Source organism: Pogoniulus pusillus, chromosome 23, assembly GCF_015220805.1.
Source record: "Pogoniulus pusillus isolate bPogPus1 chromosome 23, bPogPus1.pri, whole genome shotgun sequence".
Lineage (NCBI taxonomy): Eukaryota > Metazoa > Chordata > Aves > Piciformes > Lybiidae > Pogoniulus > Pogoniulus pusillus.
Genome location: NC_087286.1, coordinates 12,343,317 through 12,415,405, shown reverse-complemented (window position 1 = coordinate 12,415,405; position 72,089 = coordinate 12,343,317). Strand labels below are relative to the sequence as shown.

The window sequence follows — 72,089 nt, the reverse complement described above, 5'->3', positions numbered from 1 at the left end:
AGAGGCAAAGATACATGGTCAAAGAGGAGCCAGAATTGGGATTTTAAAGCTTCTTAAACTATTATTTCATGTTTTGGTAAAGACTTGATATATGCCTTGCAGACTGCCATTAAAATGTGCATTTACATAGCAACTTGAATATGCTATTAAAAAAAAAAGTTGAATGTTGTTTACATCTTCTTCCAATTAATATTTACATTCTGCTGACTGTAGCATAGAATAATGATGTTCAAGTTGAGTTACTGCTGTGGAGTTTGTTTATGGCACTCCATGAGTTGCCACGGAAACTACCATACTCCGTATCTATGGTAACCGGTGATATCTATGGTAAACTGTGATACCCAAAAGAGGAAGTTAGTAAGCTGAAGTTACTAATTCTAAGAAGAAAACTTGTCAAAAATTCATATTTCCTGTAACAAAAATCTGTTTCATGTCACTGGGCAATTTTCACAAAGCCTTGTTTCAGTTTCAGATCCACTGCAGGATCCAAGTTACTCACGCACGGAGCTCTGCTGTTGTGGAGGATGTGGTCTGCAGGGGGTGAATATCTTCTCTTACCTAAGGGACTTTATTTGACTCGAGTCACTGACCACAGTTTGTGAACACCAGCACACAAAGAAGTCCTGCTATGGCAAACAGGGATATTTTCCTATGTCCTATTTTAAAAAGTAGACAAAATTACCAGTTTGCAGTGGGTTTTTCCTCCCTCAGTTTTAATCACCCACAGGAATTCTTTATGCCATTTAAAACAAACCAAATAAAAAACCAAACAAAGCCTTGCCACAGCACAGGATATCCACATAATCCTATACTAAATATCCTCCAAAGATGTTCAGGCACACCGCCTGGAGATATTATTGATCTCACTCTATCAACAATCAGGCTTTGGTAAACTGCATTTCACAACAGTTAAATGCCTAAACCAGCTTTTATAAATGCCATCCTCTGGCCATTCAAAGCAAGCATACCACCTGAACATCTTTTAAATCAAAAATCAGAATCTTCCCCAGTCAAAACTGCTTCAGGAATTGTTTAGCAGAGGTGTTCTCGCCCTTTGTGGCCGTCCTGATGTTTTGTGTTCAGCACTCCATCAGAGATCAGTATGAGTGTTGGGGCCAGAGCACTCAAAACCTGTATTATTTCCTGTACCATTGTCTCTGGTCCAAGAGGGGAAAATGGCCTACATGAGCTTTGAACTGGAAAGGATAGAATCACAGAATCACAGAATGGTTTAGGTTGGAAGTTCCAACCCCCTGCCATAGGCAGGGACACCTCACACTACGACAGGTAGCTCAAGGCCTCATCCAACCTGGCCTTGAACACCTCTAGGGAGAGAGTAGAGAGAGTAGCCACAGCTTTCCTGGGCAACATCTGCCAGTGTCTCACCACCCTCACTGAAAGAACATCTTCCTAACATCCAGTTTAAATCTCCCCTCTGCCAGTTTATACCCATTACTCCTTGTCCTGTCCTTATGAGACCTTGTCAGTAGTCCCTCCCCAGCCCTCCTGTAGCCCTCTTCAGATACTGGAAGGCTACTATAAGGTCTCCTCAAAGCTGCCTTTTCTCCAGGCTGAAGAGCCCCCACTCTTGTAGCCTGTCCTCATAACAAAGCTGCTGCAGACCTCTGAGCATCTTCTTGCCCTCCTCTGGACTCACTCTAACAGTTCAGTGTCCTTCTTGTGTTGGGGAGAGTACACAGTGCACAGTACTCCAGGTGGGGTCTGATGAGAGCAAAGTAAAGGGGAAGAATTCTGTGTTTTTAAATTTCCTGCCTAAACTCTTTTTCTTCAACAAGCATTCAGTTCCATGCTGTTTCATTCAGTGTTTCCCCCCTCTGTAATCCTATCTGGAGACAGTTTAGTGGATGAACCACAGTAGATGCAGAAGCCTTGGCTCTAAATTCACCTCTGCTAAGTGCAGAATGCATTCAGTGGAGCAGAAGGTTCCTAACAGGAAAACTGCAAGGAGCTGCTTGTATATATTTACACACCCCATAAACTTTATGGACTCTTGCCCGTCGGTACCAAATGAGGCTGTCTCAGTGCTCATCTGACCCACATACACCTGGTGCAGAGAGCTTGCATTTCACCTGGCTGCAGCACACGTGGCCTCCCATAAAGCAATTAATCAGAAGTATTACACAGCAGCTGCACAACCTCTTTTTTTTTCCATCTCATAAAATAGGTGACAGGCAAGAGAAGGCAAATTTTTGCTTTAACTTAAACACTGTGGACTAAAGGAAGTAGATTTTAACACCATTTTCTGTTCTGCTGTGCTATTTTGGCAGTGTAAATCCATTCAATTCAGCATCCCCATGCTGGCAGCAACCCAGGGAAATAAGCAGACGTGGCCAGATGTTAATATTTCTGTTAATTATTTTGCAAAAATGTGTTGCAAAATCTGAAATCAACAGGAGGAAAGTCTTTATTTATCTTTTTTTTTTCAATCCACGAGAGGATCCCCCCAAAAAAATCCCAGTGGAAAAAGGTTTGAATAGATACAGCTCAGTTTCCACTTAAAACTGTTGCACTGAAAACAAACAAACAAAAAAGCTATTCTTTTTTAAATTTAATTTTTAACTGAATAAAAGAACAACAGCAGTGATACTCTCTGAGCAATTCTGATTAACTCTTAAATTAACACCCAAAAAAGTATTTTTGCAGCATTTTTCTGCTGTCAGAGCAGCACCATAAACCACTGCAACCTATGGAAAGCTTTCTAGTAACACACTGGAGCTGCGCACTTCATTCATTTCTTTTCTGCTGTATCTTCAGCAATGATCTGAAATAATATCAGCTAAAGCTGAAGGTGTTATATTAGGACACATTTCTGGAGGGTAGAAAGAAAAACTATTCCAAACCACTTTTTTCAAGTGAGGCATATATCCAGAGAAAAACAAGGCTAGAATAACCTGGGCTTGTTGGTGGAAAAATAAATCACAAAACACTCTGCAGTACTAAAATGTGGAAGAGGGTAGGTTTAGACTGGATATTAGGAAGAAATTACTTAGAATGAGGGTGGTGAGACTCTGAAATAGCTGTGGCTACCTCCTCCCTGGGAGTGTTGAAGGCCAGGTTAGATGAGGGCTTGAGCAGCTGAGTCTAGTTGAGAGGTGTCCCTGCCTGTGGTGGGGAGGTTGGAGCAGATGAGCTCTGAGGTCCCTCCAACCTGAGCCGTTCTAGGATTCCATGATCCAGAAGAAAAACAAGGCCAGAATAACCTGGAATTGCTAATGGAATAACCAATGCTACAATATTCTGCAATCACAGAAACATTCAGGTTGGCAAAGCCCCTCAGGATCACCAAGTCCAACCTAGAACCCTGCTCTACAAGATTCACCTTAAACCATAGTCCTAAGCACCACATACAAATGACTCTTAAACACATCCAGGGTGGGTGACTCCACCACCTCCCTGGGCAGTTCATTCCAGTGCCTGACCACTCTCTCTGTGAAAAACTTCTTCCTAATGTCCAAATCTAAACCTCACCAGCCTCAGCTTGAGGCCATTCCCCCTTGTTCTGTCTCCAAGTACCTGTGAGAAGAGACCAGCAGCAGCCTCTCCACAATGTCCCTTCAGGTAGTTGCAGGCAGCAATGAGGTCTCCCCTCAGCCTCCTCTGTTTCACACTAACCATCCCCAGCTCCCTCAGTAGCTCCTCATAAGATTTATTCTTCCAGCTTTGTTGCCCTCCTCTGGACCCACTCCAGCACCTCCACATCTCTCTTGTATTGAGGTGCCCAAAACTGAACATAACACTCGAGGTGTGGCCTCAACACGGCCGAGTCCAAGAGGCCAATCACTGTCCACAGCATTTTTTAATCCAAACCAGGATGCCATTGGCCTTCTTGGCTGCCTGGGCACACTGCTGGCTGATATTCAGCTGCCTGTCTATTACAAGTCCCAGATCCCTTTCTGCCAGGCAGCTCTCCAGCCATACTGCCCCAAGCCTGTAGCATTGCTTGGAGTTGTTGTGACCCAAGTGACAATGTAAGGTGCCAGCTGTAAAACCTCCCTGGGTTTTTGAGCAGCATTACAAGAGATTCCCCTCTTCTACAGAAATTTGGGTCTATGAAAGCTGGATAATTCCATCCTGTGTGTATCTGAGTTGATCGCTACATCAGTGGTTGAAAGGCCCCAGAGAAAGCACATCCTGTCTTCATTTCTGGGTATCACATTAAATCTGGCTCATCATCTCTGTTCCAACTTCTTGACTCATACTGAGTGTCACATCTAATCAGATTGCTCAGGAAGCAATGCTGCTTTCTTGCTCTCTAAATATTTGGTGAACAGTTTGGACAAGTGATACTCAGCTGATGATTTGTTTGCAAACTAATCATCCCAGCTATTCAACACTTGCTCTTTGCTATTCACAGTTGGTCATCTAGGTCACAGAGCATTAAAGACATCCTAAAAAATGTGATAATTATTTTTGGAGGAGGAGTACAATTTTAATATAATGTTGTTGCTGTTGTTGTTGTTGTTGTCATTAACCTGTCTCATGGAACGATCAAACTGACAGGTTGGCTGATTTTGGTTTGTTTCAGTTGTTTTGGGCTTTTTTTTCCCCTGAAAATATAAAATTAATTAAGAAAAATCTCTGTACTTTCCTGGCCTCCTACTACATAAACAACATTTTTGAGAGCAAAATAATGAGTGGAAAATGATAGCATTCTACTCTCCCAAATGTCATTGGAGCAAAATCGACTAATAGATCTTGAGGGAGAAGACTTCTGTACCTCTGTGGATTGTGCTTTTCATTGTACTGCAGGGTAATCATAAATGGAGTGCTAAGAAAGAAAGGGGGGAAAACCCAAACCACAACCAAGCAAACCCAGACAAGGCAGCCAAAGCATTTAGATGAACAACCACTTATTTGTATGCAAGTTTCTGGGTAAAAAGCAGGATTTTTTTTTTATATATAGTTTCTGGTGCTAAACTCCAAAATATCCAGTTGATATCACACAGAGCTGTGATTTTAAAGGCAGCCCAGTTTTCACTGGGCTGTGCCTGCTTCCATCCCTGCAGTCAAATTGTAAGGGACCAAATGACTGCAGCTTCGTGAGTAACCATTAGCTGAGCTCAGTGAAGTGGCCATGCTGCTCCCCCACCACAGCTCCCCAGTGGAACATGGTAGATTGAAGGCCTGTTTTTAGTCATTGATTGCAAATGGTTTGGAGCACTTAACACAACCAGCTGACATGCTTTGGCTTCTAAACAGTAACTCCTTCAGACCCCACAGCCTGGTCTCTTGCAGCTGTTGTATACAAGCATGGATACAGAACCTGGAAGACTATTGCCTACACTCATTTGTCCTTAGCAGTTAAATAGGGCCACACCAGCAGAATACTTTTGTTTTTTCAACACAGGAGACATGAAATTTAAAAAGTAGTATTTTTTGCACTCCTCAAGTCCTAACAGCAGTAAAAACCGAATCCCATTTTTCTATTCACAATATCCATTTCACTTTATTCTGAAAAACACATTCTCAAAAATGCTCTTTCACTTCCTAGTCAATGACAGAGACTCCTTGCTGTGATCTGCATTGTCTGTGTCAGCCCTGAAAATGCTTCTTTACTCACTTGTGAATCAAAATATGACATAGTGGGAAATCGTAGTAGAATTATCAAGAAGGTAATTCAGCTGCTGAACCTATAAGTTGTTTTTAAATAAAAAATCAAATGTTAGGCTTGGACACAGATTTTTAAAGAATTACCAATGTGAAAAACTGAAATAACTGCCCCATCAGAGTACCTCTCTGTGTAGAACATATGAACATATTCTGAATAGAGAGAATATATGAACATCAGGTTTATGAAGTTTCATGTTAACACTCCCCTGCTTGTGTCTTAAAACACAGACATCAGAACTAATGAGAGGCTCCAGCTGTGTGTTGTCTGTCTCATGCAGAGAGAGGACAGAGGGAAGGAGAAAAATAGCAATGGGAGACAAAGTCATGCACATAGCAAGGATGACTCTGCAGAAGCAGAAGAGAAAAGATCTCGTGATTAAGTTCCTCTGATCAGCTGTTTACAGATAGTGCAAAGCAAAGTGGTACTGAAGACAGCAAATGCTGCACGGCCATGAACTCCAGCCTAGCTGCTCCCAGAGGCAGTGCCAAGGGGACAACAGGCATGAGGAGAGGGAGGACAAACTGGCAGATCTGTGTATAAAACAGGGTTACAGATACACAAATAGATATCACAGGTGGAGGTAATATTTGCACTGAGGCTTTCTAGGAATTAATCATTAAACTTCATTCTTAACTAACTTTTTTATTGCCCCCTCCATTGTCATTTATTTCTACAAAAGAGAAAGGAAATATTACACTCCAGGTGAAGAAGCTGAAAACCCTGTGTTTTGTTGTGAACGAAAGTCAAAGCTCAGAAGTCTGACACACAGCTGTGCTGAACACTGTGCTATCCAACAGTGGATTCATGCAGACTTGTGTTTCTCTTGGGTTCTGCTGTGAACTTGAGTAACTAAAGACAGTAGATATCCACTGAACTTAGTCAAAGATGACATCCACCTTGAAGGTCTTTAATAACTCCGCATAACAACATAGCCCCAGACTCCTACAACTCAATGTGTGCTTACACAAACCACCACTTTTTTCTCTCTTCTTGAAGGTTAGAGAAAGAGATCTAAAGTAAGGGGGAACAAAAAGGTCAGAGAAAGGGATTTAAAATAAGGAGGGGGGGAAAAGATAGAGAAATATTTAAAATGGGAGGGGAGAAGAAAAAAAGTGAAGCAATGAAGTTCAAAGCAATCCAGAATTCTATGTACATGAGGGGAATTTTCCATTTACTGAATTAGAAGGAAAATAATCCTATACATTTTGTAAAGTCAGATGTAAGAATCCCAAGCAGCCTTAGCACTGTAACACAGATAGGGATGTATATTGTCAAGATAAGTAGTAACACAAAATGAAGACAGATGACAGCTACTACACAGAAGCAAATGGTCAGGAAATAATGCAGGCTGGGAATTAAAAGTTTCATACTGTCAGCTCATCTGAGCTCAGGAACAATCTTCCATTAGGAGAAGTGGGTAGGGAAAAGAAGAATAAAATCATTTCCAGGGAAATCTGACAGATTCACAGAAGTGATTTTTTTTCTATCTGAGAGTGTGGCAATAGAGAATGGACTTGCTGCTCAGCAAGATCATCTATAGCAAGTCCATTAAGTTTCCTTAGGGGAGATGTGGAGAGAAGGTGAGGGAAATAATAACTGTTGAAGATAAAAAGTTAAACCATCAATATCAAGCCAAATTTCTTGATAAGAAAATGGAAGACATTAATTTGAGAGCCTCTGGCTTTATTTAAACCAACAAGAGTTTTCTAGAAGAGATACTAACCTATTTATCCCAGAAAACTATTCAGATGGAAGTCAGTCCAAAGTGCCAACAGCTAATTTGCTCATAAAGGTGATACCAGTTGGCACAGCAGCAGAAAGACTGGGTGAATCTACCCCTTGGCTTTTGCAAGTCTGGTAAAGGCTTTATTATAAGCCTAGGCACAAATCTACAGCTGGTGTAGACACTGTTCTACATAGTCCATCTGAAGAAATATGAGGTTGCTTTAACAATTCCTTTCATTCTCTCTGCATGCAAAACAGAGGTTCTGATCGTTTCATGCTCTTGGACAGCTTGAGTAAAAAACTCTGTTCACCTTACATTACAGACTGTCACTAGGGCATGTCTCAGAATTACACTGTTGTGTATATTATAGAACCACAGAATGGCTCAGGTGAGAAGGGACCTCAGAGCTCATCTACTGAAACCTCCCTGCCATAGGCAGGGGCACCTCTCAACTAGACTCAGCTGCTCAAGGCCTCATCCAACCTGGCCTTCAACACACCCAGGCAGGAGGCAGCCACAGCCTCCTTGGGCAGCCTATGCCAGACTCTCACCACCCTCACCCTGAAGAACTTCTTCCTCAGCTCCAGTCTAACCCTGCTCTGCCTCAGCTTCAAACCATTCCCCCTTGTCCTGTCTCTAGACAGCCTCATGAAAAGTCCCTCTGCAGCCTTCCTGTAGGATCCCTTCAGCTACCTGAAAGCAGCTCTAAGGTCCCCCTGGAGCCTTCTCTTCTCCAGGCTGCACACCCCAGCTACCTCAGCCTGTCCTCATAGCAGAGGTTCACTTATGTGGCCTGCTCTGGACTCGCTCCAGCAGCTATATGTCCTTCTTATGCTGGAGACAAAACGACAGCAAAAAAAAATAAATCAATGGTAAGAAAAGAAATAACAGAAAGCATGGAAGTTGCTCTGGCTCCATTGGAGTCCTGGCCAAGTAACAACTCTAGCAGCTCTGACATTTTAGAAGAAGTTTCCATTGTGGTTTTACACTAGAACCAGATCTGGTTAGTTTCTGATGATCTTATTCTCGTTTGAGAAGGAAACAAAACCTGATGTGAGTTTTAAGGAACATGAAATGTGTTCAGAAAATAAGAAGAGCAAATGGTGCATTTTCCTTCCTGTGGACAGCGCTGTCTGACACCCAGCCTGGCCTGTGCTACATTCCAACACTGCAGGAGCCTGCAGCCTCCTCTGCCATGCAAGCAAAAAACACCATCCACAGTGTCAGACGTGGTATGGATTCACACAAGCATAGAATGGTCTGGGTTGGAAGGGACCTTCCAGCCTCATCCAGTCCAACCTCCTCTGTAGACAGCAGGGACATACTCTGCTAGATCAGGTTGCACAGAGCCCTGATGAGCCTCACCTGAATTATTTCCAGGGATGAGGCCTGGGCAACCTGTTGCAGTATTCCACTATCCTCACAGTGCAGCACTTGCTCCTAACATGCAGACTAAATCAACTGTTCTCTAGTTTGAAGCCTATATGAAGCACATAAGAAGCATCAGATTCTACTGACTTTCAGGCAGCTATCCTCAGCTGCCAAATCAACCAACACCATCAGGCACAGAATCACACAATTAACCAGGTTGGAAAAGACCTCCAGGATCGACTCCAACCTATCACCTAACCCTTCTAATTAACTAAACCATGGCACTAACTGCCTCATCCAGCCTCTTTCAAACACCTCCAGAGATGGTGACTCTGCTACCTTCCTGGGCAGCCCATTCCAGTGCCAATCACTCTTTCCATGAAGAATTTCTTCCTAATATCCAGCCTGAACCTGCCCTGGCACAGCTGGAGATTGTGTCCTCTTGTTCTGTCCCTGGGTGCCTGGCAAAAGAAACCAAACCCTGCCTGGCTACAGCCTCCTCTCAGGTAGTTGTAGAGAGCAATGAGATCTGCCCTGAGCCTACTCTTCTCCAGGCTGCACACCCTCAGCTCCTTCAGCCTCTCCTCACAGGGCTGTGTTACACCCCCCTCACCAGCCTTGGTGCCCTTCTCTGGACACATTCCAGCACCTCAATATCTTTCTTAAATTGAGGGCCCCAGAACTGGACACAGTACTCAAGGTGTGGCCTAACCAGTGCCAAGTACAGGGGCAGGAGGACTGCCCTGCTCCTGCTGGCCACACACTATTCCTGATACAGACCAGGATGCCATTGGCCTTCTTGGCCACCTGGGCACACTGCTGGCTCATGTTCAGTCACTGCCAACCAGTACCCCCAGGTCCCTCTCTGCCTGGCTGCTCTCCAGCTACTCTGTCCCCAGCCTGTAGCACTGCATGGGGGTGTTGTGGCTAAAGTGCAGAACCCTGCACTTGGCCTTGTTAAATCTCATGGCGTTGGACTGTACCCATCTGTCCAGCCTGTCCAGGTCCCTCTGCAGAGCCCTCCTGCCCTCTAACAGATCCACACATGCTCCCAACTTGGTGTCGTCTACAAACTCACTGATGAAGGACTCAATCCCCTCATCCAGATCCTCAATGAAGATATTAAACAGCACTGTGCCCAACGTTGACCCCTGGGGCACACCACTAGTGACAGCTGCCAGCTGGATGTGGCACCATTCACCACCACTCGCTGAACTTGGCCATCCAGCCAGTTCTTAACTCAGCACAGAGTACCTCTGTCCAAGCCATGGGCTGCCAATTTTGCCAGGAGTTTGCTGCAGCAGACAGTGTCAAAGGCCTTGCTGAAGTCCAAGCAGACTACAACCACAGCCTGCCCCACCTCCAGTACCTGAAGTCTTCTTCCACTGACTCTTGGTGGGGATTGTAGAACTGTCTTCCTAGTGGGAGGTGAATCTCAGTTTGGAGGTTCAGAAAGGCTGGTAAGAATGAAACCTGCACCCCAAATGCTGTAGCCTAGTATATTTCACTAGATAAGTTTTCCAGTTTATTAATGGATACAGCAAGACAGAATTTCCTTATTTACTCCATAATTTCCCACAGCTGCTTAAGAAGATGAGAGGACCAAGCTCTTCTCAGTTGTAACAGGCAACACAGCAAGCAGCAGCAGCCACAAACTACATCTTGCAGTGTTTCAGCTGGTGCAGCAGATACATCTTTCTCACTGGAAAGATGAAGAAATGCTAGAAAAGGCAGCCCAGGGTGGAACTGCACTCTCAGGACACTCTAAAGGTTTAGGGATGACAAAGCCTTGGCTGACTTCATCCAATGCTGGTGACAAGCCTGCCTCAACCAGGAGACTGGAGTGGAGATACTGAATGGCCTTCAGAGATCCCCTTCCATTCACATTTCCTTTCTATGGTTTCTGTGGTTCTATGGCAGTTTTTTCCCCCAGTATCACAGCAGATGTTAAGCAAATCAACATCGAGTTCAGAAAAACAAAACAAATACTCTTTCTGTTAGTGAAATACTGCAACTGATGTGAATTTTGCATTCTTTCATAAGGACATAAATAGATCTCCATGGAGAACAGGTAGTGTTTCTGTGAGAGCACAGCTTCTCCTTTGGCCATCCCTGCAGAGCAATGGCTGCAGCAGAACTGCTCTACCCAGGTGCTTAGTGGCACAAAGGCAATTTGCAGCCAAGAGGACAAACAACAGATCAGCCAACACCTGCAATCTGCATCCATGTTTGGTTTCAGTCTGAAGTGAAGGTCTAATATGTACTTCTGCAAATAGTCAAGTGTGTAGCATCTGAATCAGTGTTGCCTTGTTCAAGTGTTCTACACTGGAAAGACAGATTTCTTTGAACTGAAAGAAAGTCAGTTCAGTATGAACTCAGCTAATGGCCCATATCTGGAAAAAAGCTTCACTTTTCATGTGTGGAGTCACCAAACATGAATCATGTAAAGCAAAGGTTATTTTACAGCGGGGGTTAAAATCAGAAGTAAAAGAGGAGGGAGGGATAATTTTCTTTCCAGTGATGCATTTTACTGTCAGTTCTACTATAAAGGGAATACATCAGTTCCTGGTATCCAGGAAAAAAAAAAAGTCTTGATTGAACCAAGCTTGTTTCAGTAAATTAAAAACCCTCTACAAGTCAGTAGTTTGAAGAGCTGGTAGGAGTCACTGCTTGACTTCCAAAGAAAGAGCAGCATCTGTAGGGGTGAAAAGTCAATCCCTCTGGGCTCTGACTTACTGAGAGAAAGGTTATTCCATAACAGCCTGTCAACCTTCAGCCAAAAACCACCACTGGCATTTTCCCCTCCTGGCCTTCTTCAGAAGATCCCTTCTTCTAGGACTTGGAGAGGACTTCTAAGACCTTGCACGGGTCTTGCCCTGAGGCATGACTATCCCACACTGCACTAGCTCTCCATTAGTGAGCGACTCTCACTTTTCATAGTCTGGGTGAGGCAAAGATTACCTCAAACTTGCCTTGAAAAACCCCAGCACAATTCCAGCCTCGTTTCTGTAACCTGCACAGGAAGCCCTCCCAGGGTTCATCCTTACCCAAAACTGAGGTGTCTGAGAGATCTCTCTGACCTCGACGTAGTCTCTGCTCTCATAATGCCAGATGAAGTTATATTGTAGCAGTCGAGTGATAAATTAATCACTTGTCCAAAGACAATGGGAAAGGTTTTCTCTGCTAAAGGCACTTTTTTCATTAAAGACTGACTTTTCCTAAGTCAAAACAATTAATGTGATTAATCATCACATTCCTCCTTAAAAATAATCCCAGTGATTTTTTTTTTCCCTAAGCTTAATTTTGGGAACTCTGCATCTAAGACCTTTTTTTTTTTTTTTTTTTTTTTCCCTTTTAAATGATTTCCCTAAGCTTAATTTTGGGAACTAGGTGTCTAACCTTTCCCCTAAGCTTTTGCCACGGCTGGCTGTGAAGTGCAGTGCCAAGACTTCGCACGCTGCTGTCCTGTGACGCGGCTGGAGGGGAATAGCTGCTGTCTAACACCGGTAACGGATTCCACAGGCTGTTCGTTGGCACGGAGGTGTCCCGTTGGGCGGCCGAGCCTCTCGTCTCAGCTCTTTGTGCCTCAGATTATCGTCTGCCCCTGAGACGCACAGCAAGTTCTTATCTCCCCGAGCTGACTGGTTTACTTAATTTACATTTGCGAAGCACTTCACACTCCAAGTGAAACGCACCCATTTAAGTGCAATCCTTTACCATCCCCCAGCAGTAAGCGCAGCTGGCCTCGACCCTGGTGTCAGACAGGATGAGCCCCACTGCCACGCAGGGATCGCACGGGGGAAAGGCAGCGCCGGGTGCAGGCGCGCAACGCCCACTTGAGCGGCGCAGTTTTACTCGGTGACTTTCGCTTCCCGTGCGGAGCAAAGCCACCAGAGCTTGCCGCGACCGCCGGCTCCGGCAGAGAGCGGCTGCGGCACAGGCCGGCCGGCAGCGGCACCCTCGCCTCGGTGCTGACTCGTCCCGCGGGGCTCCCGGGGAGCTCAAAGGAGCCGAGCACGCAGAGACCCCACACACACACCCGGGGGGGCGGACTGCTTGTGTCCAGCGAGCAGTCCGTGAGGGAGGGAGGGAGGGAGGGAGGTGCGGGAGCTGCGCGCAGGCTGCGGCGGCAGCGGGCGGGACGCGCAGCCCCCGGCGCCGGGGCTGGCGCTGCCGCGCAGGCAGGCGGGTGCGGGCTGCTGGGGATTTTCACTGCCAGGCGTCTGGCAGCGATAGCACCCAGCGCCGGGAGCTGTTGACAGCTGAAGATGAGCAGCTTAGGCAGGAGGAGAAATCCTCCGGCCTTACAGTAAGTCCTGTGACACTGTATCATTTGACTCAATTAGCTCAAATGACTGGGATATAATTGAACAAACTCTAACATGAGCTGTGACTCATGCCCTGCCTCCACTGCCCATGGCAGCCTGGAAAATGGATTCATAGTCTGCGAGTGAGCGCTAATAGCCGGCGGCAACGCTTGGCATGTCAGAAGGAGACTTCACACAAAAGGCAAAGCTAGAGAAGGAAGGGGTCTGTGAAACTCTTCATCTGCGCACCCATTTCAAAACCAAGAGTGAACGCGGGTTAGAAAGAAGGCACCAAAGGGAAGAAATATGGTAGGTCAACCAGAGACAAGTTATTTCTGGCATCATAGCTGGTATCTGTGTTGGGCCGTTGATGATTAACGTATTAGTTATGTGTGTGTGATGCAAGAGGCACGCTAAGTGGCTTGCTTGCTTGCTTATTCAGCTCTCCAGCCTGCTCACTTTGTCCAGACAAAATCCCCAACATAAAAGGCTTATCTCACAAATTAGCCAGCACAGTCATCCCAGGATCTTATTTATTTTAAGCTGTGGGCCCCAGCATGACCAACACACCCATTAAAAAAATAATAATAAATGAATAAAAATTGCTTTTTGCAGTGGGGCTAACTTTTTTTTGTTTGTTTGTTTTGTTTTGTCCCTTTCATAAGTTTTGGCTGCTGTTTGCTGTTGGTTTTGTTTGTTTGTTTCCAAAACCGGTAAAGAAGTTGCTGGGCTCAATCTACTGGCAAGGCAGACAAGGGAAACCCAAATCTGCCTCTGTCGGTTGGTGTCATAGCAGGATTCAGCTCTGCTATTCGGATGCACACTGGTTGTGGTGTAGGGGGAGGTGTGAAGTGAAAGAAGGGTTGGCAAGATGCAACTAGAAAAGAGAGCTAGGAACACTCTGAAATAGTAGCAGAGAAGTGAAAACATGAAGTAGTAAGTAGTAGCCAAAAAAAAAAAAAAAAAAAAAAAAAAAAGGAAGGCAAAAAGGGAAAATACAAAACTGAAGGAAGGAAAAATAACAGTTTTTAAGAATGAATGAGTCAAAAGGGATTGTTGCAAGTTGTTACTGTGGACCTAGCTCTATAAAAATGCCTGTCTGTATCTGTAGCAGGGTGGGCAGCAGGGATGAGATACCTGCCACGTTGAGGCCCTGCAGGATGTGCTGGGGTTTAAGAGCTTTTCCTTTCTCAGAACTGCTTAATAACTGTAATTTTAAGTACTCCAGAACACATGATAGTGTGAATCACGGTTCCTGTGGCAAACCTGTGGTAAGAAGTTGTGCCAGCAGTAGTATAACAGCTTATTAGAAGGTGAACATATGCTTTTCATCCAAACATGGATACAGCAAAGGCATTTTGAAGACTGAAAGTCTGTTAATCAAAAGAATATGTTTGCATTTGAAAAATAAAAACTCCTTCACATACCCCAAACACAAATTAGTCCACCTACTGCTTTTGGTCATTCCCATTAAACTAAGTTGTTTTCTTCTTTTTCCTTCTACAAGGAGACAGGACTAGGAGCACTCAGATGTACACCACACCAAAAATATGTTATCTCTTTAATTAAAGAGATACTCCCTTAAGTTAAAGAAGGTGGCCTGAAGCGCTGAGATTTGTCGTTCAACAGCTCATCAGAGGCTCTGAAACACTTTCCAAAGACATAATTTCTGACTGAAGATTTCTGCAGATAGATGTAGAGGGTCACATTCTTAGCTGGTACAAAAATGAGGTAAGTCCAATTAGATTATTATAAATAATGATCTTGAGACATTTTTGAGATAGTATCCTAATTGAAGCTTGAGATACTTTTCCATTAAAGGCTTCCCTCCCACGAGACTTACAAAGTAATGCACTCTTACTTTGTTACTTAAAATGTAAGAGTAATAGATTCTGAATACATGAATCAAAAGTGGTATTTCTCACTCCATAGCATTTTCCCTCAGCCTTCCTACATTTCTCTGCAAGAGTGATTGTGGGCAGCCCCTTAGCTCGTTCAGTTTGTGTGGCCAGCCAGCAAGTAATCTCCAAATCAGCAATGCCAGGCAGAAGGGCAGTGATGATGAATGCTCTGTTGGGATAGTGGTAGACTACAAGCAGAGGAGAAGTTACTGACAGGTTAGGGGCAAAAAGCTATTCCATTCCCATCTTTTATTGCCTCTCTTTGTACATGTGATATTAGTGGCTTCTCAGAGTGCTGTCTGAAGTGGCTTGCCCAGTGCCAGTTAATAAATCTGTTGCCCAGACTGATCTCCTGGGTATGAATTCAACTCCTTAATCAAGAAGCAAGCACTGTTTTTTTTCTCTTACCACTATTCCCTCTTTCAGGCTCTCCATAGAAATACCATCATACTCAACAGTGTGCTCAAGAAATTCATTTTGCCTTTTGTACCACTTGCTGGTAGTGCGTGTGGATGTGCATACAGGCCTGGGTAGAAGAGCCAAGTACCAGGTCTTTGAAGATAGTCTCCTAATTAGAACTTGAGATACTTCTCCCTTAAAAGCTTCCACGACTTTTGGAGAGAGACTGTTCTAAAGGACATAACCACTTTTTTTTTTTTTCTATCTGAAAACTTCGGTCTGCCCTGTCAGACAGTTTTTTTGTAGCAGTTCCTGGATTGCCTTTCCTGGTCATAGAGGCAAAAAAGAAAATACAATTTTCTGATTTAAATAGCAACTTTTCTCTCACCTTAAGGACTCAAAAAGTGCAGTCTCTGCCCTACACAGGTCCAAAGGGGACTTTGAACGTGAACCACTTTAATTTATGAATTTTAATCCCAATCCTGGGATGTGAATCCTCAGTTTTTAGGTGAGATTGTATCACAGGGTTAAAAACGGAGTTGTCACATTGCTTGTTAGTGCACTGCAGGGCATGTCCTTGTCCACGGTCATGCAAAGCCAGCATTTGATGGCACTTCAAACAGAATTCTAAAGGGCTGGATTCTCCAGAACCTTGAGTCATCATTCCATGAGTAAATTTTACACCTGTCCTTTGTTCCACTGAGTAATACCAATGAAATCACAGTGTTATCTAAAAGCATGTATAAAGCAAATGGAATCCACGAGGTGCTTTGGAGCAAAGAATTATTGCTCAAAATATTGTCCTAATATTTTGTTACCTGTAGCTACAGTATTTAACCTGAAGAGGAAGGAATAGCCTTGCTACTGAGATGCTGTTAAGGGTGGTTTTGCCATTACTTCCATTTAAGAGAGTTCCCAGGCAATGCTTCTGGTTCCAGAGGAATTTCTTTTTATGCCATCCTATGTCTCTTCTCAAAAGGTCTGAGCATCCTCCAGTAATGGACTGAGCAACACAATCCATGTGTTTTCTGCCTGTCAGAATAATGGTGATACCGAGTCCTAAATGGTGTAGTCTATCCAGAGAAATAGAAGCAGAGCCTAGACAGATCAAAAAGAATATGGCTGTACCAGAATCTCACAGCTTGCATCAGCTAAAGACCTGCCTCACCACCAACGGCACATTGCAGCTTGTGCTGCTTGGCGAGGTAAGGAAAACAGCAACAACAGTTTCAAAATCCTCATTCCCTTGTGGTCAGAAATGGAATGCTGGAATCATACTAGTAAGCAACCACATTTAAACATAGTTGTGGCTGCCATGGCTTCAACTCTAATGTGGACAGTACCTAATTTAGGAAGCTGCAGAAGAAGCCGAATGTAAATGCACATAGGGAAATACAAATGACTGGCGCTGGTGTCACTTTCACTTTGTTATTAAAAGCAGTTTCAGTGCTGTGAAAGCAAACAGGCATCAGACAAGTGGAACCGGCAGCTGCTTTTAGTGCAAGGAGAGAGATCTTCTAATTTTGACTCTCTGTGAATGTAGCATTTGAGCACAAGACAGTGATGGAAGCAGGGAAGGAATCTTGCCATCCCCTGAATACAGGCAGCTCCAGCTGAGATGGAATTCTTGCCCTGGCTGAAGGCAGTCACTTAGGTTTTACACCACACCAGTTCCTACAAAAAAGCCACTTTCTTCCTTAGCATAACTGTTTTTTCCCCACTGAGAACAACACTACTAAATGATTGCAGAACACAGAACACATCTAAGCTATAAGGTAAAGGTCATTGTCTTCTACTAGAGTGCAGGAGACTTCAGTAGCTGGATGTTTTCACTGTCATAGCGTCTCACAGGAAAAGGTTTTCTCTCTCATGGTGAGTTGCCTGAGCTACTTGGTCAGTCATAGCCTTAGTTAATTGCCTGAACCAAAGACAAGGACTGAATGAGGTTCAGTGGTACAGTGAGACACTGTCACAGGTTGCCCAGGGAGGTCGTGGATGCACTCTCATTGGAGGTGTCCAAGGCCAGGCTGGATGAGGCCTTCAGCAACCTAGGCTAGCAGAAGGTGTCTCTGCCCATGGCAGGGGGCAGGCACTAGATCTTCAAGGTCCCATCCAGCCTAAACCATTGTGTGAATCTATGAGCCAAGGCACTGCAGCTCTCTAGAACAGAGACAACAGTCTGTTCTGTGCCCTCAGCACCCTCCTGCCACAGGGGGAGACCAGCCTGAGGCAGGGGAATGCACCACTGAGCCATCACATTCCCTGCAGAGAGGCTGATGCAGCTAGAACTGCATGAAGCTCAGGTAGGGGCTCCATCAGTGCATTGCCTTTGCTAGCTGTGGGTGTTTTTCAGTGCAGATGAAAACCCTATCACATTAATTTCTACAGAAAATAATAACCTTTGCTTTTAGAATTAGGACTCCACAGCTCGTAGCAAAATGTGGTGCAACGAGCCTATGTCATTTTCAGCAGAGTTAATAAGTGTACAGGTTGGCCTTGTCACTGCTCCTGAAATAAATTAAAGTGTCTTTTGTCAAAGCTTTTAATAGACTTTTGGGCTGGAAAAGTGCCAAGATGGTCACAGGATCGCATGACTCAGAGGGCTACTGAGATTTAAAAGTGTTTTAAAAGTTTAAACCAATAAAAATAGCTCTGCTGTGTCGTTTTCGAAAGATAGAAAATGTGGCTTGCACAATTTGGGCCCAGAAACCCTCTTCAGTAATGAACAAAGATTATCATCATAGCTGACATTTCTGAGATGTTTGAGAAGTAAGTTCAAGGTCATGTTTGAATGCAAACATGTTACACGCAGTAATTATCGTGAGTTTGTTATATTTACCCCTACAAAGTATTCGGAGAGTCATGCATCAAGTAAACTAATGGTCTCTGGCTGAGCAAAGTTTAACATCAGCAATGTGCTATGAATCTTAAAGCATTTGTTAATGTCAGCCATGGACACTGTAAGGAGAAGGAGAAGACGATTATGAAAGATTTACGAAAGGGGAGAAGAGGGGAGAGGGGAAGGGAAGTAGAGGGAAAGGCTTTAAAAAACAACTCAGGAGCCTTTTCTGAAAGCACATTATTGAGATGTTGTTGTGTAGCTAACAGGATGGGAACTACAGAAGTGAGTCAAATTGTGTTGTGCCAGGGGAGGTATAGGCTGGATGTTAGGAGGAAGTACTTCACAGAGTGATATGCCATTGGAATGGGCTGCCCAGGGAGGTGGTGGAGTCGCCATCCCTGGAGGTGTTCAAGAAGAGACTGGATGAAGCACTTAGTGCCATGGTCTGGTTGACTGGATAGGGCTGGGTGCTAGGTTGGACTGGATGAGCTTGCAGGTCTCTTCCAGCCTGGTTGATTTTATGATTCTATGGCAACCAGCAACAGAACACCTTACAGGTAAATCTCTCTCCTGTTCATTTCCAAACGTGTACATTTGGAGCCACTGCAGACTGAAGGTGTGTGGCTGAAAGTGCTGCTGGCCTTTCCAGGAGGCCTCTGTGAGTAATGCACAGGTTTGATCTCCTGACACAGGATCCCTTTGCTGGAGGCAGTTTCAGGATTAATCAGCTGTTGTCACTATGGGCTGCAACCTGCTAACAAAAACCTTGGACTTCTCCCTGATTCATTGTAGTTCATTCTCTCATGTAACAGGGGTTTAATTTAAGCAACATAATTGCCTCTTTTTTTAGGACAATTTTTTTTTGGCCAGAGTTATTTATTGATCTCTTGGTCTTTTTCTACTGCTCGTTTGGTATTTGCACTGTGCTAAAATTTTCCTGCAGCCTTCTTTTGAAATCTCTGGCACAACTTTACTGATTTCACAGTGGGGACTAATCCTGGAGAGCTGTCCAGGAAGACACATTAATGTCTGTGCTGGGGATGGCAGCCAGACCTGCAGACAAAGCCAAAGAGAGTTCAGGTTCAGAGTCACATTTGTTCAAGATGCCTCTGAAAGCAACACAGTCACATGGACTTCATCACTCCTTTGTGGTGTGGCCCTACCACACAAAGCTCAGAGAGGTGAATTTCACTCAGAAAGAGGAAATCCAGTTAAATGCTTAACCAAAATGGCATTGTTTTGGTTATTAGAGATAAGGGAAAAGGTTAAGGTTCAGACTCGAATGTCTAGACCCCCTGAGAAGAAATGGAGTTAAGCAGGGAAGTGCAAATACAGCAGTGGGATCCAGTAGCTCCAACAAGGTGTTAATTCCTAGCAAATAATCTTGAAAGGTGTGGTTCTGCAAAGTCTCTCACCACTGTTTAGATATTTCGCTTGGGCAGGCACAGGCTGCTCAGAGGGATCCTTTGGAAATCACAGAGGGTTTACGGTACCCTCCAAGTAAAAGTCAAACAGAGCTGCTGCCTGAGAGACATGATTGATTCTTCACACAGCTGAAATGTTTGCATCCAGTGAAAGGAGGTCCCATCAGTATTTCCAAAGCCTTGGGAATGACCATTACAGCCACTGTAACAATCCTGGCCTTCTTCCTGTGGCAGTTTTCATTGGCAGATCTCGACATGCTTTACAAAAGAAGTCAAGATCATTAACCCTGTCTTACAAACAGGACAAATAAGGCACAAGGGGAAGGGAGGGGGCAAGATCTCTCCTGAGGTCAGACAAGGACTCAGACACAAGCAAGCACAATACCAGGCCAGCGACCAGCTGTTTAGCTCCTAAACTAGCCCCTCTGCTCCTCTGTTTTTGAGCACCTGGTGGTGGCAGTTTTAAAGGTCTCTACACACAAATGTGGGACTGACAGAGAAATGGTCACCAGCTGGTGAAATCTAGGATGGATTATCCACATTGTTTCACAAGTGAAACTATTTTTTGTTCCCCACCCAGAACTACTTAGATGGCAACTGGTCTTTAACAGCACTAGAAGCACCTCTGCCTGTTTAAAACCATTCCCTTCTGCAAAGCCACTCCTGAGCACAGCGGCATGGATTGCGCTTTTGAAACAGAGCACGGAAGTCAGTGGTTGTGACTGAAATTTCCCTGCCCAGAATTTATTTAGTGCAATATTTGAAGGTGGAGGGGAAAGGCTTTTTAAAGTTAAAGTTCCTGGAGATGTGGGAAAAGAACATCATCTCAATTTTTTTTTGTGAACTTGGGAGCTCTGAAAAATAGGAGTGAGTTAAAAGTCTCTCTTTTGCTTATTTACTTACTTTTTCATAAGACTTCCTGTTTCAGGAAACCTTGCTCATCATTTTTGATGACTCAGGACTGGTGACTGCATAGCTCCAGAGGGTTCTTTCTTTTTATTTGCTCTGACTTTCACATTGCTTGCAAGACACTCACACGAGATCATAGATCTGGTAGATAAAAATGTGCAGGGGATAAATTTCTAGGGGGACAGAATGTTTACAGTGAGTGAAAAAGGGCTGGATTTGAAAGGTGCCAACCTTTCATGAACGTATGTCCAGAGTTTTATGTCTAACTCTGGTAACAAGCACAGCAAATAGCTCTGAAAGATACAGCAAGGGAGGGCGCTGGGGTATGAGGCAATGCACTAAATGGGTGCACGTCTCAGGTTTGATCAGTTAGTCACAGCTCTCTTTGGGGCAGGAGGCTAATATCTAAGTGAGCTTACAACTCCTTTGCAAACCAGTGGCCTAACTGTTAATTCCTAAATATGCTCCCCAGGGCAATGCCTCTGGAAAGCTGTTTCTCTCATCTCTCACACACAGCGAGGAGCACATCAATACACTCTTCAGAGGAGATGGATGGAGAGCTTAATTCACTTTGCAAATCTATGGGAGCAGCACTTTAGCACTTTGGCACAAACTGTCTCTGACATTGAAAATTAGTAAAGGAAAGAAGTGGTGAAAATGTCAGGAGCAGGAGGACTTCATTTTTCTCTTGTTTAAAATGTCATCTGTTATCTGCAATCAATGCGAGAGACAACTTCCCATACCATAATGATTTGCAGGATGTTTATAGGCACAGGTAAAAGTAATCACAGGGTTAGGCAAACGCCTCTTGGTGAATTCTTCAAGTGTCATAAGTGGTTACTTGTGCTGTTCCCTCTGCCCAAGAATGCAGGGGAGATGAGCGGGGAGAGCTTTGCCATTGCTGCGTCTCCATACACAAACTCATCCAATCTGCAGCCTGCCTGGCCTCAGCTCTGCATAAGCAGATCCCAGCAGCAGATGCCCAGGACTTTGGAGAAATGTTGCCTTTGCCACTGAGGAAAAGGCAATAAATACTTTTCACTCTTTTCATATCTAAACAAATACATCTGAAAGGAAATACACTCATGGTCTTGGTGCTACATTTAACGTTTGAAACTTTCCATTGTTTGGAATTTCCTGTTTGATTTTCCTTGAAAATAACACTTCCATTACTGACTTTTGTCCTTTCCCAGTGAGAACTCATTGTCCACATCTTTTAAATGGTACTGAGATGAATGAGTCCCAGTTGATTCATTTCCTTTGTGTCCACCAGAATTTGGGATAGCGTTGGATACAATATCTCCTCTGCCCCCAGAATTCCTGTTTAATATTCCTTAGCAACAGGACCTTGGGGTTTTTTTGCTGGCTTTTGTGGCCATGCAGCTCTGCAGACATCATGTGCTCTTTTCCATCCCGTGCTCTATGTGAAGCAGGGAAACGCTGAAGTTAATGGCAACTTAAAATAAAAACAGCTCAGCATTTAACACCTCTGAGAGTGTTTTTCAGTCTGAGGCTCAGACCACAGAGGTAGAGTGAGGAATGAGTGCCAGGGATTTCACGTCTTGGGCCCTTGCCACGGTAACTTATTTGTCCTTCCTGCCAATGAGTGAATGATGGCTTTTAATAAACAGAATGATTCCCAAATCTTGCAGCCACTCCCTTTCACATTAGCACGGTGGTTTTCCAGAGGACTTACTCACAGCGTCCCTGTGACTGCTGCTGGCAAACTCCACCTCCCACAACAGGGAAAGGCACAGAGTTTGTGTAGTGTTCAAAATTAGAGCTGGTCAACAGTTCCCAGTTGAAGTATTTATTTTTTTTAAGTGAAGATATTCTGTGTTGTTACAAATGCTATTTCTTGTAGAGATTCAATTCCAGTTCTTTTAATGATAAAGTGAAGAATACTTTTTTTTTTTTTTCCCCTCTGAAAGCCTAGAAAACTCCAAGTCTGAATCTTACAGCCTTACAGATATTCTAAACAGCTCTTTCTAGCAAGCCCTTTTGTCTCTCGTGATAGCAGTTATGGAGCACCACAAGTGTAGTGTCCCTTCTTCACTGTGCCTTCCCCAGGAGCTGTGCTTGCAGTCAGCACATCTGCTCTTCCATACCACCACCTTTTTCCTCCAGAGCCTGGTCTATGGTGATAATCTACAGAGTAGGTTAGAGCACAGGTACAGGTAGCTGTATTTCACACACACAATAGTTCTCCTCAAAATAAAACACGTGCTTTGGTCCCTGGCATTCCCATAGGGCTCATTCATCCTCTCAGCATTTATCTTTTATTGCCTGGAGAGTGACCTTCAACAAGCCACTTCATTTGTCCCTATTCTTGCACCATTTCTTCTGTTTCTGTTTTCAGAAGCTTTAGAACAAATATTATCCAAGAAGGGGATGTTTGTGTCTAAGAAAACCATCACGGTGAAGCAAACATGTATCTCAGTATTGTGGAGGGAGGGGGATAATCTGAGTAATAAATAGTAAATAAGTGGCATGCCTTGAGTTATAAATGGTGAGGTCCTGCCCTCTGCTTATTTTACTACTCCATGATGGTTTTGAACAGATTCTCAAATATCCTCCCAAAATAGAACACAGAAACATAACTCACAAAACTCAGAAAGGAAAATAAAAAGAGTATGAGCTGATGCAGTATAAAAATGAGGGTTAATTCACAGCTCTAGACAGCATTTCAGCTCTCTATGTGCATTGCTCAGCATATATCCACTAATAAAACCAAACTCAGTATTTTGTCTATGGAAGTCAAAATGTTCCTAGAAATCCTTAGTAATGTTTTGGAAAACAACCCTTTCAGTGAGGGGATCAGGAATTTTCCTTCTGTTACAGTAAAAGCTTCAGGATTTCAAATGGATGAACATGGTTTGAGCTTGGTGAATCATAGGTGACAAAGAGAATGGATGTGGAGAATGAGCAGTCTGTAATGCGTGGGTTTTCCTAGCCTCCTTTGACTAAATTACTGAAGGCAAAGGGGGCAGAAAATGCAGCAATGTATTTCTTTGTCCCAGGACACAGAGGTCACTCTAGTAATGGCCACATGAAGAAGGCTGCAAGGAAAGAGAGGAGCCATTCATTCATGATGGTGCAAATGGTACCAGAGCTTCTCTGACACAGGCCCTGGGGCAGCTTAGAAATTGGCTGTTAGGTCACACTGAACACTGAGCCTGCAAATCACTGCACCTGTGAGCCCTCGTTCAGACACAGTTTCCTCAAAGCCAATGGCTGATATGAAAGAAAATGAAATTAATGGGATTACTCACCTGTGTAACAGCCATGTTCATCTGCAGGAGAGAACCAGAGCTCTGCATGCAGCAAAGCAGCATCCTTTTGCCCCATACAATCCCTTCTCACTCCTGCAAAAGCAGGATTCACATTTTACTTTACCTCTTTGTCACCTTGATTTCAGCCTTGATCCTGAACAATCCTCAGCTCCTATTTTTCCTGCATCTATTAATCTGCTTCAGACACTCTCTGTGACTGTCACCTTTGTTTAAATTCTCGTATATATCACTCTCCTCTCACCTTGACTGCTGCTCTTCCTTTTACTACAACATCCCCAAATTCCAGCACATGGCATTTGTAAAATGATGCTGCCTGACGTGTAGGATGTGCAGGGAGATCAGCTCACCCTCATCTCAAATAACTCCGTACTCCTGGATCAGTTTCACACTGCCTGTCCCACTGCACCTCTGTTGCCCAGGTCAGCATTTTAATCCCTTTATTGTGACCTGTTTCTTTCCTCATCTGATAAATGTCTCTTTTTTTTTTTCCTTCCCTTTTCTTTTTCTCCTTTCCTTTTTTATTAATAAACTGTTTAGAAAATCCAGTTCCAGAACATCTTTTCTGTTTATTGTTATCTCACTGAATTTTGGAGCCAAATTCATCTCTCCTGTAGTATTTCTTTCTAAATCAGTGGGATTGCGTCCATTTGCTGTCGTTCTGGTCTTAAATAGCAGAGGGAAAGTAGATTTTATTCTCTTGATTTCTGTTTCTGCAGCTCTGCATTTATTTTGGACAAATCTATGACAAATAATGGCTTATTCTATCAGTTACTTTATAAAAGATATCTGTGGAACAGTTGATACAAAATCAAGTCGCCCTGTATCTCTGATCCTGTAAATCCCTGTCTTATCTTTGGCCACATGATACATCTTAATCACGGAACCACAGCTGAATGCTAAATATTTGTACTTGTAAGCCCCAAGGAATGCTACATTTCTTTTTTTCTCCTTTCTTTTCAACTAGGCATGCTATTAATTAATGTATAGCAAAATGATTAAAAGCATTTTTCAAATAATGAACAATACAGAGACCGAGGAGTTAATTGATTGATTGGTGTATGAGCAGGGTCCTAATGGATTAGCATTTGCATACTAACACAGATCCAATCTCTCTCTCTTAATGAGCTTCTTGCCACATTTTGTCTTCTTTTAAGCAGCAGTGAGCATGATAAAAACAACAAATTCACTGGATTGCTCCATCTCAAGGGACCAAAAGGCAAACTTTCAAAAAGGCCTTTCTCCAGCATTAGTTTGTGTAACCCTCTGTACATTGGTGTAGTAGCTACATGGGGGCACTCACACTTTGTCTCAAGTTACCTGTGGAAAGAGCCATTTGGAAAATGACAGAAATCACAACTGCTTGTAAGATGCTTCTGTGACAATTATATTCTCCACAATGATCTGCTGTTGGCCACAGCTGCTTTTGCTGCAGAAGATGGAGTGGGATGTCACCAACCAGCTTGCTCTGTTGGTGGCCTTTGTGCTGCCATCAGCAGCCAGGCTGTGCACACTCAAGAGTCCACGAGAAGAGGACCTGAATCATTGCAGGTAGGTAGATGATAATTTTCAGGTGCTGGGCTTGATGAGAAGGGTTTCAGACCACCCAGCATCTCCAGTACTCAATGTGTATAAGACAAAAGCAGAGAATGCATCTCCCACCAGGAGCATGACCACTGTAGCATGTGGCAAATCTGTTTTTCCATTCAAAAGCAGGGTTCAGCCTTGTTTATTCAAGCATAATTAAAAAGAAAAGGGGGAAAAAATCAAACAAGGCTGTTTGATTGCACACAGACCCCAAGCACTGCTGTCACCAGATCAATCCATGTGACTTCAGGCACAATATTGTGCAATATGGTAGCACACAGAGCTCTCATTGACTCCATGTGTACATACCAGTATGTATATAGCTGTGACCATGTGTTGCAGCCAAGTCAGCTGGCAGTCTGAGGGACTTCTGGGACCAAAGCTAATAGCACAATATGGAACTGCACTGTGCCATATAGGAAAATATTTGAAACCATCTCCGAGATGTGCAGCACACCACTGGTTTGAGCCATGTAGCCATGCAGCCCTGCCTTTCGAGCTCTTGGCGGACAGCCTTCACTAAAGTCAGCTGGCATAGCCACGCTGCAGTCGTTTCCCTGTTTACCTAGGATGAGGATCTGGTCCATTATGTATTTTGGCCATGGAGCACAGCTCTGCCTTCTGCTCAGCTGGCTGGCTGTGAGGACGGCAGTCTCTAGGTTTTGAACTTGGCATTCGGGGTCAAGCTGGGTGAGGCTGCAATGCCTCCACGCTTGGGCAACTGTCCAGAGTTTCCAGGAAACCCGTGTGACCTCCTGCTACCTGAGAGTCCCTGGCATTGTTTCACTCTACTCCGAGAGATGTCTTTGGGGTGAATTGCCATACAGCAAACTAGCTGTGGATTTTGCATGTCTGTGTTCAGCTGTGAAGGGACCCTACTGCTGTTCTGACTGACATGGTTCAGGTTTTTTTCATCTAGATGTGAAGATGGGAAGGATGCCTTCAGCTAGGGGATACAGTTCACAGCAACATCTAGAAGATGGGATCGTGTATGGATCCCACGCTGAATGCTTTCAAGCCCTAACTTGGGCAACAAAGATAATGAAACCACTTAGGGAGGGTTTTCTTTACCCAAATAGATGATTTCATAGAATGAATCATAGAATCATAGAATGGTTTAGATTGGAAGGGACCTCAAAGCTCATCCAGTTCAAACCCCCCACCACAGGCAGGGACACCTCCCACTAGAACAGGTCACTCAAGGCCTCATCCAACCTCACCTTGAACACCTCCAGGGAGGGAGCATTCACAACCTCCCTGGGCAGATGGGTTGTCCTAAGTTAAATGTAAGTTTATGTGGCAGTTTAATACAGATGATGGGACTGATCTTTCACTTCACTGGATGAACACATTTTTAGAGCCCAACAAACTGCGCTAATCATTTCAATTCTGAAAGACATGGGAATAAAAGCCCCAAAAAAACCCAAACCAAAACCAAAATAAAGACCGTCTTGAGTCATTAGCCTAATAATATTTATACTATAATTCCAAGTTCTTAGGAAGAAGTTCTTTACAGCGAGAGTAGTGAGACACTGGCCCGGGTTGCCCAGGGAGGTTGTGGATGCTCCTTCTCTGGAGCTGTACAAGGCCAGGTTGGATGAGGCCTTGAGTGACCTGTTCTAGTGGGAGCTGTCCCTGCCTATGGCGGGGGGTTAGAAATGGATGTGCTTTGAAGTCCCTTCCAACCTAAACCGTTCTATGATCTGTGATTAATGGGGACTGGGAATGGGTACTGAAGTATTTTGTTACTCTGATAGTGACTGTCAATATCTGTCACTTCTTTCCCATGGAAAATAAAATCCAGAAATTTTATTTCTCTACCTGTCACCTCTCTGTCTAGCCATGGGAAATGCAACAACAAAAGAACCCCAAACAACCCAAAAGCATTGACATTGCTATGAGTTTTCCATTGACTTCTTGCAAACAAGGCATAAATCCAGCGGTGCGGGGGCCTGGCCAAGGTTTCTACTCATAGCAACTAGTTAAAAACTCTTTCCCTTTTTCAAAGTTATTACAATATAGAATAAAGTCTAAACAGGCCTGACCTAGCTGAAATGCCACATATGGCCAATATAAAAACCCTTACAAACAAAAGCAGGAAAAGTGTAGTCTGCAAACTTCTTTGCTTTCATTTTCTAAGCTGCCTGAGGAGCTGCTCAAACAATTGGGACCTTTAGGGTTTTGATAAAATCTTGTTTTCCAGAATTTTGCAGCGCTGCAAAAGGCATAAAACCCACAGCCAATATTTGTATACTTTCCCATTCCTCTCTCTCTTTGTCTTTGGCCTGCTTTAATATTAAATATTTCTTACTACGGAGTTAGGCAGCAAAACAAAAAGAGGAAATACTACTCCAGCTTGTTTTCCTGAGGTGTTGAGAAGGCTGGTGGATAAATTCCCACAGTGTGTGATGTATCTATGATCCTGCCACTTCACAGCCCCTTCTCTCTCCCAGCCTCCCCCATGCCTGTACTGCATCTGTGCATAATCAGGCTGCTAATGTGGAGAACAGAAGCCTTCCTTCTAGGCTGTCTTATCTCAGTGTCCTTTGTTCATGCCAAACAGCAGCTTGCGAATGCCAGTCGCTTTTCTCTATCTCGCAAAGGTTGTGTTTTTCAGTTCCAAGGGGAGAGACCTATCATTCCCAAACAATTGAAGAGATTTGTATCTGAACATAAACAAACAAAAGCTGTCTGCAGGGAACACGGAAAATGTTTTTCTCCAGCACAGCAGTTCCCGCACATGCCCCCGAGTCCCGAGGGCCCTGCTGCCGCTTCTGCACTGGTCCACCCTGCAGCCAGTTTTAGGTGGTGAGAAAGCATCTCTTGGGGCTGGAGGGCATAAGTGCAGGGTAGTGAGGGCTACTGCTCATCCTGGGCACACTCTCTGTCCTTGCACGTAGGTATCTGGGGCTGGGTCACATAAAGAGAAGAGGGGAAGAAAAGATAAGCCTCGGAGCAGCAGGAATCCCAGGATGCTGCCCAATCTCTTCAGAATGCCCCAAGAAAGCAGCATTTGAAGGGAGGAGCAGAGGTCAGCAGGAGGGGTAGTAGACACATGCAGGTTTGGAGCTGGTGGACAGACTATCCATGAGCAAATTGATGGCAGTTCCCTGTTCACCTCCAACAAGGTACATGGCAAAGCATTTCTGAAGTCCAGTCTGAGAACAGCACCCTCACACAGATCTCTGAAAATACCTTCTCCCAGCCTTGAACCCCTCCTCCAGTTACCTTTAACTCTTGCTGTAATTAGCCTCAGCTCACAACCTGATTCTTTGCCTCTCTACTTAACAATTACTCTTTCCTCATGGTGTCTTTTGCCTCCTGTTAGCTCTTCTTGTTCTGCAAAGAGGATCACAAAGCTGTCTTGATCCATTGTCCTCAGAATTCATATGAGTTTGTATCTTCTAATTAGAAATCTAATTATACCCACAGGCCCTTGGGTGACAGTTTGTGCCATTTCTTTTCACCATGAAGCGTCCAGGACATTTTTGATAGGTAGTGGGCCTGAATCTTTCAAATGAGAAACTGCTTTTCCTGCATTCCCTGAGAAGTCAGGGCTGTAAACAACACAACCATGCAACATCTAATAGCAGCAGTGCAGATAGGAGACATGAAGCATTAAACAAGACTTAGAAATGGGCAACACAACTGTCAACAATTAGTTCTTATAGGGAGCATTCACAGCTGGTGTAACTGCAGTGATTCATGCAGTGGGATGCTGGCTGAAACTGTCTGGAAATGACTCTTCTAGTTTGACAGCCTTCACTTTTGAGGGAATATTTTGCTATCATAGAATCATGGAGTTATAGACTGGCTCAGGTTGGAAAGGACCTCAGAGATTCCTCTACTCCAGCCTACCCACCATGGGCAGGGACACCTCTCAACTAGACTCAGCTGCTCAAGGCCTTCAACACCTGCAGGGAGGAGGCACCCACAGTCTCCCTGGGCAGCCTATTCCAGAGTCTCACCACCCTTCTCCTGAAGAACTTCTTTCTCAGTTCCAGTCTAACCCTGAAATGCCACAGCTTCAAACCATTCCCCCTTGTCCCTAGACATGCTTAGTCCCTCTCCAGCCTTAATGCAGGATCCTTTCAGGTACTGCCAGGCAGCTCTAGGGTCTCCCCCTGGAATCTTCTCTTCTCCTGGCTGAAAACCCTTAACTCCCTCAACCTATCCTCATAGCAGAAGTGTTCCAGCCCTTGGATCATCTTTGTGGCTCTCCTATCCTTTTAAGCACCTAATTACAGCCTGTGTTATCTGACTTGTATCCTCAGTTCCTGAGGCAGAGACTCATCATCTCAGAATGCTCATCAGTTCAAAACTCTGCTTCTTTGGGAAAAGAAAACTAAATTATCAGCATCAAGAACAAACTTCATAAGAGAAGCTGCCCTTTTGTTCCTCCACCAAGGAATTATATGTCAGGAATAATTAGACAGTTTGGTTTATTTCCCAACAGACCTTTCCCTCCCCAATAAAATACAATGTAAGGCAGCCCATAAGAAACAGATGCTTCAGACAGAACTGTTTCACTAAGGTGCATGATGCAGAGGGATCTTTTAAGATGATGGATGCAACTCTAAATGTAAACGTTGTTTACATTTGAATGTGAACACTCAGGGAAGTGAAATATCAGAAAGCTGTTATTTGGCTCCTGTGGATGTCCTGAGCTTTCCACGCCTGGTGTTTTTCCCTGGGGTAATTCGTACTCTAATATTCCCTGCTGTGAGAACATTGGCAGGCTGGAAGACAGAGTAAGCTCCAAATTTCACTCTTATCGTGGCTGGCTCACTTCCAGAAATTGCAGAAAGGATTTGCCACCAAAACTGAGATAAAAGGGAAATTCTTACCTCTGTAGTGGTAGGAATATGTCTTACCACTATAGCCTTACCACTGTGCACAATAAGGCACATTTTGAGCACAGGTAGAGAAAGACACCACACAGACAAAATAAAGGTGCATAATGTGCATTAGCAAGGCAGACATTTTTAGATTCCAAGCAAATGGAAGCTCTAGGTGGTACCAAGAAGTGCAATGAAAATCACACATGTGAGAAGAACATCTTTCTAACCCTCAGCATTAAGCCAACAGTGGAAGCTGCGCAGGTTCCCTTCTCAAACGTAGGAAGTTTTGCTCTAGGTCAAAGGTTTCACAAGCTGCACGACTCAGCAGCTCTAGCAGGTTTGCAGATACACCCCGAGCCTCTTTGGAGCTTCTCGAAATAGAGTAACTGCTGAAACAAGATACAGTAGCCCTGCCGGCTGCCCGCACACGGTTCTGTTTTACTGAGTGCCATGCATGCTTTGGGGCATATCAAAAATAAATGGGGGTAAGGAGGTAGAAAGCCAAGCCTCTGGGACTTCCAGCAGCACTCCAGTGCAAATAAGCACCGCTGAAGTCTTTCACAACCTCTCCAGGGTTATCTCTACCCCATTGTTTCCAGTCAACAATTTCTAAACTTGGATTTGCTGATTATCCTGGTCGGGACAATAGACTCCGGTTGCTAATGCTTTCTGTAGTGTCAGACTGTGACAGGTGATTAACAGACTGAACTAACTAATTTCACCTTTACCAAGGGACTGCAGTAAGTTTGTTTTAAATGGTTTAATTTTCTCCTATCAGTTCTACCTCTGTGCAGTTCCACTGCCTTGGCTGAAGCTGAATACTATTTGCTCTTGTACATGCAAGAAAAGCAAATTAGGACCAAAGCATTCCAGATGCATGCAAAAAGATCCCTCAAAAGTCCTGAGCAGGTTGAGTTTCAGATAAAACCCTCATAAACGAGGGGGAGGGGAGATAATATATCAGGCATTGTCCCTGTTCCCTGCCCTTCTGCTCTTCTACTGCCTCACACACACACAAATCAGTATTATTTAATATTTTCAATCACACAAATATATTTCTCCATTGATACTCAAGGGCTGGACTTGGCTGACAGATTGTATCTTTGAAAAATCATCATTTTCTTTCTTTTTTAGCTCTATGCTATTATTACTTTAAAGTGTGAAATTGTCTATAATGGACAATCAATAAATAATGTATGGATTGCACGAACCACACAAAATTCTCAGTGTGTATATAAGTGCATGTGGGAAAGATCTGGCATGAGAAGAGAGCACTAATTGTGCCTTTAGTTTGAGGAAGAGGAGGCTGAGGGGAGACTCTTCTCACAGGTAATTGGAGACAGAACAAGGGGGAATGGCCTCAAGCTGAGGTTTAGATTGGACATTAGGAAGTTTTTCACAGACAAAGCGGTCAGGCACTGGAATGAGCTGCCCAGGGAGGCAGTGGAGTCACCCACCCTGGATGTGTTTAAGGATCATTTAGATGTGGTACGGTTTAAGGTGAATCTTGTAGAGTAGGGTTATATGTTGGACTTGGTCATCTTGAAGGACTTTTCCAACCTGGATGTTTCTGTGATTCTGTGAAAATCACAGGATCACAGAATATTAAGGGTTGGAAGGGATCTTTGAGTCCAACCCCCCTGCCAGAGCACAGGAACACATTCAGACAGGGCTTGAAAGTCTCCAGAGAAAGAGACTCCACAACCACTGTGGAGAGCCTGTTCCAGTGCTCTGTGACCCTTACAGTAAAGAAGTTCTGCCTCATGTTGTGGTGGAGCCTCCTGTGCTGCAGTTTGTCCATTGAGATACTAGTGAGATATGGCCAAGACATTCAAAGCCCCTTTTAAGGTCACAAAGATTTCTTTCCATTCAAGAGATTGTGAAGTGATATTCTGGAGGAGAGCTAAACATGTGGACAGAAATTCTTTGAAGAACATTTTGTTGCCAGCTACGTACATGAAAGGCATTTTCTGAGGAAAAAAAGTTGCAGCCACAGCCTAGCAAATCAAACTCACTAATTAACTGCAGTCTGCACCACTTGCACTTAGCTACGTGCACTGGCTGACAAGACTGCGTTCAGTGCTGCTTTGCAAACAAATTTCAATATTCAGTGCACAGCTTCTGGGAAAGAGGCCATCTTTCTTCATGCTGGAGCTTTGGGATGTAACATTTATTAGTGACTTACGCTTCTTTCTCCTGCCTTTGTGACACCAGGAGAGTTAGCAGCATTTTGAATCCTCTAAGTGTACATGCACAGTTGGAATGGGGAAGGGCAAGAACTACCATAAGGAATGTGGCAGAAAGAGCAATGGCAAGAGATTCCTGTGCAGTATTGGTTAACCACCTGGAAAAACAAATTCTCTTTTGTGGTAAATGCAGAAGTTCGTGCTCTGTGCAGGAATGAAAATGCTTTGTATTAAAAGCATCCAAATGTAAATAAAAGCAAAGACTATCCCCACTCTGAGTATCTAATAACCAATCTCAATCTTGCAGTCTTCTTTGTCTCCCTCTACTACTTGGCCATTCCTTTTTTCTGCCAGGCTCAAAACCTTCACTCTCTGCTGATCCAAGTCCCTTTCTCTTTTTTCCTACACTCCTGACAAATGATGCCTTATATTTTGTTTGCCACTCAGCCTGAGGTGTAGCTACACTGAATGTGAAACTGAAGCATCAAAAGCTTTTCATAGAATCATAGAATATCAGGGACTGGAAGGGACCTTGAAAGCTCATCTGGTCCAGCCCCCCTGCCAGCGCAGGATCACCTAGAGCAGATCACTCTGGAATGCATCCAGACGGTTCCTGAATATCTCCAGAGAGGGAGACTCCACAACCTCCCTGGGCAGCTGGTTCCAGTGCTATCACACTCACAGTGAAAAAATTCTTCTTCAGGTTCCCATGGAATCAACCTCCTATGCCTCAACTTCCACCCATTTCCCTTGTCCTGTCACTGGACATCACCGAGAAGAAGCTGGTTCCATCCTCCTGGCACTCACCCCTTACATATCTATAAACACTAATGAGATCACCTCTTAGTCTTCTCCTGTCCAAACTAGAAAGCCCCAGCTCGCTCAAGGTGTCCTTGTAAGGAAGATGTTCAAATTCCTTCATCATTTTTGTTGGAATGTTTGTTGTGAACTCTTGGAAGTGAGTGGTGCTAGCTTTATGCTGCAAATACATGCAATTTTTCCCCTCTTAAAACACAGCTCCTCAACCTGTAAACTGCTGAGAACATCAGCTCCATTTGGTTAGGAAGCATCAAATAGTTATACGTGAAAGGCAGAAAGAAAGAATGAACCTGTTAGGTACCACAGAATCACAGAATGTCAGGGGCTGGGAGGGAACTCAAAAGATCATCTAGTCCAACTCCCCTGCTAGAGCAGGATCACCTACATCAGAGTAAGGTAGAGTAAGGCTGAAGTAGACTCACTTCTGTAGAACTCTGATCTTATTAGTGAATGAATAGTGCTCATCCCCAGGGTCTGCCACAGCTTAAATCTCTGGATAAGGAACAGAAGCAATTTACAGACTGGGCAGGACCAAGTTTCCAGAAATTTTCCATGGCTGACCATAAGTCATCAATTTGCAGCTTCTAGTTCATGGTACTCATTGTGATTCGCTTATGCCTGTGCCCTCTACAGACATGCCCCAACTGCTTCACACTAGCTGTGACTGAATTCATGCTTCCTAATAACATTGTGGAGTATGCTATGATGCTGCAAGGTACTCCAAGTGATAAATGAAGTGATCCTCACAGTGTATAAACTTCAAGATGCTACCTTGGCTGTCTATAAATGTTAGGTACCATTATACACTCCTCTAGGCCATGGAGACCATTTCTGCTCTTTAGTGTCTAACATAATTTGACTCTAATTTCCTCTACAGAAGGGATTAAACTGGAAGCACCTCCTACCTCCACCTCTTACACCTCTTAGAAGCATTTGATGTATGAGTTAATTTACTCTGTCTCATAATGAATCATTTTCCCTCTCATTGTAAAAATGTACAATGTCATTTACAATGCCCATGTTCATTTTACCATCAATATAGTAAGTGACATTTCCTGTAATTAAGTAGAAATATTACATTAAACAATTAAGATAAGCACATAACACAAGTGAGAAGTGAGAGGGAACTAATTTGCTGTGAACATGCCAGTGCCCACTAAGATGTTAACTTTGGTAACCTCACTTGAAGCTGCACAACAAGGCAAAGAAATACAATTAATTGACATTACCTGTAATTTGGGAACTTCAGGTGTCCTACCTTTAACCAGCTTTAAAAAGCCACACCAGTTCTGGTGTCCCCAGCATAAAAAGGGCACAGAGCTGTTGGAGTGAGTCCAGAGATGACCCAAGGGCTGAAGCAGCTCTGCTGTAAGGGCAGGCTGAGGGAGCTGGGGGTGTGCAGCCTGGAGAAGGGGAGACTCCAGGGTGACCTTAGAGCTGCCTTCCAATAGCTGGAGGGAAAGGCTGCAGAGGTGCTTTTTCTGAGGGTGTCTAGCAGGATGTAGACATTCCTCATTAAATAGCAGTCACTGTTTCACAGACTTTTGATACTTTTGCTCTTATTTATAGATCTAAAAGCTCACAGAATGATTTAGGTTGGAAGTGAACATAAGAGAACGTAAAGATCATTCATTTCCAATCCCTCTGTCATGGGACTCTAGATCAGGCTGCTCAAGGCCTCATCCAAACTAGCCTTGAACATTTCCAGGGAGGAAGGGGCATCTACAACCTCCCTGGGCAACCTACTCCCGTGTCTCACCACCCTCACTGTCAAGAATTTCTTCTTAATCTCCAGTCTGAATCTGCCCTCCTCACAGACTCACAGAATGCAGGCCCTCTTAATTCAAAAATCAAACCATTTAATCCTTTTGAACTCTCCCCTTGAAAGCTTTTTTTTCCTCTTTATGATCACCCCCATTACCTTCCTCCGAAAACACTCTACTGTGTGACATACAAATGCAAGTTGTGATTTTGCTAGACTCTTAACACCGCTTGTGACCTACCAGCTACTTAATCTAAAGCATACAAATAGTCTCTCTGCTCTCAGTGGGACTTTTTGTGTAATTAAATAAATGTTGAAGCCGTTGCTAGTTGATGCTGCCAGACACGTTTGTGCCTACAACCAAAAAAAAAAAACCCACATGCAGTTTTATTACTCACCCTAGAAGGACAATCTGTGTAGCTATTGATTTCAGCCACATACTCACGTGCTTAGAAATAAGCCCACAATTAAGCCTTTGCTTCTTCAGATTAATGTCAAGCTGCATATGTTTGCTCCCAGAAGACCACACACTTACCAAACGAACACACTGTGACAACAGTCTGCACAGAAGCAAAGTGATATTGGGGGGGTGGGGAGGGGAATGACCAAAGGAAAAGGAAATAATGCAAAAAGCAAACTGAATTATGAAACCAAATTACAGCTAAACGCAATGACAATAAATACTTTTAGCCACAGGCAATAAAATATTGCATCATTAATAAAGCTAAGTGGAGAAAAATTCTGCTTGTCACTTTCATTTATAACTTAAATTTTATACTTTGGCCTTACATGTTAGCTCAGTGCATTATACAGCTCCCAAGCAATTCCCCTCTGGCCCCAGCAATCATGAGTTACTGTGGTTTCAGAAAGCGGTGAACTGGGTAAATGGAAACTGATTTTCAAGGATGAAATAAGGGCCTAATTCAAGACTCCGGCAGTTCTAAGGGAAAGATGGTCAAGGCAGAGAAGCAGCAAGGAAGTGATGATATGTAGGTGAAAAACTGCAAGTTCTCATGGATGTGGGAGGCAAACCTGAGAGGAAGTTGTGGAGCGTACACAAGCTGTTGTGAGATCAATCGTTTGTGAGTTCGCACATGCCAGCATTAATGGATACAAATAGTGCTGCTCTTGACCTTCCCAGCAATCCAAACACCAAGCCCATTCCAGGTCCTAGCTTGTAGAGGCCATTCAAGAGACTCAACAAATTCAATAAGAACAGGCTGAAAAATTAGGTTAAAAGAGCTCTTCATTCTACCACTTTGTTCCAAGAAAAGCCAGGAAGAAAGAGTGGCAAATTAGCTGAGTGAGTTATGCAGTGCAAGGGGCTGCTGGAACAGTGGTGTTAGTAAAGACGCATCTCAGTAGCAATGCATTTGGCTTCCTTTAGCAGACATAAATCAGAATAACCCTGTTTGTAAGCATAAATAAAAGATATAGCTGTTTGGAATCTTGTCCTCTGCATTCTTGATGTATCTCTAGTTCAAGCACCAAATCTGGAGAGATTTATTGGGTAGGGATTCAGCGTAGACCTTCACATATGAACTACATTTTTCAGGGAGAGGAAAGAAAATTTCTGGCATTACCAACTTCAAGAGGAAGCAAAAAAATCATTTGCAGGCCTCAAGGGAAACAAAGATCAAGGGATGCAAAAAGCACTAATAGGCTAAATGTTAAGCTTCCCATGAGAGCTCCCTTCTACTCGCTACAGAAAGCAATCATTACTAGCAGCTCCTGTCCTTGCAGCCATTTAAAAGAGGCTGGCATGTCTGCCAGAGCCAGACATTACTTCTGGTTTTATGGTATGAGTGAGTGAGCAGGCAAATAGATCTTTTATTATTTTACTGCACTTATTCTCTTGTTCTATGCTTTTATGTGAGGGCACCTTATGGACATCCTGTTGTAAACTGCAGAGTCGTTTATGGTTTATTCCTCTAATATGTTTCATACTGAAGCTGAAAATTCTGTTGCACTAGACAAAATTCAATCTAAGAAAGTGAGCAGCCTAGAAATAAAAAAGAAAAATAGCAGGAGGAAATTCACATCAGCTGCAGCTGAAAGACATTGGTAAAGATTCCAAAGAGTCTTAGACTTACTATCCAAGGTAGCAAGTGGAAATGTTGCTTATGGCTTTGGGCTCATATGCTGGTACTTCATAACACCAATTTCACTTGGCCAGAGCAAAAGAACCTTCACAAGACTATTCCAAAGCAAAGAGCCTGCAAGAGTACTTGGAATTCACAAAGCCTTTGATTAAACTGTGCTATTATGTTTCCTTATTGGCAGTGTTTGTACATTCACATATACACTCAACAGCATCTGCAATTGTTTCCACATTCCCGGTGATTTCCAGTATCGCTACTCCTGTTTTGCTCCAACCTTCTTAATTTAAGCTCTGACTAAACCACAGGGGACTTCCTTGGATCAGGAAAGAGTGATACTGGCAGGCTGGAGACCAAAAGGAATGATTTATCATGAAGATAAACACATGCACATCTCATCAGTGTCATCTGAAGCCATTGAGATTACCAGATTCTTGTGTTAAAAATTACTGCTTGCTATTTTGTCTAACCAAGTTCATTTCTGCAATTAAACTTTTCTCTAAGAACAGGGTTTAAAAGTGTTTCTTGTAACCTAAACACATCTTTCTCTTGCCTATTACGTGCCATAACTGGCATCTTTATGCACCGCCAGGCTGTAAGGAATTAATCCTGTACAGAAGTTTGCTCTTCTACTGTAAATGTGCATGAATTTAGTCTGAAACCTACTCTTAAATCTTTCAAGCAAATGTTTACATGTACTTTTGTATTTATGTTTTTTTCCTAGAGGGAGCTAAGCCTTAATTTTATAGATAGAATCACAGAATCATAGATTTGTTTTGGATGGAAGAGGCCTTCAAGATCATCAAGCCCAACCATTAAGCAAACACTGGTAGGTCACCACTAAACGATGCCCCTGAGCACCACATCTACATGTCTTTTAATACCTCCAGGGTAGTGGTAACTCCACCACTTCCCTGGGAAGCCTGTTCCAGGGCTTTACAACCTAATAAAGAGAATAATAAATATTTGAGCCATGAGAAACACTGCTTGTGACTAAGTCACTGACTGGATTTAACTCCATTCACCACACCTGTTTGGGCCTGGCTGTGTAATCTTTCCATCCAGCAAAGCATTTGCTCATCCAAACCATAAACAGAGAGCTGCTCCAGGAGAATACTGCAGGAAATGCTGTGAAAGGCATTACTAAAGTCACATTTGCTAAACTCCACTCAGCTGGAGCTGATGGTTAGTCTAATGAAGGACTACCTAACCTAAAATTTACTTTCTGACCAAAGCAAGCAAATAGAAAACTGCCTCACCAGGGCAGAGTAGAGGGGGAGAAGAACCTCTCTTGACCTAATCCCCACACCCCTCCTTATTCATCCCAGGATGTCACTGTCCTTCTTGACCACAGAGGCACTTTGGTCATGATCAGCCCCCAACCTACAGTGGCACAAGAGGTTGTTCTCTCCCAGATGCAAGACTCTACACCTGACCTCATTGTATTTCATGCAGTTTCTCACCTTACTCTGCCTTATTTTCAGTGTGCTTTTGTCTGCATGTCAGCTTCTTAACGTGTTTTGTGATTTGTTGGTTGGTTGGTTTTCATCATTCCAACATATCTTTTCTATTTAATGAATGATTTTTTTTCTCTTAGGGGTCCCTAATTCAGTATTGTTCTGCCAGCAGATACCTGCTTATCATCTCACATAACACAGAGGTCTCAAAGAGCCTTCCTGTGTTGGAGAGTAATCTGCATCCTGATTTACATAATTTTCATCAGATCCTGTCTCTCTTCACCACCCCAGCATCCACACAAGCATTTTGCTCCAGCTGTGCAAAGTATATATTGTTCTTTCTTCCTCACTGGCCAGCAATCTGGAACAGCCAAATGGCCTAATCATGGGCCTATATAATTTGCAAATTAGTATCACATCATATCATTGCAGATTGTTCTCATCTCTGTGATTTGCATGGACTTTTCATTAGACTTCTACAATTCACTACACAGAGTCCAGTTACACAGGCTTAAAGGAGTCAATGGCTACCTAGTAAACAGTCACTGAAACACAGTGCCACACCTCTTCTCTAGCATCAAACATCTGAATTATGTTCATACACACTTCAAATGCTTCTGCCTCTCCACTGACTCTAGAAGGAACTCACCCAACCAGCCAGCTGCAGGCATTTGTGCTGTGGACTTTGAAACTGTGATGGCCACATCTTTGTTTTCATTAAAAGTCAGCAATCAAATGTGTTAATATCACAATGCAAGCAATAAATTAGAAACCTCTCCCATGGCAGTTTTAAGCTGGGAAACAGTCTTCTGAGGAATGTGGCAGAAAACTGTAACATCAGAGGCTCATCAAGGCAAAGATACAGAAAATGTGTTTCTGTGGCTAAAAATATTTACTAATGCTAAAGCTTCCTAGGAAGCAGTTTCTTGTTAGTCTAAATGAAAATGACCAAACTAGTCCAAGCCCACCAATGTTCTATAAATACGTTCTGAGTTTCTATTCCATATCTTCATATCACCATAGGATTGTTATGCTGACATAGCAACTGTAGTAAAATAGGGCAACACAATAACAGAAACTGAAACCACAATGCTGAAGACTGGCTCTAGTTTGTTTTGTTGTTTGGTTCTTTTTTTATCCTATTTGAGATGGAAGCTTTTAGTTAATTGGTAATAATTACCTTTAATTATCAGATGCAAAGAGTATTCTCTATTGCTGGCAGCCCTTGAGGCAATTGAATACGAACACTATTAGGATGAGTCCTCTGTCTTTCAAGAATCTCATGTGAAAATTTGTTGGTTTCAGTAAATGTACAGTGATATCTGTGGTTGAAAGCCCTTCAGATTCCTCAGGTTGGCTTTCTGCTTTGGATCCAAAAAAAAAAAAAGGGTTTAAATGAGGCACAGTGCTTAAGGAAGAAAGCAACATAGAGGCTGCCCTTAGTTTTAAAGCACATGTTTTAGAATAAGGAGAGATTCCTCCCAAAATAGAACCCCCCAAATTAAAAGGAAACATGAATAAACATTTTACTTCATCTCTTTTCTTGGAAAAGTTTATTCCCATGCCCAAAAGACTATTAATAGTGGTGATCGTCTCACTACAGTTGAGCAATATGGAGCCACAGAGGACTGAAGGCATTCACAGGAACTTGGTGCAGTTAAAGATATTCAGTGCAGATGCATGAAGAAGCACAGAGCTCTATGGCTTTGGAGGCAAGTCAGACAAGGGAGAAATCACAGACTACAGCTGTATAAAGCAACTACTGTCTTGTACTTCCTTTTGATAAAGCGAAGTCCTGCTTATTATGCATAATTTGCTGTTTCCCTCCCAAGGTCCTTCTCAAGAACACCGGGCAAAAATTACTTCCCCTTGAATCATACATATCAGAGAAAGAGATTACTTCCCTCCTGGAGGGTCAGAACCCTGAGTCATAGTTCTTCTTCTAATCTCTGGCTGAAGTCTTTCACTGCCGGCCCAAAGTCCACAGAGCATTTGCTCTGTGGTAGCAAAGATGTGAGGCCACTCTTCTGCTGTGGCTTTTACACAGCCAGTGGAAAAGTGCCAGCCAACAGACCTCTCAGGAGTACTCCAGCTGCTAATGCAGCTACACCCTCACCCCACTGACACAATCTGAGAAGGATCTATAAATAACCCAAAGAATTCACTCAGTGCTGAAATAAACACAAGGGGCCAGATTGTATTGGTGTAACTGAGAGGAGGAGGAAAGCATTTGGGCTGTTGGTCTTCATCTTACAATTGGACTGCAGCAGTCTGCAGATGTCTGCAACACACTGCCCCAGAGTACCACAGAAAAATAGAAGGCAGTCACTGTGTCATCTGGACTTACACTTGGTAGGCAACAACACCAGAGATCCTTAGAGTTTTGAAGATTCATAGAACAGTCTAGGTTGGAAGGGAACTTAAAGATCATTCAGTCCTAGCCTCCCTGCCATGGGCAGGGACACCAGATCTCTCAAGGTCTCATCCAACCTGGCCTTGAACACATCCAGGGGGAGGGCATACGTAACCTCTCTGGGCAATCTGTTCAGTCTCTCAACGCCCTTTACTTGTCACCAGTCTAAATCTCCTCTCCTCAAGCTCAAAGCTGTTCCCTCACATCCTATCATTGCAAGCCCTTGCAAGAAGTCCCTTCCCAACAATGTTAATGTCTGCTTACCCAGTTATTCTGAAATGAGAAGTAACATTTAGTTGCCAAAATATCCTTTTTTGACACTTGGATTTATCCATTCTGAAGACTGGGCAGCTAAACCACCAGCTTGACCTTTGTCACTTGGCCAGCAACTTACTTGTCCTCCCTAGTACTTCTTACCTCATCATGTTGATAACGAAGATTCAGAGAAAGAATGGCTGATTTCCCTGCAAAGAAGCAGCCCTGAGTAAAATAATCACATCCAAAAATGATTCACATTCCCTCTGTTCAGACAGCACCAGCAGCCATACAGTGAGTGAGAACAATGCCACCTATTCAAATGTGTAAAGCAAGTATTTGCTAGACCTGCTGCCTCTGACACAGTAACTCCACTGAAGGAGCTGTGAGCTTATCCAGCTTCTCTGCTGTTGAAGGACACAGTCTGAAAAAGCCCAGCAGATACCAGCAGTCCTACACTCAAGTATATTCATTTGAGGAATGTTTCCAATTTTGCACCAAAAAGAACCAAAGATATAACAGCTTATTTGATTTGCTTGGCTTCTGCTGATTGAAAGAAGTGACAGTGAGCAACAGTTTGCCACATAGTTAGGAGGAGATCTGCAGAAAGCAACGGATTTCTCCGAGCTCTCCTCCTTCCTCCATGTTATGTAACGTTACTCTTTGCTTTATTCACAGCTGACATCCCACAACACTTAATCCTGCGGAGGATGCCATCTAACATGGGTATATCGTGCACACTTATCTCTGGTACTTATCTTGCTATATTTAGGCCTGCAGCTGATGTTGATGCCACTAGAAATGATTGTATCAAGTCAATCACTCAGCCAGATATTTCCAGCTATGAAAAATTTCTGGTTGGACAGGACTTGCCAAACTCACAAAAATAAGTAATCTAACATGCCCTATCATAAGACAGTTTCCAAATTACCCAGAAGCTACTCTCTTAAGTGGGGAGAAGAAAGAAAGATCAAAAAAACCCTAGACCTTAGCTCATCCAGGCCAATCTTGCTTTTGGAAAGAAGGTGCCTTTATTGGTAACACACATAGGTGTAGCTTTCACTGCAGCTAAAAACCATGACAACTTACATGATAGTCTCTACAACTATTTCAAAGTATTCTGATTGTTTATGTCCAGTTCTGGACCTCTCAGGTCAAGAAGAACCTCAGGGAACTGCTTGAGAGAGTTCAGCACAGAGCCCCCAAGCTGCTACAGGCAGTGGAACATCTCCTGTGGGGCCAGGCTGAGGGAGCTGAGGCTCAGAGCAGAGAAGCCTGAGGGTTGCCCTCATTGCTAATCATAAAGACGTGCAAAGCAATGTGGGGAGGATGCAGCCAAGCTCTGTTCGGGAACGGCCAAGGACAGGACATGGGGCACTGGGGGCAAGCTGGAGCAGAGGAGGTGTCACAGGAACAGAAGAGAAAACGTTTTGCCTGTAAGGGTGGCAGAGCCCTGGAGTAGGCTGCCCAAGGAGGTTGTGGATTTTCCTTCTCTGGAGACTTTCTTGAATGTGTTCTTGTGTGACCTGCCCTGGGTGATCTTGCTCTGGTAGGGAGGTTGGACTGGATGAGCTTTCAAGTTCCCTTCCAACCCCTACCATTCTGTGATCCTGTGATTACAGCTGTATGAGCATCCTATGTGTTCTAGACAACTTCTCTCTGTCTAGCATTAGTCCAGCAATGAAAGTGCATTACTGAGTCAATTAGAAACCCATTGGGGTCTGTTGTAAAGCTTTCATTGATAACAAGAGGTTTTCTGCAGCTAAAAATCTTTGCTGGAACAAGAGAAAAATTAGTCCTGTTGTAGAACAACCAAAACCTGACAAGATCTAAACATCACACTAATGCCAGGCCAGGAGGAACACAGGCAATGCCTAAACCTGGATAAATCTTTAAAACACCACATGAATTGCTTATGTAGTTTCAGTAAATAGATGGAAAAGAAGTGGCTTTAGGCAACTGTACAGACAGATCATTAAAATCTAAACAGCTATAATATCTGTATTAAAGAATGAAAAGGTGACAGTTTTGAGTGATGTCAGTGTTCTTTTGCTTGAGTACATTACAAAGAGCTTTCAGCATGCCTGCAGATATGTAAGTAATCATTACCTACACACCAAAGTTCAAGAAGCCATCTAAACTACACAGGTTTATATAATCCAAAAGTTTTCTTAACTGTTTGGTGCCTGATGATGTCTTTAAGGAGCATCTTAGGAAGTGAGTCGGTTGAGCAAGAAATCAAGAACGCTACAACTCAAACAATCCTTCAGCAAGGGCTGTCCTGCTCACAAGTCCTGTTTAATGAACTTATAAACTGCACTAGAAAGTCAAAGGCAATTCTGAGCACTCGTTTGCCTTGTTTATACCTTCTTTAGGGAACATCTGCTGGCCATTCTGCTGCTTATTCTCTCCCCACAGCTTTCCCCCCACCCTGCTACTGCTGTTTCTTACATTGCTATCGATTTGGGGACTGAAGGTTCAGGCAATCTTTTTCATCCTTACAACTTGGCATTTCTGGGTTGAGCTGAGGTCCCCTAAGCAATGGAGAAACTAACAACTGTTTGTTGGAACGTAACTGGGGGTAACGATTTTTTCCCCAGGGGGTAGAATTGTGACCTGGTTACATGGCAGGGACAGAAGGGAAAATTTTACCTCTCTGCAACTATACCACCACACGTACACAATCCTGTGCTATTAGGCTGATGGCAAAGGCAGTTTGAAAGCTCCACGCCAGCTTGACTGCTACAAAGCTGACATTTTATTAACAAGTGTTATGTTTGTGAGTTGTGTAGCCCCAACTTTACTCTGGAATTTAAAAGGTCACCGCAGACATGAAATAAGGCTTCAAACCTTGTAGCCCTGCTGTGAAGGACAGCTGGCATGGCACAGAGAACTCTGCCACGGGGCGATAAAATAGCCAAGCGAATAGTTTAGCTGTGAGTTGTCACTAATTAACACAAAAATTATTTACTTGAAAGATAAATATATTTGGAAAAGGTAAATGCTGCAGAAAGAATGTTTGGCCATCAATTGTGCAAGTGTTAGTTAAGTAGGAAACACACAAGACGTGCCTTGGCAAGGATCCGAAGCATCTCCAGGCCCAGAGCAGTGAAGCTGTTGAATTGGATGATGATTTCTCACTGACTGCAGAAAACCTGCTGGTAACAGGGGAAGGATCTCCAGCTTATAGCCTTTTAAAATAAGAGTGGCATTTTCTGAGCCCCATGCCCAACACTTGCTCCAACTCCACAGCCCCACAGCACTGACTTCCAGGTGCTGTGGAACACCAGCACTTTGAAACATCAATACTACAAATAGTAGCTCCTAGGAAAAGTGTTTTTCCTACCTTTGGCTCTATTTTTCGGTCATGACAGCACTGAGAGTACTGCCTTGCACCTAGAGCAGGTTTAGAGATGTGCAGGATCTAAAAACGTTTAAACATAAAAATTTCACTGATTTATTTTTTTCTCCCTTAAGGATATTTCAGTTTGCATGAATGCAAAATAGACCAGGGCTGAAGCTTTTTCTGCTAATACAGAATAGACTTACGAGGTTCTGACCTACCCATTTGACAATGGCGCATGAAAAAAAAGCTGCTGAAACACTGGACACCATGAGAAGCCCTGCACAGATTTACCTCCTGGACCTAGAGTGAGCACACAAATATGAACAATTACCCACTAGAATTTGATAGTGCTTCTTTGAGAGTGACCTTGAAGAGAGACCTTAGGGATTTCCTCTTAGAAGTTGAAGTTGGCCACATTGTCTCAACATTAGGACTAGAATATCCCCTTAAGCATAAAATATATTCAAACCCTGTGGCAACATAGAGGATTCCTTCACAGAAGACCACATGCCATGCTAGCAAACCATAAGCCTGCATGTGGCCACCAAAATCATCATGTGTCACCGCTGTGTCAACTCATATTCTCCCAGGGAACTCCAGCACAACACTTTAATAGGCACTGGCAGTATGCAGTGGCCACGTTTCAACCAAAACCACCTCTGAGAACATCCATGACAGGACATTGATGTGCAGCACCAAACACAGGCTAGGAAGTAAGAAGTTATATTGCTGGACCAGTGGGTCCCACGGTAGGAAACTGCCAGTGCACATCACACACTTGCAAGCTACTGAAGTCTTGCAAGCAATGGCAGATGATCAGTTTAAACTGTGTTGAAATGCTGCCCAGACAGCCTTCAGAGCAACTGGAAAGCACAAACACAGGATCTCCTGGAAAGCATGTGAGGCAGTGAAAGAGTCGTGGTGCTTATCAAGGTGCTGACTGAAGGGATTCCACTGCGTTAACTAAGAGTCTAGCTGCTTTTGTCAGATGTGAAGTGAGTAACCTCATTTCAGCATGACATAATTTATTCTTAGTAAATTCTTTCTTCTTCTAGCTCTTGTTTCAGTTTTTACAATTAACCCCACATTTCAGTTTGGGGAAAGAGTGGAAGCCAGTCAAAGCAAAGCACTGCTGCTGCACTCACTGCAGCGTGTGCCTGGCTGAGAGCTGGGGTCTGGTGTGAGCTACGTGTGCCTGCGCTCAGCCACATGCTGGAGACATCAGATTCAGTAAGGCCTGCCCATACGCCTGTCATAAATACTGCTCGGGTCCTGCTACTATGAATTGGAACAGCTGCAGGATATCAGAACTGCACGTGAGGTGTGGTGTACACACACACATTAATAAGCCCTCTCTGTCCCCATGTAAGGAGATAAAACCAGCCCTATAAATGTCAGAGCCGTATCAGCAGCCATACGTGTCAGCCGGCACGGCCGCTTTATTGTCACAGCTGTGCTCTTTATCATCTCCCAGCACTGCCTCTTCCCGTCAGCGCACTTCTCCTGCTGTTTATCCCTTTGCTCTATCTTTGCCTCCTCTCTGGGTAAGTATAATAAACGTGTAATAGGCCTGGTATTTCAGCCAGTGAAACCAGCTATCACTCCCTGGTGCTGGCTTTTCACCTTTGACTCAGCACTCTGGAATCCTGCCGGATGCTGAGCTCTGACGTTCTCAGGCTGCAGCCCCAGTGCAGCTGAGCAGGGCACACCTATCAGATGTGTCAGCAGTGACATCACCAGTGATGCTGTGCATGCTGCTGGCTATTCCTAAACACTCTTGGTTTCAGTGATGCTATGAAGTGGACTGCAATGCTATTGAGCACCAGTGAAAGTTTAAAAGTAAGTTTCACACGGAAGCATAGAATATCAGGGGTTGGAAGAGACCTTGAAAGCTCATCCAGTCCAATCCCACTACCAGAGCATGATTCCCCAGGGCAGGTCACACAGGAACAAATCCAGGTGGGTTTGGGATGTCTCCAGGAAAGGAGACTCCACAACCACTCTGAGCTCTGCCACCCTCATAGGCAAAATGTTTTCCCTTCTGTTCCTGTGGCACCTTCTCTGCTCCAGCTTGCCCCCAGTGCCCCCTGTCCTGTCCTTGGCCATCCCTGAGCAGAGCCAGGCTGCATCCTCCCCCACTGTCCTGCACATTTTTATCAACAGGAATGAGGTCAGTGTTGTGTAGGCAGGACAGTCATCCCTCACCACATGTTTTAACCTTTGTAAAGAGAGGTAAATCTTTGCTTCCTCCCATCTCTTCCCTTCTCCTGCCACGTAATGTCTCTGATCGAGTGACCTGGGAGTCACCGTGTGACTACCGAAATCCCATTCAGATGGTCTGAAGTGGGTCTTTATGTAAAGAGAAAAAAAACCCAAACACAAAGTATTCTGCAAGATTGTTTCAGACATTCAGTTTATCTCTGTTTCACTGGAATGTTATTTTCAGAAAAGGGCTGAATCTGCAGACTCCTTCCAGCAGTAGCCTTGTTAACTCCCATGATTTTATCAGGAGTCTTGTGACACTTGCTGTCCTGTTAAAAGCCTCGCTACAGCACAGAAATTATCAGAGAATCCACAATTTCACAATTAAACAAACAAAACTCAGGCTTCTCAGCAGGGAAAATCCTCACAACGAAGAGATCCTACAGCTAAAAACTCAGGAAGTTAAGATGATGGAGGCAACCTAGAGGTTTATATTTTTTATCAGCCATTTTAGCAGACACCTTGATCTCATGGCTCTAGTATAAGTGATGGTCCTGTTATAAAGGCATAGGGCAGTAGCCTATGTGCTTAAAATTCCAAATGTCCCAAGGCTGGGCTGGGCCCTGTGAAGACAGCACACAGAAGTGGCGTGAAGCTGCCTGTCATCAGAACAAGACAAAGCCCAGTCCAGCTTGTAGGCATGAAAAAGCTAAGCAATTGCTCACTTCCCCTTGAGATAGGCAAGATGAGAGAAGGAAAAAGAGTCATGAAGTTGCCTCACTCAGCCCCTTACCCGAGGAGGAGGAGGACTGGCAACTCGCCAGGACCTTCCACTTGATTTTTTTTTTTCTTACTCTGTGTGCACAGGAAGAAAAAAAATAAATCCAGGCCTCAAGCTTTAATTGCTAGTAAGTTATTGCATAGTGACTAGTGAAAGGTTTACCTTAAAAACATCAGCATTGCCACCTACTACTTTGTTTTGCAAAGGACTCCATCCAGCCTCCCCCTCTCCCTCTTCTCCATGCACACTCACACACACACACACTCCTAGCATTTTTCTGTTCCTGTTGTTGTTTTCATCAGAGATAAAAGAATGCAGCCAGACCTTTTCAACACATCTCCTTAAGCAAGGCAGAGACAGAGTTATTTCCCTAAATGCCTTTCTCTTGGATCCTAAGTGTTAAAAAATGGTAAAGAAATGTTGAGAGAGCAACTGTGGTAGGGAGAGATTTGCAGCCCTTAGAGGTCCCTCGAGAACTTTGAACACATTTACTAATATCAAAGCGGGGCAATAGCTTTTCAATGACATCATCTTCCCACTCCCTGTAACTGAGAACTCACCGTTCCCTGAACTAGATAGAGTCAGGAGGTTTGAGTGCCAAAGGTCTTACACCATAGTTTCACCTAGGAGTATCAGGATTTTCAGGCAACGGGTGGCTGGCCTGCCACATCGGATATAATTTGCCAGTGGCAAAGTTCTTTGCTGCCCACATGTCAATACTAAAGAGTTACCCACGTCAAGCTGCAAGGTTTATTTTAAGACATCCCTAAGAGGCCTGAAACCAGTATCAAAAATATATGTGTTCTTAAAAGATGCATGAGACTCTTAACATCCAAACCTGGGGCTCAGTTATATCCACAGATGTGTGCTGGGAGTGAATCAGAGCACGGACTGGGAGAGCTTCCTCCAGCAGAATGAACGCAAATCCCGTGTGAAAAAAACGAGCCTTTAGGTTGCACTGATACTCTCAGTGTATGAAACAAAAACAATCTCAGGCAAATCCAAATCCTTTCCACTGATACAGCCTGGAACACTGTCAGTGCAGTTTACAGCCAACATTTGTTCTGGTTTAGGGAAAAAAGCAACGTACACAAACAACTGTTCTCTTCCATCCTGAAACAAAGGAGTAACACACCATAGCTCCTTTACAGTGGTGAAATTCTGCCAGTGATCTCAACAGCTGCTTAGCCACCAACCACAGCATTTACAACTGGTTAAGTACAGACACCCAAACCCTTGCAACACATTTTGCTTTCATGGCCCAAACAGTATAATCAGTGACTTTATCCAGGCCTGCACAATAACGTCTCTGTTTATCAGAGAACACAGCACAGTAACTTATCCCAGATTCATCAAAGTCAGCTTAAACACACCAACTTACATGTTCTGTTTTCTTTTTAAACTTAAAAGAAAGGGGGAAATTAGTTGAAAAACTTTTTTTTTTTCCTTTTGTAAAAATGCCCAAGCAAAAAAAACTGCAGATCAAGCTTGGCTGCATATTAACCTTGCTCTGTGCTATGTTTACAGCAATTTGATTGTGAAAGTGGGAGGATGAAAAGGATGTTCAAATTGACAGGTTTCAGATCAGAGTGATGCCCTTCTGCCTGGGGGTAGCACAGCTACTGGCATTCAGCCAGACCCAACCTAGATCTCAGTGTGCCTAGTTCTGCTTGTCTATGAGCACCAAACCAGTTTAAAAGTTTTATCATTTCACCTTCCTGTGGGGAGAAATTGAAGCACACACACAAAAAAAAAAAGTGCAGGTTAACTTTTTCAATTGCCCCTTGATTTTGAGGATCAGATATGCTGCTTGATTTTTGGGGTAGAATACAAGGATGAAAATCCCAAAGAACATCTAAGACATCCCTGACTCCCCCATCTCATATCATCAGGCTGAGAACAGTCATTTCTGTTACACAGAGTGAGTCAGTAACTGGGATTCACATACAGATCCGATGGATCACCCAGAACCCTGTCTGCCAGAAGCTGCTACCAAGTAATATTTGAAATCTGGGGGAGAGGAGAAGTAATAATAGAACTGAAACTAAATACTGGATTGGGCCTTTATTTTCCATCTGCTTTAACTGAGGAAAGGCTTTTGCCAACTTAACTTTGTCCAGGAAACGAATTTCAATCTGTTATGAAAAGCCCTAGTGAATCCCTGCATTACTGAACCAGCAGTGCAGCAAAAGCAGACCACCTCTGCCTGCAAGTCCAGTGAGCACCAAGCTTGCCCACATGCAACCAAAACCACTGCAGGCTTAATGTCTTGAAAGACAGCTTAAACATCTCTCTCAAAGTCAGCATGGCCACAAAAATGCTAGAGGTTATCTGCTAGGTGAGAAGGAGAATGAACTTCCAGGTATGTTTCGAATCTGGTTGGGGTAAATAAGAAACAGCTGACTATGAGCCTGCACATTTCAGCTGAGAAAGCTCTGATGATATTAATGCATGATGCTGTGTCCAGGATCCCTTGACAGAATTACAGCATTACTGTACACAGCTGGATGGATATTAGTATGTTGCACAAATAAATCAGGGATTATACTGGCAGGCATAACCGCAGCTGAGATCCCACACTAAGGCACTTGAATACAAAGCCGGAGCCTCCACGTTTCATACAGCCTGGTTTTCAGTGCTAACTTTCTAACAACATGGACAAATAAAGCCATGCATACGCTGGCAAAGTAGCCTGTGTGGCTAGGGAAGTTTGCTGATGACAGTCTTGTTATTGTAACAGGAAGTGACTCAGCCTTGGCAACAAGAGATCAGATATTTTATTCAGAAGCATTAGGTCATGTATATTTTTTCCCCCCTAACCAACCAACAGTTTCACAAGGCAACTGGCTTTGTTTGAAAATAAATACCTGTTTTGAAACTGATTTGCTGAGGGAGTGGAGTTAAACATTTATGGTTAGGAAAAACCACTCTGTTTAACTGAAGGCATCTGGAAACCTCTTGCCCTTTTAACTCTCTTAAATTTGCTGCCTGTACAAAATTCCACTCACACCCCCCCCCCCCCCCCCCCCCCAGGCAAGAATTCTCCCATAGGGATGAGCAAACAATCACCAGCAACATTATCATCGTCATGAGAAGGAGGGCGAGTGAGGAGATGGGTGTCTGGGCTGGTAACTTTCCATGACAATTATACACGACTGATGTCAGCTAAAGTCAAACTACTTCACCCAGGCATTACCATCACAGCAAATATGTGCCTTGGTGTAAGGGTCTATTACATGAGCTTTCATCAGTTATTTATAAATGACATATGATGTGATGCTGCTTCTCCTAAAATCAGTGCAGAGCAAAAATTCTCTTAATATCTGGCATCCAGCCCAGCCTAGAGAAGTTTCTTTCCTTCTCTGCTTCTGCACTCTTACCTATCATGTCTATCTTTTGCATTACACAGAGAATCACAGAATCATTAAGGCTGGGAAAGACCTTTAACATCACTGAGTCAACCAACTACTATAACCACTAAACCATGTCCTGAAGCAGCAAATCAGCTTCTTGAACACCTCCAGAGATGGCAACTCCACCACCTCCCTAGACAGCCTGTTCCAATCCTTCACTACTCTCTCACTGAAAAAGTTTTTCCTAATGTCCAATCTAAACCTTGCCTGGCACAACTTCAACCCATTTGTCCTCATTCTATCACTGGTTACTTGAGAGAAGAGATCAACACCAGCTTCCCTCCAACCTCCATTCAAATAGTTGCAGAGAGCAATAAGATGTCCTCTCAGCCTTCTCTTCTCCAGACTAAGCAACCTCAGCTCCCTCAGCTGCTCATCATATGAAGGTCTCCAAAGTGCTCATCTGCTCTGTCGCTTTTCTGTGGACATGCTCCAAGATGTCTTTACTATACTGGGGTGCCCAGAACTGAACCCAATACTCTAAGATATAGCCTCACCAGGGCCAAATATATCAGTATATATACATACATATAGTCATATAGATAGATAGACAGACAGATAAATGTGTCTGTGTGTGTATATATATATAAATAAATATATACAAGGTCTCACACACACATATATATAAATGTATATGCAGGTCACACACACACATACACATATTTATATAAGGTCACACAATTATGTAGAGGCAGAAAAACTAGTTTTCCTTCAAATATTACACTGGTATTATTAATTTGTGCTTCAAGTACCTCTTAGCACAGTTCACAACTGCATAAAAGTGGCACAAAAAGAAACCAACTGCTCCAGCCAAATTCAAATTCTCCTTCTAAGCATCAGGAGCAAACAGGCCAGCAGCTGCAGCTCTCCCAGAAGAAGATTTCATCATCTTCCTAACATTTGCCTGATTCGCTGTCAGGCTTATAATTGACAGATACTAAGGAAGCACAATATTCCACATCACAATGACTCAGATCTCCCATACAAACACAGAAGTAACAATGCCAGCTCTTTATCTTGGGCAGAGAGCAGGCAGAAAAAAAAGTTCATGGGGTATCATAAAACCTCTCTGGCAACAGCGTTTATCTATTGCCTCCACACTGTGCCCAGGGCCTAATTTTAGGTATTAAAAATAAAACTCGGGACAATTTCCCACAACAGGCACTGCAAGAACACAGCAAGGCCTCCAGCATTCTTCTTGGACATCAAAACATGTTATTTTTGTAAATGTGTGAAAAATTAAACTTCTTTGACAAGCCACTGCAGCAAATATGAATGTAGAAAGTCATCATTAAATGAAATGCACCTTGAGAAACCTCCTCTCCCTGCATTATTTTGCTGTTATCTTCTTTGGGACACATGCAAGATTTTAGAATTCCAGCCCACTACAACTGTAGATTTCATAATTTTGCTGCCAAAACAAAATAGATTTCTGTGCTCTGTCAAGAAGCATTTTTATCTTCTAGCAGGAAAAAAAATAGCTATCTTGTTCTACCATCTGCCAAAAACTACTAAACACAGGGTGTGCTTCTGTGGTTGCAGATTGCAGAAGCTTAAGTAACTCCAGTGCAACACCTATTAAATGCACTTCCAGTGTGCTCTGGCAAACGATTTAAGAAAGGTTTTTCAACCATACTGCTCCAGGCTTTAACTGCTACCACAGCCTAGGCTTCACTTTGCTGTCCCTTGTAAGCAGTGCTCTGTATCAGATGATTTCAACTGAGCTGGATTAGAAAGGGTTGGTTAGCAGGTTGAGAGAAGTTCTCCTCCACTCTGTTCTGCCCTGGTGAAGCCACATCTCAAATATTGTGTCCAATTATGGGCGCCTCAGTTCAAGAAGGACCTCAGGGAACTGCTTGAAAGCCGAAGCTGCTGCAGGCAGTGGAACATCTCCTATGAGGTCAGGCTGAGGGAGCTGGGGCTTGGAGCTTGGAGCAGAGGAGTCTGAGAGCTGCCCTCGTTGCTGTTGATAAAGATGTGCAGGGCAGTGTTGGGAGGACAGAGCTAGGCTCTGCTCAGGGATGGCCAAGGACAGGACAAGGGGCACTGGGGACAAGCTGGAACACAGGAGGTTCCATGGGAACAGAAAGGAAAACTTTTTGCCTGTGAGGGTGGCAGACCCCTGGAGCAGGCTGCCCAGAGAGGTTGTGGAGTCTCCTTCTCCAGAGACTTTCCAAAGTCACCTGAGTGTGATCCTGCTACAGTAGCAGGGTTGGACTGAGTGATCTTATGAGATCCCTTCCAACCCCTAGCACTCTGTGATTCTATTGGCCAAACTCTCACTCTCTATTCATAGCTTAACTCCACATTTGAAGAATGACGTTTCTTTGTCCAACCATATGACTGTGGAACACAAAATGAACATCAGTGCCACTCTACTGCTAACCTCTTACTATTTCATATCTAGTCTCATGCCACTACTGCAAAATGTACTGCCTGAGCAGTGCAATTTTATACATGAACACTCACACAGATATGTGTCACTTTTTAATATATCTCATGTTTCCTCAGACAGACTTGAAAACACAGGCCCCCAGTGCTTTAGCACTTGAAGGGTAATAAAAAGAGCTTACATTTCTTATTATCCACCTTTTGCTACATTAAAGCCAATGCTGAGCTTTTCTGGGACCTATCATTTAACACATGAATGCTTGGAGTCAGTTTTCTCTGTGCTATATTCGACAGGCACCAAGATATTGCCATCTTCCACTGGCACTGTGTCAGGTTGATGATTACAACTCCACCAGTTGATGTGTTCTTCTCAAAAGTACTCATGTCTCCATCACACATGAAACCTTAATCTAGGACCCGACAGGTTTCAGGCCTGATGTTATACTTCTTGCTGAAACAGAGACTGTGGAGGTCTGATTTGGTACACTCCATCAGGCACAGCAGTTGCCAGGAACAGATAAACCATAACCTCCTTGTTACTGTGTGCACCTCCTAGCTTCACACCAGGCCAGGCTGACCCAGGGAGCTGGGGATGGAGAAAACTTCTTGAGTTTGAAAGCTTGGGGATTTTGCATTCTTTCTTGGATGGGATATTATTTGAAGTTATTGAAGATATTCAGACTCATAGAATCATTTGGATTGGAGGGGACCTTAAAGATCATCTACTTAAATGCCCTTGTCATGGGCAGGGATGCTTTCCACTAGTCCAAGTTGCTCAAGGCCTTCTCCAGCCTGGCTTTGAACACCTCCAGGAAGGGGGCTTCCACAAGCTGCCCAGGCAACCTGTGCCAGCATCTCACCACACTTACTGCAAAGAATTCCTTCCTATCATCCAGTCTAAATCTGCCCTCTACTAAAACTCAAAGCTGATGATACTGAATTGACTTTCAAAGACATGAAATTCTCTCCTGCCTCACTTCTTGTGATTGTGATCTGAGGTTGTGCATATCTGGAATAGGTTAGAATTTCCTTCAATACCATCATCAATGAACCACAAGTTCACCACCTGTCAGAAACTCTGGGTGTCTACTGCAAACTTGGATCTGTTACCAGTACAAATAAGAATTCCACTACTAATTCATGTCTTCAAGGGGAAAAAAAAATCATACACTACCAGTTTTTAATGAATTTACCACTGCAGGTTATTAACTTAGTGCTATAAAATCTTAGCATTTAAGCAGCAGGGTTTTCTGCTCCAATTCCTCTTTTGAGTTGTCTATTTCTTGTTCTGCAATTTAAAAATGTTTCCTGTTAGCCATAAAATGGGGAAAGAGCAATCATCATACACAGCTCTTAACAACAATGATGTGTTTCCACCTCTGGAGTGTGAGAGCAGGCACTATAATGGCCATAAATGCACGTTGTGAATCAGTTCAATAAAGTCAATACACTTCTTGTTGAGACTATAGTGACAAAAGACATTTAACTACTAACAGAAGGGAAAGCAGGCAGACCTTTTGCAGGCCTATGAGTGTGTGTGTGTTGTGTTGCTTGAGGAATGTGACATATAATAGACCTAGGAGGAAAGCAAATTGAATTTAGGAAAGTTAAGCAAGGTTTTAAAAATTAAAAGGAGGGGAAAAAAAAAAACCAACAAAAGGGGAAATAATAATTAAAAAACAAACCAAACAAACCAGACAAGCCCAAAAAACCAAACACAACAAACCTTTACCAAATATTTGGGGGTTCCCAAAGAGACACTTCCTGAGTTCTTTATGACTGTCTGTCTATGACAAAGAGTGAGGATGGGATTCATAGCTCTAAAAGTGAAGTCGTAAGGGAAACAGACATGAAGGACACATGGCAGGTACAGGCAAAATGCCAGTGATGATGTCAGAGACCCTGATCACACCAGCAGCCCTGATGCACAGAAGATGCCAGACAATAAAATGTCCACTCCCATGAGAAAGTCTGAAAGACTAAGGTGTGTTGGAGGTGAGTAAGAGCCAGCTCAGATCTGCCTCCAGAAACTCAGGCAAGGACAATCTGGACTGTCTTTTACACAATAGCCTTCTAAGTGACATTCAACTTCCCTTTCTTTTTCCTGAGTTGTGCAACATGTGGATGCTGGGCAGTCACCACAGGTCCTTGCTTCCTGATAGAGCTCAAAAGTGAGACTGAACTAACAACTCTAGTTGAGTGGTCATTTCAAAAGGCAAAAAAGGGAGCTTATTTAAAGGCTGAACTATGTCTGCTATGTATCTTTAAAAAATGAATACATGCACTTTTGTTTCAAATGCTGTTCCCTTGATGACTTAAGAAGCTGTGATACCACCAGAATACTAGTTTCTAAGCTACAGAAACACAATATTTTGCTCTTAAGAAGCTAAACTTATCTTAATATCAAAAGAGTCACATAGCTGAGGACTTTGATTATGTAAAAGGTGGCAGTCACAAAAATCCAACAAGGGGAGATATTTGTTCAAGCTCAGATCTGCTACATGTGAGATGACTGGAAGGGACTTGCCTAGATATAGAGCCTAAACCCCCATTATCAAAAGAAAGCAGGTAACCATCACTAAAATAAGGTTAAATGCGTGAAGAAGGGATTAGATAATGAAAACAGGAATATAAAGACATTTTTTGAGGCACAGATACAGCATCTAACATCACTCTCCCAGCAGTTCTGAATGATAGGGGAATACAAAGGGAACTGGCTGCTGAAATTGGACAGCCACACGCAGTCTCCTTAACTAAAATTACTGACACTGGGCTTTTGTCCATGTAACTTTAAAGGGAGAATGAAGATCTACTGCGTTGCCACACATCTTCAGGTTGATTTTCTGGTGTTTCTGCATAAACTGCACCATTCTGGTGTTTCTGCATAAATTGTATCATGGTCCAACAATGAATGATAGAATGGCCCAGATTGGAAAGGACCTCAGAGCTCATCTCCTTCAACCTCCCCTCCATGGCCAGGGGCACCTCTCAACTAGACTCAGCTGCTCAAGGCCTCATCCAACCTGGCCTTCAACACCCACAGGCAGGAGGCAGCCACAGCCTCCCCGGGCAGCATATTTCAGAGTCTCACCACCTTCCTACTAAGAATTTCTTCCTCAGCTCCATTCTAACCCAGATCTGCCTCAGCTTCAAGCCATTCCCCCTTGTCCTGTCTCTAGACACCCTTATGGAAAGTCCTTCCACAGCCTTCCTGTAGTAACCCTTCAGCTATTGGAAGGCAGCTCTAAGGTCCCCCTGGAGCCTTCTCTTCTCCAGACTGCACACCCCCAGTTCCTTCAGTCTGTCCTCATAGCAGATGTGCTGCAGCCCTTGGATCATCTTTGTGTCCTCCTCTGGACTCGCTCATAAAGCACAGTTGCATCTCTCTCTGGAAATACCTTTCGCACCTCGTGATTTCATTCACCTTCCTGCTACTGCCTGAAATCTCTCTCCTGAATCAGGTTCTCTTATGATCAGGTGGTCCCATGATCAGTGATTAAATGCCTATCTGTTCTTCTGTCACATCTAACTGATGATCTTCCTCAGTGCAAAATAAATCCTTGGGACTAGTGCATGACCCTGACTTTCATATTTTTTTTTCTTTCTATTGATGCTGCCCCAGCCCTCAAGGCCATTTCTTTTTCTGTGGTATTGCAGTACAATCCATCTCTGTATTGACAACATCTTCTAGTTTTAGAGACATCACCATATTTCACTGCTACCTTCCTACTTTTGTGCCGAGGTCAGGAGTGGAAATATTAATAATAATAATGCTTCATGCAATATCAACTCAAATATTTCCATGAAGTTGAGGAGAATTGGATTTATCAAGACCTCCCTTGAAAAAAGTCTATCGATTGTCTCTTGATAAAAGCAAATCTATTCTCTTATCAGTGAATTGCCTAATTAATGATATCATGTCAGCCTAATGAAATCTAAATTAGACACCAGAGAAGTCTCTATGTAAATCAGGAAAAGAAGCCAAGAGGGCCAACTGCATCCTGAAGTGCATCAAGAAAAGTGAGGTCAGCAGGTTTAGGGAGGTATTTGTCCTCCTCCACTCTGACACCTGCTGAGACCACACCTGCAATCGTGTGTCCAGTTTGGGGCTCCCCAGTTCAAGAGGACAGGGATCTGCTGGAAATAGTCCAACAGAAAACTTGAACATCTCTGCTATGAAGAAAGACTGGGAGCCTTTGGGCTCTTTAGTCTGGAGAACAAAGGGCTGAAGGGGATCTGATCAATGTCTATAAATTCCTGAGGTGGATGTCAAGATGAAGATGCCAGCAGCTTTTGGGTAGTGCTCAGTGATAGGACAAGGAACAACAGGTACAAGCTGGAACACAGGAGGAGACACTTCTGTACGGTGAGGGTGACAGAACAATGGAGCAGGCTCCCAGAGAGGCTGTGGAGTCTCCCTCTCTGGGGACTCAAAGTCAGCTAGGATGCATTCTTGTGTGACCTGTCCTAGGTGACCCTGCTTAGGCAAGGGGATTGGACTGGATGATCTCTGGAGGTCCCCTCCAACCCCTACCATTCTGTGATTCCGTGATTTTCACTCTGATTGTGATCCTATTACAATCTGAAAAGATTCCAGATAATCTCAGAAAGAATGCAGTGAAATATCTAGCATGATGATGGATGACATTTGTAACAATAAAATCAACATCCAGCAGATAAATAAACCTGCAGTATTACTTGTCAGGCTTCTTAAAAGTCATGATATTCTTCTGAAAGTCACTCTTCCGTTACACCACAAGTGTGTTAGTGTGTGTTAAGGTTTGGGCTTCCAGTTTTTGAGTCCTTGAAAAGCACCTTAATTGCCACTTGAGGTTTCTATCAAATTTTAAAAGGCAGTGACAGCCTTTTTTTGTTTGTTTCTTTTCTAGTGGAACTCAGATTTTCACCTGTTTACTTGCCTTCAAGAAAAAAATATCTTAAAAACATTGCCAAATATTTTTAGAGCTGTATGAGCATCAGATGGAGTTCAGGCACACACAGAAATTTTGAGTGGGCTAAGGGGAAAAAAAAAAGACATTTTACAAATAATTAAATATCATGCTGAGAGTTGCCTTCATATTGAATTTTCACAAGAAAAAGCCATTCCACAAAGTGATTGTTTCTCTAGAGATTTTCTCTAAGTGGTCTGTATTGTTGCAATTGTACTGAAATAAAAGTGCATCCCCTGAGATTAGGAGGGATGAAAGAATTACACATACTGTGTGTTTATCTAACTCTGTCCTACTTCAGGCTCCTGGTATGAAAATGGATGTTCCATATGTCATTTCCAGACTGAAGCATGGATGATGGATACAGAGATCTGTCTCAAGATTGAAAAAAAAAACAAACCACCAAAACTAAACCAACACTGAAACACTGTGGGAAGTAACTGAATGGATTGGAATGGACTTCGTTTTGGGTGACAGTTTTGAGGTGGGAGGTTTGTGTTTCAGGGCACTGTTAGACCTCAAAGACCTCTTTCCCTGGTGAGACAAGTACAACCACTTACTCCAGTTGAAGAGGTTGTCGCAGGTATCCTGCCCTTTGGCAATATGCAGATTAAGCTACCGGTGCTGGGGGGCCTCTATCTAAAACTACACCAACCATTCTTCAGACAGAAAAGCTACCGCTGAATGCAGCTGCCTGACAAAGCAGGACTTCACAAAGCCAGCTTGTCACAGCCCAGTATACTGTCTGCAGGAGCTATTCACTTGTGGCTGCTACCATTTAAAGCAGTCACTAATAAAAAAATCACAGAATTGCTCAGGCTAGAGCACTTTTTAAACACTTTCCATACCACACTTTGAGTAACAACTCTTTCACCCTGAAACTGTATCCAGAGTCCACATTCATTAACCTTCCAAGCATGCCACAAGGCTCATCTTTTCATCCCACAGGGATTTGGGAAGATTGAAAGCTACTGGATTAAAAGGAATTGTACTTGAGCAAGCACTGATTCTATTTCTGAAAAATCTCCAGGAGAGTTTATTTACATTTAATTGCCCCCCCCTTTCCCCCTCCCCTTTTTTTTTTTCTATTTTGAGTTTTCGATTTTTGTCTCATTTTAATTTGTGAAGTAGCAATTATAGCACTGGCTGATATGCTGCAAGTGCACAGAGGCACCACATGCTCTGTATTACAGTGCATGAAGGCAAGGAAATGAATGTATTTTAATCATCTGTGCACATGCAGCATTGTGTGCTCATGACTGTAGACACTCAAAGAAGGAGCTTTTTTACTCTCTTTCGAACAAGTGGAGCAAAATACAATACCTTCGATACCCAACAGTTCTGCACTTTGTTTCCCACATTGCTTTCCATCACATTCTGACCAGTTATTCTCTTTCCTTCTATGACTTCTCCCCTGTGATCATGTTTAGGCATCTGCCCTTTCAAATTAGGAGACAATCTCCCTAAAAGAAACATGGTCTGCTCAACAGTTGCTGCCCACATCACTACAAAATAATACTGTGAACATCAGCCAAAAGCTAGAGAGCAACACCCAAGGCTTGGAACTCAGCAACACACAAAGCAACAAAGGACAGAACCCCCCAGAGCTCATACTTCAGAGGCCATTCCCACCATGTAGCAAGAATGAGTCAGAGCAAAGCAAAAGCCATCTGTTCATCTGGACACAGATACTGCTTGTCAGTTAGCAGGAAACATTTCCACTGAAGAATCTCACTGTGATGTTGATCTCCCCTGCACAGACAAATCTTTGGTGTTTCAGATCTTCCAGGTGGCAGACTGGGAACACTGCAGCTTCCTTTGACCTGTCTTGTCTTTTTTGAAAACATACTGGCCAGGCAAGAAATTGCCTGGGTGGATGGATCTATCTTTACATCTTAGCTAGTATCATGAGGTCTTCAACTTAATTCACAAGTCTATCAGTTCTCATCAAAACCCAGGTACTCAAATGCAGTGTCACAGAGCATCCCTGACTTCCAGACAGCAGCACTGCCAAACTCTTGAGGCCCTTCAGCAGCAGTGCCTTCCCACTCCTCTTTTCTGTTCCCACTGCTACGTTACTTAACCAATTTGGGATCTCTTAATCTTGGGAAATTGCACATTACATCCTTCCCTCTAAAGATATCCCTGCCATCAGCTATAGCAGAAACTGTGAAAAGTGCAGTCATAATTAACATGTTGTATCTTCAAATAGCAGCAGAAACACACTCTGTGAAGGGACCAATCAGCCCTAATTAAAGTCATGCTTAAGTAATCTTTTTGGGATGAGGACTGTCACTCAGTGTGTGTTCTTGCCACACGTAGCTCAATGGGATTCAGGATTGCTGTTGCATTGAGGTGTTATCCCAACAAACAATGAACACTAGTAACTACAGCAGCACAAGTCTTGGATTTTTTCCCTCCTAGGACTGCTTCTGCAGACATCGCACTGCCATTTGCTTGCCTGTTGCACATCGGTATGAAAGTTTAGCCACTCACATGTGCAGGATGGGAGGCTAATCCTTTCCATGTGTCTAATGTTTTGGATCAAATTATTTCCATATTTTGATGGAGTAGGTTTCAGATGAACAAAACCCAAAAATCAGATAATCTCTGAAAGAGCCTGCTACTGGAGACATTCTTAGCAGTGACATTTAGAAAGGATGAGACAGCACTTCTTTCTTCTGGTAGAATTAGATTTGAGAGATGTGAGCATAATGATCTCAAAGCATTCGATAAGATGAAAGTGTAATTTCATATTGAATTAGGTGACAACAAAATCTTAGAATCCTAGAATGGCTTAGGTTGGAAAGGACCCCAGAGATCATCTACTCCAATCTCCGTGCCATGGGCAGGGATGTCTCTCAACTAGACTTGGCTGCTCAAGGCCTCATCCAACCTGGCCTTCAACACCCCCAGGCAGGAGGCAGCATATTTCAGAGTCTCACCACTCTCCTACTGAAGAACTTATTTGTAAGGTCCAGTCTAATCCTACTCTCTCTCCACTTCAAACCATTCCCCCTTGTGCTGTCTCTAGACACCCTCAGCAAACATCCCTCTGCAGCCTGCTGTAGGAACCCTTCAGCTATTGGAAGACAGCTCTGAGGTCCCCCTGGAGTCTTCTGTTCTCTGTGCTGAACACCCCCAGCTTCCTCAGTCTGTCCTCACAGCAGAGTTGCTCCAGTTCTTGAATCATCTTTGTGGCCTCCTCTGGACTCATTCCAACAGCTCTGTGTCCTTATGCTGGAGACACCAGAACTGGACACACTATTCAAGGTATTTTATCCTTAAAGTTAAGGCAATAAATCCATTAAATCCTTTCAAGAAACACAACTTTTTACTTCTGCTGTGCCTCTGAAATCCATGAGTGCCAATGAATGCCAAAGGAGATTTTAAAAACTACCCATAGGAATAAATGTCATAAAATGCAAGAAAAGATATAGATATAAAGTCTTTGCCTGTTGTGTATGCATATTTACTGAATAGTTAGCCCCTTGAAAACAGCAAGTAGTCTGGAGCATTTCAATTCAAAAAGGGTTCACTTTAAGCAGAACGTTTTTATTTGGCAAAAACCTTCTAGGAGATCTTCTTTTAAAAAAGTCTACATATTCTTGAGAGATAATAATTAGATACAAGTGACAGGTAAGGAAGACAGAGAAGAACATCATGTAATTGAAACATGATAAGGGATGATTCCTGCACCAGAATTCATCTAGTGTACACCTTCAAAAAAAAAAAAAAAAAAAAAAAAAAAAAAAAAAAAAGAGGGGGAAGCTTTGCTGGAGAAATATTGAAGAAAGCTGCCTGGCTCTAGCTTAAAAGATACTAAATAAATAAATAAATAAGTGAAATAAAGGAAGAGAAGAGAAGAGAAGAGAAGAGAAGAGAAGAGAAGAGAAGAGAAGAGAAGAGAAGAGAAGAGAAGAGAAGAGAAGAGAAGAGAAGAGAAGAGAAGAGAAGAGAAGAGAAGAGAAGAGAAGAGAAGAGAAGAGAAGAGAAGAGAAGAGAAGAGAAGAGAAGAGAAGAGAAGAGAAGAGAAGAGAGAAGAGAGGAGAAAGGAAGGGAAGGGAAGGGAAGGGAAGGGAAGGGAAGGGAAGGGAAGGGAAGGGAAGGGAAGGGAAGGGAAGGGAAGGGAAGGGAAGGGAAGGGAAGGGAAGGGAAGGGAAGGGAAGGGAAGGGAAGGGAAGGGAAGGGAAGGGAAGGGAAGGGAAGGGAAGGGAAGGGAAGGGAAGGGAAGGGAAGGGAAGGGAAGGGAAGGGAAGGGAAGGGAAGGGAAGGGAAGGGAAGGGAAGGGAAGGGAAGGGAAGGGAAGGGAAGGGAAGGGAAGGGAAGGGAAGGGAAGGGAAGGGAAGGGAAGGGAAGGGAAGGGAAGGGAATTTCAGAGGGGAAAAAGCTTTTAAAAGCTGTGAAATTGGCAGCAGGGAATGAAATTACCACCACAGATAAAAACTCCACCAGGTTGTAAATGTATATGAATAGGGTTAACACTTTGGCTGTTATTCAAAAGCAAATGAAAGATGAGCTTATGATTACAAGCCTGGATTAAGAGTCAGAAGATCTCAGTTCATTTCTTGGCTCTGCCATAATCTCTCTTTGTGATTTTGGGCCAAAGCTTTCATTTGGCATAGTTTGAAGAAAGGAAGTGGGATCCTTTTTGTCTAGTTAGGAAACTGAGACCCAGAGATAATACCAGCCAAGGATTCACAATGCCTTATAGGCATTCATATTTCCAATGAACTTCCCCGCAAAGAAAGATGACTGAGAGTTGAGAATGATCTTTGTGGGTTTGATCCTCCAATTATCTCTGTGTTTCTATTTCCTCATTATAGCACTCAGACAACAAATCCTTTCTCCCACACTTTCAACAAAGGCTGAATTTTGTTGCCTTTTTTCCCCCTCTCTAGACTGGAATATAAACTCTCAGGAAAATATGCTCTTTACACAGTCATTTATATATTTCTTACAACTTTGCAGTCTCATAGTGAGGATCCAAGAAGCCTCAATGAATCAACAAGTAACTAATTATTATGTGTGTATATATGGAGAGATACAGCCATTCATCTCAGATACTTTCCGAGCAAACATCCTTATTTTATTACTGCTATCATCCTAGTGCACAATAGCAATAATGATGGTAATGTGAGTATATTGATGGGGTCTGTATTGGGGCTTACACAGCAAACAGTAATTTCCCTGATTTCCCGTGCACCAGGCTGAATTCCGACACTGACTGAGACTAAACTCAGAGCATTTCACTGGAAACTCAGGATTACTTCATCACAGTCACTCGCTTTTCATTTCCTTTTCCCTACTGATCTACTGAAGCTACCAGAGTTACACTGATGTGAATGAGAGCTGAATCCTGCCATTGGCAACAGTTGCTGAAAACAGGAAATGGGATCTTTCAAATAACAATAGGTGGGAACAGTGAGTAAAGGTTCACTGTGTGGTAAGGGTGCTGACTCTTTAATGACTGTGTTTATTTCCCCCTGTCCCAAAGAAGGCCACAGTTCATTTGCTCTCCAATACACATGTATGGCCACATGTACATCAGACATTCCATCTGATTTTGCAGCTTAATGTTAACAGGGGAGGAGTTGGGGATCATCACTGATTCCAGTTCTCACTACGACAGACACAATTACATCGCTCTCCTGTGCTGTGGCACTAATAAAGCAAGTCAAATTGCAAGGACCAAAAGGTTCATCCCCAGGCCTGGATAAGAGGAAAGCTCCCTACTGTTGCAGCACCAGTCATGTTGTTTAACCTCCATGCACCACAGAAAGAGGCTCTGTGACATAGCAGAGAAACCCTTTGCAAAGCTCACAAGCCACATGGTACACTTGCCATAAAATCAGTGCAGAGATGTTCCAAGCTGGAAAAGGTGTCATGGGCCATGGCGTTCATTCCAAGCAAAGGCCTGCCCTTCTTGGCAGAGGCTTCCACACAACTCCTTGTCTAGTCTTGCCATGACTAATTCCCAGAAAAGGCAGTTTCACAACCACTCCAGGCAAGCCAGCCTTATGTCTAATTGGCATCACTGCTCAGCAATGCTTCTTTGCTTTCTTCCATGAAAGTTCATAGTCTTATCTTCCATACTTTTACTAAGCCTCACAAGCAGCCAGTAAGATGGTCCTGCTATTCCAACCAACCATGAGCCCTTCAGTCTCTCACTCCACAAAATGCTTGGTTCATATTGGGCTCCTATTCTCAGAGCTTCCAAAACTGGTCTGAATGAAGTTTCCTGGCTTAGTGCAGCACTGCTAAATAATGGTCACTAATTAGCAGTGGAAAAAGACAGACATGGTCATATGAAAATGATAAAATGCCCAGCAACACAGATCTGTGGGAGTTTTCTTATCTCAAGCTGCTTTTCTTCCCCATTAATCATAGCAATTTCTGCTCCTGCACCTGAGGAAGCAGTCAGTAAACCCTGTAAAAGCAGCCAAGTAACTTGGCATCAGACAAGTCCCACTCGCTCCTATTTGCTGCTTCATTATGAGGAAATTACTCCAATGCCTGTCTTCCCTAAAGATGCTTTGCAAAGAAAGTGTGCATTTTTTTCTTTACTTGTTACTCAGTTTTAGAAACAAAAGGTTTGGAAAGCTACCTCATTCCTTTTCTTTATTTTTACCTAAGATTAGAAATACGAGGCTCCTAAATCCCAGAAGATTAGATACATTGCCAGAAAAGTAGTCATCTTAAAGTTCAGGTATCATAAAACTGAAAAGAGTTAATTTTCAGAAGTGCAATTTGGATTTCTCCTGTATAGGATGAGTGCTTTTAAACGCCTTAAGAACCCACATGTGATATTTGCTACATTTGAAACCATGAAAGCCCGATTTGATTAGGGCTAGCTGCTAATAATACTTCTGTGTCCTAGTAAGTGGACTCTCCAACTGAGCCTCTTGTGAAAATAAAGGCTAATTTTTTGCTAATGTAGTCACTCAAGAAAAAAGCTGGAAGTGAAGATATGTCTCATGCCTAAATATGTCCAGAAGCTAAACATCAGAGAGGAAAAAGACCTATTTAAAGCAAAAAGCCAGAACTGGCACAAGAGGAAATAGGTATAATAAACTGGTTGCAAATAGGCTGGGAATTAGAGGACCATCACTTGTAATTACAGCGCCGAGAGACAGAATCACCTTTGCAGTGCCAGTTATGGGAACAGAAAATGTAATTGCTTTCAAGGTGATACTTAAGACTTAAGGAAGACCCTTTAGAGCCTGTCTGTCTGAAAAAGGATTGTCTGTTCTAATGCTGTTTCTGGGTGCTGATGGGGATCACAGGCCAGTTCCCAGAGCATTAGCTTCTCATCCACTGTGTAGGTACATCCAGGAGTACCAAGGTGTAAACAGGAGCTCAAACCCATCAACTCCAAGGTTCTATCACAGCTAAAGTGTAGGAATGACATCACTCTGTAGAGTTAAAAAAACTCAAACCAAACCAAAAATAGCAACCACACCACCTCTCTTTCACTCAGTTGCGGGTCGTCGGTTCATGTTCTGTCCACATTAGCTAATGAGAACAGTTTTTCCCTCCATTCTGGTTAATTGTTTACCAGCATTTGCAGGGCAGCACAGCAGCTCTCCTAACTGTTTTCTGTGTTTCTGAACATGTTTGGGCCACACTTACCTTAATTCTTCTTTGCTGTATTTTAGTCATTGTTTCCTTTTGCCATTCACTCTGCCTTAGGCCAGTTTATGGCCTGAAATGTAATTCCCTAATCATTCTGCTGGAGTGGCAGACCAGGAATCTCCCCACTTGTTTGCCCGCTTGTAACAGTTCTATTTATATATCCTAAAGAGCATTTACTTTATCTGTGGTAGAATCACATTGCATGCTAGTTTTCGATTTAGCAACTTACCACCTCGGAAGGGGATCATTTCAAGCAGTGTTCTCTGCTAACAGACAATGCTTTCATGCACTTGACACTCTCCCTCTCTTTTTTCCCAAATAAAGCCCATTTATCCCAATCAAACCACAAGCTATTGATTCCTGCCCGTTTCATCTAACCTCCCTGCATATGGCTGCACGTGAATAATTTTCAGGTTTCCCCCTCTCCATACTCTCAGCACTGAATAAATACAGTGCAGAGCAACTTAATGTCTCCTCTAAAAAGGCATGAATATTCTAAGAACAGAACAGGTGCTCCCCCTGCCTCATGTGGAGCTCAGCCCACCTGGAAAACACCGTCTGTCGCCTGCAAGGATGGTGAGCAGATCTTCCAGGAACGGTCTCACCACCCCTGACAGTAATGGTTACTACTGAGAAGTGGTAGGGTATTTAATGCAGCAATTCAGCTTTTCAGGCAGAACCTGATTAAAATTAATGAACCAAAAAATAAAATAAACCAAAACAAATATAAACCAAAGCACACAGGGCTTTTTTTCCCCTCTGCACATATTTGTAAATCAGCAGGCTTAAACTGGCTGATTATCCTAAATTGAGGACAGTCCTACTTAAAAATCATTGTGCAACTCTGCAGGCATAGCACTGACATTTGGAATAATCCTGTATGAGTTGTACTAATTTTTGCTGCTTCTATAAATGACCTGATTCATACAGAGTTAAAAACACAGAGGATATTTACAGGATGGGAAGCATATCTGTGACTACCTTTAGGTAATCATCTGTACAGCAGTCTCAAGAACCATATCCAAAGAGCTCAATAGCTGCATTGCTTCCATGCCCATTCAGTACACATGCTTCAGCATCCTTCCCCACAACCATCAATGAACAGCCCTCTGCTCTAAATCAGCTGGTCTCAGCCTCTCTGGCTGGCACAGCTAAATAAAGTGGTGTAGTCCCAAAGGACTGACTGGGTGTTTTTTTTAATTTTGTTTTTAAAGCTAGAATACAGTTTTATTTAAAGTTTTCAATGTAAATTTCACCCTAGTGCACACTTCAAAAAATCCCAGTGGTATAAAATGGATATTTGAAACTTTATGACTCTGAATAGCTTGAAGAAAGTCATTAGGGATAAAATTATATCTTCAAGTATCTCCACTAGTTCGTTCTTTAATTTTCTTTCATTTTGGGACCTATTAAAATTTGTCCTAATATTTATTATCCTCCACAGACTACAATAAATTCCCCTCAACTCACACACCATCCCTTCATTCCACCTGGCTGCTAGCGCCGGTAGTTTCCCTTCAGCTTTTGTTCCATGGAACCATCTCCTAAACCACAGCATGCTATTGACTCATCGTTTAATTTTAATTCCTCATTAAATATATAATGGGTAAAAACACTACACCTGCTTCCTTCATTCTTACCCATTCTTTCTTATCTGAGAGTGACCTTTCTTTCCTTCTAACCATGCTTTTTGTCATCTGGATTAATATTTGTTAATACAGTTGTAGTCTAAAACTAACACATTCCCTGACACTCATGTCAATTTTCTTTTAAATGCCCATTGATAATGGCCTAGTCAAAGCCAGCATTTAATCAGGATAGAACCTACACAGCTTTTACTGCGTCATAATCACATCTGTGCCATAGATTTCCTGGATTTATATTTTTTTTTTCCTACAGCAATAATCTTCATCCCACTCCAACCAACCAATCACAGCCGGGCAGAAGCACAGAATACCTTACATGTCAACTGAAAATGCCACTTACTGAAAGACCTTCCTTGTTCTTTTTAGTATTGCATCTCCATCAATTTCCATCTGCTGTCCCCAATTGTCCTTCACTGGGAGATGCTGCTCATCTGAAGATAGGTACAAAAGCAGATTCGTATGCTCCAAACTCCACATGGGCATAGTAAATCTCCAGTCTCATCCAGCCTTTGACAAGCCTCAATCTCTCTTACACGAAGCTCAAAGGGGCAAGCGTGAAATAAAAAGAGTGGACAACCGCATTCACTGTCAATACACTTGAAAAAAATTCCTCTCCCAAGCTGTGGTGTGGCAGTTAACAATGGAGGATTTCCAGTGCTATGTTATCAGGTCACATTTGACCAGAGCCCACACTGCACTTCAGGACACAAAACATTTGACTCCACTCAGCCACATACAGGCTCAAGTAAGGTGTATAATTCATCTGCTTAAGAAGGCTTTTTGTTTTTCCTTCTGCCCTTTTTCTTCAGAGTACCTAGCTTTGGCCACAAGTTGACACAAGCCTGTCTGCACTACCTGCTGTCCACAAGGCAGTTTTAGATATATATTTGTTTGTGCCACCTGAGGCCATGTCAAGAATTACTGTATCAAAAGATGCATTGCCAGCAGATCCAGAGAGGTGATTTTGACACTTTGCTCTGGTGAGACTTCACCTGGAATGCTGCATCCAGGCCTGAAGTCCCTAACACAGCAAGGACAGCATGTGAAAGCAGCAGTCCCCTGGGTAAAGTGCAAAACCAGTCACTGCACACCAAGGGGAGGTGGGGAACATGCTGTTGCTGGGGCACAAACCCCGTGGAGTGAGATGAGTTTCTAGTGAAGGCTCAGATCAGTTCAGGGAAAACTTAGACATTGGAATGGGCTGCCCAGGAGAGGTAGTGGAGTCACTGTCTCTGGAGGTGTTCAAGAAAAGCCTGGGTGAGGCACTTAGTGCCATGGTCTAGATGACTGGCTAGGGCTGGGTGCTAGGTTGGACTGGATGATCTTGGAGGTCTCTTCCAACCTGGTTGATTCTATGATTCTACTGACTAAACCAAGTGATCTTAGTTGCCTGGATTTAGATGGTTTGAGTCTTCTTTTTCTAACCATAAAATAACACTCTGACCTTCAGCATTTGGGTTTTTTTGGGGGTTGGTAGACACAGGAGAACCCAGCATGGGAGACCAGTTGCTCACAGAGTTGCTATATTAATAGCTTATGAGGGGCTAGAGGATGAAAAGCCAGAGTGATACTGTCACATCTGCGATCACTAGCTCATGCAAGACAGCAGGCAGAAGAAACATACATTTTATTTACCATCTGGAGGTAACTAGCAAGATACAGAGAAAAGCAGGGAGATGGAAATAACTTGAGATGATGATGAGAAAATTAGAAGTCCTTCCATTAAAGAAACACCTCAGGAGTGCTTGTTTCACGTGCTGGATATTCCTTGGGAAAACTAACAACTCTATTTTCAAAATGATATTAAGACAGGTCATTGACAGGTCTAATCTTAAAAACTCCTTTGTAAGCCAACAACTCTATTTTCAAAATGATATTAAGACAGGTCATTGACAGGTCTAATCTTGAAAACGCTGCTGCTCCAAAACCCAGCACACAAACATCTCCACTTGGGTAGAGCAAACTCTTCTTGGAGAAGCAGTGCCCAAGGCTGTGGGTGAGGAGCGTGCCCCACCACGGGGGTGGTTTTGTAGTCCTGTCGGAGCCCCTCACAGCTCCCACCGTGCTGTGCTGCAGCACGCCTCTGTCACTGCTCTGTCAAAGTGGCTCTCTCCAAGGGTATCCTTGGCAGACAATGTAACTTTCTAGCCCTCCTGCTCACTAGGAAAGCGCCATCCATGGGACATGTGGAGTATACCGATTTTGCCTTGAAACTCTGCGGGGAAGGTGCCGTCGAGGGGTCCAGGGTGACATCCCTTCCCCGCCCCCACTCTGGGGACGCAGGACACCCCGAGGCCGCTGAGGGACCGGGCAAGCACAAAGCCCAGAGACTGTAAAGCTACCTCGGCCCCCCCGCACCAGGCGCCTCACACAGGGAGGCCCTATGGCCGAGGGGAAGGCTCTGCCGCAACCTACTGCCCCCCTCACAGAGGCCGCGGGCGGCTCCGCAGCGCCCTCCGCGGCCGCCGGCAGCAGCGCAGCGCCATGCCTCCTGCTCCCCTCCCCCTCGCAGGCAGCTCTGGCGCGGCCGCAGCACAAGCACACACCTCCCCTTCCAAAAACGCAGCCGCTTCGCCGCTTTATACCCTGCTAAAAATAGCCTGCCGCCGAGCTCGCCAATCAGGAGGGAGCGAATTTCGAATCGGGCCAATGGCGGGAGCCGTCACGGCCAGGCTCGGTCACGCCAGGAGGAGCCGCGATGCCTGCCGCGCGGCGATTGGGCGGCTCTGACATCATTGGCACGCGGGGCGCGGAGTGCGTGGCGGAGATTGGGCCGCGGCGGCGGGCGGCGTAATGGGATCACGCGGGGCGGGGGAGGGCGCGGGGGGCGGGGCGGCGGCGCGGCCGGGCAGAGCTTTGAATAGGGAAGTTTCGCAGGGGGTTGCACTCGCAGTCAGCGCCGTGTTTGCAAATATTGGGTCCGCTCCTGCGCAAGGGTCCGCCGCCGGCCGCAGGAGGGGAGAGCCGCCGCGGCCGCCTCGGGAGACGTCCGGCTTTGCTGTGCAATTAAACTTTGCATGAAACTTTGGGTCTTTTTTCCTCCCTAAGCTCCACAAGGAATTAATATATATCTGTATCTGTACAATTTTTTTTTTCTCTTCTGGAGGAAGGGGGGGGGGGCTTGGAAACTGAGAGCAGAGGTTTGACACCCCCCCGCACACCCCCCTCAACCCCTGCACATAAAGGAGGCATCTGCATTTTTGGTTACCAGCACTGACTTTGTTGTTGCAACTTGAGACATGGATGTTCTCCCAATGTGCAGCATCTTCCAGGAACTCCAGATTGTGCACGACACGGGTTACTTCTCAGCCTTGCCGTCCCTGGAGGAATATTGGCAACAGGTAAACGAGGATGTCGGTGGTAGTGGTGTCGTCGGGCTGTGTTTGGGTTTGTTTTTGGCTTTGTTTTGGGGATTTTTTGTGATTTTTTTTCTTTTTTTAATCCGTATTAAAGGATAAACGGATTTTTTGTTGTTGTTGTTGTTTTGGTTTTTTAGGGAAAAAAAAAAAAAGCCCATGTGTCACCGAGGAGGTCGGGGAGAATTAAGCACAAATGTGTAGAGATGTTTTGGAGCAGATGTTTTGGGTTTGAGTAAATTAGCTTTGAGGAAATAATCCCGAATGGAGGTGACGAGCTGCAGCCCTCCGTCTTTCCGCCACAGCCTGCGAGGGGCTGTCAGCCGAGCTCGGCCGGCCCGGCCGCTCCACTCCGCGCTCTTGCAGCGGAGCCCAGCCTGGCGCTCCGCTCCCGCCTGCTCCACACCGAGACCTGGCAAAAGTTTTGCGCTTGTACCCGGTCCAAACTCCACAGCTGGGTCTTGTCATCCGAGCTCCCTGCCTTGGCCAAGGGCTGCTATTCGCCCCTTGCTGCGTTTGGTGTGCTTTTTTTTCGTTGCCTTTTTTTTTTTTTTAATGGTGGTGTTTGGTTTTGTTTATTTTTCTGTTTGTGTTTTGTTTTTTTTTTTTAATTTTTACTTTATTTTCCCTGGCGATGATGGGAAAAGCCCTACCAGGAGCGTGTGTACACGTCTCTATGTGTCTGCATGTGTACGTATGTATGTAAGGCAGCTGTTTGCCAGCGTAGGGAGCTTTGCCCGAGTCCGTGAGTTGTCAGTCATATGACAGCGATCCCTTTCTGCTAATTGCCTTGATCGGGAAGGAGGAAGAACGGAGGCTCTTTCCCTTTAATGGACATATTTTGCTGCTTTCTTTTGTTCTTTTTATTTTTTTTTTTCCTTCCTCAGTTTGGCTAAGGCACCGGGATGTCAGTGGCCCCCGCAGCTCCTGCCGTTTCTGCGGGTCCCGGGGTAGGGGCCTCTGGCTCTGCTCCCCGGCCGGGAGCTGCTCAGCCCCAGTGACCAGAGCAAATAATTTCTGGCTTTTCAGAAGAAGGAAAGAGCTTTTCCGAGGAGGTTGAAATGCAAAGTGTTACAACCTTCACATGCCTACTAATTGTATGCAGTGCCTTGGTTTGGTTTTTTGGCGTTTGGGTTTTGTTTTTTTTTTC

General features: G+C 43.7%; 1 protein-coding gene across 1 annotated transcript in view; it reads left to right on the top strand.

The window, feature by feature from the left end:
- Positions 1–70,432: 70,432 nt before the first annotated feature.
- The window catches only part of KLF6 (KLF transcription factor 6), a 9,425-nt gene continuing 7,768 nt past the window's right edge, over positions 70,433–72,089 (top strand). Inside the window, exon 1 of the mRNA XM_064162571.1 lies at positions 70,433–70,924. Within this exon, the coding sequence (XP_064018641.1) occupies positions 70,823–70,924 (102 nt within the window). The 5' untranslated portion in view covers positions 70,433–70,822. The remainder of the gene's footprint in view (positions 70,925–72,089) is intronic.